This window comes from Vicia villosa, unplaced genomic scaffold (assembly GCF_029867415.1).
Source record: "Vicia villosa cultivar HV-30 ecotype Madison, WI unplaced genomic scaffold, Vvil1.0 ctg.000063F_1_1_2_unsc, whole genome shotgun sequence".
Taxonomy (NCBI): Eukaryota; Viridiplantae; Streptophyta; class Magnoliopsida; order Fabales; family Fabaceae; genus Vicia; species Vicia villosa.
In genome coordinates, this window is record NW_026704992.1 from 167,755 (window position 1) to 239,843 (window position 72,089).

The window sequence follows — 72,089 nt, forward strand, 5'->3', positions numbered from 1 at the left end:
TTTAATATAGATACAAGAAGTAAAACACACAGGTCAATTATTAACCCAGTTTGGTGCAACTTCACCTACTCTGGGGACATCCAAGCCAGGAAGGAAATCCACTATGATAGTATTAGTTCAAAGCTAAACAACCCTAGTTTACAACTTATCACCTTATACTACCTTATGAAACTTCCACCTAGGACACTCCTAGATATGAGAACCCCCTCTCACTTCCCACAATCACCTCAGTGATAATAACAAAAGACCAAAAATAGAAGAACACACTTCTAATTAAATAGATTACACTCTTTCTTAAAAGCTCATGAGTGAATCAAAATGAACAATGAATAATCAGTCAAACTCTATGCATCAAACAAGATACATGAGTGACGTAAAAAGAACAGAAGAAAACCTAAAAGATGCTAATCCTAATTCTCAGCCTTGTAATCTTCTTAGATTTAGACTCTTCCTTTTATAAGCCAGTGCAATGCTTGGGCTTGGATATTAAATATGACTATAACCTTCTACAAATCAAATCATATCTAATCAAATATTCAAATGCAAGGTAAAAGGTTTTGACACCCAATCAAGCAAATTAGATATTATGTTATCTCTTCAACTTTAAAACAATTCTTCAGAGAATTCAATCTTCAATGTGCTGCTTGATCCACATATGACAAAACAAATCTTCTGTAACAATGGAAACATATCTTCTAGAAATAGAAACAACACAAGATGTAATACCGTAGCAACATGTCATGACATCTTGTTCAGCATCTTACTGAAATTATTATTTTACCAAAATGTAGCCAACACACCAAAACCTAACAATTTCATGTCATTTATATTTCCACTACAAAAAAAAATTAAAAACCCTTACTTAGAATCATAAAAACTAGTGAATTTATCTTTAAATACAACCAATCTCAGTCGATGTGATAATATTGAAATTGATATTTGCACTACAAAAAAGCTCAAATACTTTGGTATCCATATCAAGCCTGTCATAGCTCCTGTCATCAAAGAAATTATGTGGCCATCCCTATAGCTTCTTATATCAAATGCAATAAATGGTATTTCCATTAGTTTCCCTGGCCCATCTTATGCCGATATTTAGGGACTCAAATTCTATTTCCCTTGGTTGACTTGCTATAAATTTGGGAATCTCTAATTCTCTTCAAGTAGAGCTTTCAACTACAATGACAACTATTGGAATTGCTTAAAAAAGAGGTTGGCATAGCCCCTGGCTTGAAAGTTGTTGTGAATAATGACAAGGTTCAATTTTAATCAATACGTTGATATGTGAGGCAAAGAAAAATAAAGACCAAAATAAATGATCTTCAACAATAATAACCAATAATTAGAAATTATAACAGAATAACGTGAGAAAATACGAAAGGTTTTTTTACCCAGTTTGATTAAAAGATCTACTCTGGGGGAGAGAGCGGATCTCTAATTCACTATACTCAAAAAATTCTTACAAGAGATTACAAATGAGTTACAAGAAAATAGTCTTCAACTTCAGAGTTCCCAAGAACAACCCTGAAGGCTCCCTAGAACAAAATCTTATTTTCTACCTAAGTGTTTCTCAACCTGTCCAACTCTCAATATATGAATCACTCAAACACAAGATTTAGAAGTATTTTCCAATCCCCTTAGATAACTCGAAAGATTTCCCAAAATATTTGTCTTTCTAAGTTTTCCCTTGATAACACCTTAAATCCTATAAACACTTAGATTGTCACAATATAAAACACTGAAGAGATACATATTTATAGTTACTAAAACCCAACATACAAAGTCCAAAACACAATCCATTAATTATTAGCATAAAATATTATAAAGATCCTATAATATATTTTATATTAATTTAGACTATTTCTAAATTAGTATATATATCTGATATTCTAACATTAAATAATGGATCCGCAAACTGAACTGATCAAATTCGAAATTCGTGAACTGCCAAAACTGGACATTCTTGCTGCTTTTTGGCTTCCTGATTTTTGGCAATCTTGAAATATATTTTATTCCTCTTCATCAACAAAGGTTTTAAGGCATACTTCAACAATCTCCACCTTGGCTTTAAATCATGGTGATGCCAATTTAACTATCAATTACCTCGATGCTCTTTACCATATTGATACTCTAATCAATAACCTTGATGAAATTCAAATCACCCTTGAATATTGATCTCTCCACTTGCATCCACTAGTTTCTAATTACCTTTTTCTGTCTAGGAAATTGAACAAGCCTACAAGTATAATTTTTCAACCATCGTTGACTCCACATACTTTCAAATACCTCCCTGAAGGTCATTCTTTCTGAATTTTGCAACCCTTCAACCACATATAAAGCATAATACCCAAGGAAATCATAACCGTTCCTTTGAGATGCTACAATCTCCCTCTCTCCCTTATCATGGCTCAAATGATAATCAGAGATCTCTATAACCGTTTCCTCATTACTACTAGTATTTATAGTAGGAAACTTCACCTCAAACTGAGTTTTCTCCATTATAGTTTCTAACAGGTTTATCTCTTGGTTTTTACTATTCTTCTTATGAATAAATTCTGCACCAATCAAGTAAGTTGCTTCGACATCAGCCTTTTCCCAATAACTCAATCACAACTCAATAGTAACATGTATTTTTATCCCTTATTTTCTGCAAAATTCACTATACACTTCTAAAACAGCCTCAAGGCATTTAATTCCTGAACTCAAATCCCATAGCTCTTTCTTTTCATGAAATCCTCCAATAGTTAATGATGAATGAATAACACCGTTTGAACCTTCTAAAATATATAGACCACATATTTTAGACTCTTTAGCAATAATCAATTCATCATGCGAAATCTACAACACTCCACGTTCAACTCTAGTGCAATAGCCTATAGATCATCAAACATGCTTATAGATAACAAATTTCGTTTGAGTTCTGGAACATACTTCACGTTGTAAATAAGAAACTCACTATCATAAAACATTTTAAGTCTGACCGTACCAATACCATGAACCTTGCAAGCCTCAATATCACAAAGGCAAACTAGTCCACCTTGCACCGGTTTCAAAGTCTCAAAGCATATTAATCTTGGACACATGTGATAAGAGTAACCCGAGTCAATAACCCAACTATCTTTAGTTTCCAAACTCGATACCACTAGTGCACCAACATCCTCATAACCATCCCCGTCCAAGGCAACCAAAACTTGAATAGAATCATCATGAATTTTCTCTCAGGGTAATCCTTTTTGAAGTGACTGGTTTTCTGACAATTAAAATATTTTACCTTTGACTTATCAAACTTCTTCGATTTGTACATCCCTTTATGCTTATTTTCTCCTTTTGAAGCAATTAAGCCTTCACCACTATCATCAATCTTTGAATCTTTCGTGCATCTCGGTTTTTTGTGCTTGTGTAAAAGCTGCAGGCATCAATGCTTCACCCTTCAAAGCATCAATACACTTCTCTTGAATTTAAATTTCTTGTATTTTTATTTTTCACAAACCAAAATTGTTGTCTCTGGAAAATTGTGCAATATCCCATTTAGCCATGGTGCTTAGTTGTAAACAATACCCCTTTGTCTCATGGTGGACGCCACTTGTTGTGAATAATGACAATGTTCATTTTCAATCAATAATTTAATATATGAGACAAAGAACAATAACAACCAAAATAAATAGCCTTCTGCAATAATAATCAATAAGCAAAAATTATAACAGAATAACGCGAGAAAAGACGAAAGGTTTGTTTAGCCAGTTTGATCAAAACATCTATTCTAAGGGAGAGAGAAGGTCTCCAATTTACTATACTCAGAAAGTTGTTACAAGAGATTATATATGAGTTACCAAAACATAATCTTCGCCTTCATAGTTCTCAAGAACAACCCTGAAGGCTCCCAAGAATACAATCTTATTTTCTACTCAAGTGTTTCCCAATCTCTCCAACTCTCAATATATGAATCACTCAGACCAAAATTTAGAAGTATCTCTTAATCCCCTTAGATAAATCCAAAAGTTTTACAAGACCTTTGTCTTTCTAACCCTATAAACCCTAAGATTGTCACACTATAAAACACTGAAGAGATACATATTGACTAAAACCCAACATACAAAGTCCAAACACACAATTCATTATATCTATTATTGATATAAATATTTTTATATACGAAAATTTACTATTGATCCAGATATTTTTGTAAATGATACCTAACCATAAATAATATTTATATACGGAAAAAAATGTATTATTGATTTAAATATTTTTATATATGAAAGATGATATTTATGATTCAGAAATGATATATAGGAAAAAATCTAATATTAATTTAAATATTTTTATATACGAAAAAATATATTATTGATTTAATTATTTTTCTTTTTTAACCTTCTATTTAAAATAGATATATTATGTAAAGAAATACGTCTATCAGACCATAAGTCATGTGTATGCACGAATTATTTACTAATAATTTTATAGAAAAAGATTTCAATTGCACGAATCTTCTGTATCAATATTTGTTTTTATTATAATTTGTTAAAATAATCTTTAATAAAAATAAATTAATATAGACTAGTAAATAAATCTCTTAATTATAAAGATAGACTAATATGATATAAAATCGGCAACCGTTGACAAATGGAGGCACTAGGTAAATTTTGAAATATAGTATTTTAAATAAAAATGAATGTTTATTATTGTAACCTTTGTATATTAAGCTTGACAAAGTATGTGACTAAAATATGTGTGCGGTTTCACACCAAACTAAAATATATAAAAGAAAGCGTTTGCTGTATAGGATTTTGTTGACAAGCCTATGTATTTTAACATATAATTTTATTTCATTTTCGAATTATTTAGTGACTTTAAATATAAAAATGAAAAAAAAAAAAAGGTGTGCAGTATAGAATTGTTTCTGACAAGCCTATGTATCTTAACATATAATTTTTATTTTTTTTCAAATTATTTAGTGACTTTAAATATAAAAATGTACAAAAAAAAATTAAATTCAACTACGAGCTTTCTATATCAACTAGTAACAAACTCGTGCGTTCGCACGGATTCTGGTACGGTACGGGCATTTTTTTCAAATCTATATTTTTTAATAAAAAAATATCTGGTTACCCGTAAAATAATAATAATTGAAGTTATAATTAATTAAAAAATATTATGATCAGTAACTTCATGTCTCGTTAATAATTAATATTTTGATCAATAACTTCATGTCCCGTTATTAATCAATATAATAAGAATGTAAAAAAAAAACAAAATTATTAAAGTGAAAGAGTTTATTGAAAAACATATTTTAATTTATATATGAATTAAAAAAATTATTTGGATTAAAAAAAACTTGTTCTCATTTATTAAAAATACATATTAAAATTTAGTCATTAGTTTAAAAATAACCCTTGTCATTAATAATATACTCCCTGCTTAAAATAATTGTCAATTTAGATTAATAATAATAAATGAATAGTATTTGGTGTCATGACACTTTGATGTCAATGGATTCTATCCTTTTAAGAAATATCACTTATTAATTTAGAAATAACATTCTATTAATAACATATATTTTTTTTAAATAGATAATGGAATTAACGGGAGCAAAAGGGATGCTCCGCCCCGATACAAAAAAGAGAACAACTACCTCTCAAAACAAAGAAGAGGTAGAGTATTCCAAATATAAAAATTACAAAGATTAGCTCTCTTATGAAAAGCACATAACCACCTCCAAGAGATTAAAACAATATCCGACATGCATTCGGTAAAGCTAAAGTCTTCCTTTTTGAATATCACCGCATTACGCTTTACCCAAATCATTCATACCGTAGCAAGCCAAACAGTACCCGCAATCAATCTCTTATTAATGCAAGGAATTTTCCGGAAATTATAGAAGAAATCCCCAAACTCCTCAAGTGACAAAAAACCGGATAAATCAAGCCACATGAAAACCCTTCTCCATATGCGAACAGAAATCTTACATAAAAAGAAAAGATGAGATAATGTTTCCTCTCCGGTAGAGCATAAGCCGCAAACAGAATCAACACCTTCCACCAAAACACCTCTTCTCACCAATTGATCTCTAGTGGCTAATCTATTTAATAAAAATCTCCAAGCAAAACAAAGAATCTTTGTAGGTACTTTGAATTTCCATAAAAAGTTTAATGCCATTACCTTATTACTTTCCATTGGAGGAACGGATAAGGAATCCTTAAAAAACTCATAGCATGATTTAACTGTAAATCTCCCATTAGTAGTCATCTTCCATGAGTAGCTATCCTCACCGTCTTCCTTGATCGGCGTGGCATTTAGAACCACCAGCAAAGCCTGAAGCTCTGCTGCCAGCCGCTGGTTAGAAGCAGAAACAGTCTCATCATCGCTGCCTACCGCAGCCTGACCACCCTCGGAAGCCACCAGCGCTGTCCCATGGCTGGGCTTGGCGGTTTGAAGCAGCTCCGCTGCTGCCTTGGCCTCAGAACTCCCCTCTACAAACCAACTAGCCAAGTTCCAGCACCAAACTCCTTCAACGAACGCCCCTGCAAGATTAATAGAATCCAAAAAATTTCCAGCTAGAGAGAATAAATTAGGAAAAGATTCCATAAGAGATTTTTGTCCCGCCCAAGATGCGTACCACAACGGAGTAGAGACTCCATTACCAATATTACATTTAATAGCACTCGTAAAGTGATCGAAGAGAAGCTTCTCATAATTATCCGAGACTATTAAATCCCTCCACCAATGCGACTCCTTCTTGAACAAAATAGAGACATCTCCTATCAACACTTTAAGTCTTATGTTGCCATATCTAGCTTCTAACAAATCTTGCCACACCGCCTCCTTTTTCCGTAAGAATACGCCACTTCCATTTACATAGTAAAGCAACATTCATTATCTCCACATTCCTCACACCCAAACCTCCTTCCTTTCTTGATTTATAAACCGTATCCCAACTAACCCAATGAATAGGTTTATCAAAATCGCCGCCTCCCCAAAGAAACTTACTTTGGATGGATTTAATCTCTTGTAAAACCTTCTTAGGAGCTTTGTAAAAAGATAACCAATAAATCGGGAGAGCATTAAGAACCGAATTAATCATCTCCACTCTACCCGCCATGCTTAGATGTCTACCTCTCCAAACATTTAACCGTTTTCTAAACATAGCCAAAAGATCCTTCCACATATTTAGTTTCCTAACTATCACCAATTCTCACCCCAAGAAACTTAAACGGTAAAAATCCCACTTTACAAGTTAAGAAGGACGAAGCCGCTTCCAAATACCAATCTCCCACATTAATACCATAAAGATTGCTCTTATGGAAATTAACTCTAAGACCCGACATCATTTCAAAACCTCTAAGAATTGCTTTCATACTCCAAAGGTTCGCGGTATCTCCTTCGGCCAAAATAATAGTGTCATCCGCGAATTGAAGCAAATCCACCTCCTTACCCTCTTTGTAACAAAACCCCCGGAATTCTCCTATCTCCTTAGATCTTTTCATTAGCGCCGTGAGAACCTCCATGACCAACACAAAAACAAACGGAGACAATGGGTCACCTTGTCTAAGACCTTTCTCCACACTAAAGTCTTTGGTAGTACTCCCATTAACTAGGATGGACAAAGAATTAGTAAAGATATAACACTCCATCCACCTCATCCACCGGTCTCCAAAACCCATCCTCTTTAAAATATATCTAACAAAGTTCCAACTCACTCTATCATATGCCTTCTCAAAATCGACTTTCAAGACCCCACAACTCCTTTTCTCTCTTTTCGCTAAGTCCATCACCTCATTCACAACAAGAACGCCATCCATAATGTTTCTACCTTCAATGAAAGCCGATTGATTATTCGATACAAGATTCCCAATCACCCTCTTAAGCCTATTTGCCAACAACTTAGCCAAAATCTTGTACAAACTTCCCACCAAACAAATAGGACGGTATTCATTCAAGGATTGAGGGTTATTGGATTTAGGGACTAAAGTGATGAACGAGGAGGTACAAGCTTTGATGAGTCTAGCCCTCTCATAGAAGTCTTGAACAAAAAGGAGAACATCCTCCTTAATCACCACCCAAAACCTTTTAAAAAACTCTAAAGTAAAACCATCCGGCCCCGGACTTTTGTTCCCGTCACACGACCAAATCGCCTCTTTCACTTCCTCTTCCGAAAAACCCCTCTCTAGCCAAGAAACCTCCTCCTCCTTCAAAGTGTTGAAAACAAGTCCTTCCGGAACCGGTCTTTCCCTATCCTCCTCCTTATAGAATTCCCCAAAATGCCTACTAACCTCCTCTTTTATATCCACAACTTCTTCTATTCTTCCTTGAGAGACTTCCAAAGAAGAAATCGCTTTACGCCTATGACGCTCTTTCAAGGAATTATGAAAGAACTTGGTATTCTTATCTCCCTCCTTCAACCAAAGATTCCGGGACTTCAACCTAAGCATACTCTCTTTCAAAATCAAGTAGTTCCAACAATCTTTAGTAGCCAAACTTCTTTCTAAAACCTCTTTATCATTGCCTCCCCCAAAATTCACCTCTATTACTTTATCAAGATCATTTATTTTCTCCGTTGCCTCCTCCACCTTCAAATCAATCCACCCAAAAACCTCCCTATTCCACACCCGAAGCCTCTCCTTAATCTTTTTTAATTTTTCATAAAGCACAAAATCTCCCCTTCCTCTAACCTCCAACATCTTCCATTCTTGAACAACAAAAGCATATAAATCGTCATGTTTAAACCAAGAATTATTAAAGCAAAAAGGTTTTGGTCCCCAATTTACATTGCCCACCTTTAGACTTATAGGGGCATGATCCGAGATGTCTCTTCTCTCAATCCTTTGATCAACCACCTCCCATCTCTCTATCAACTTCTTAGAAACTAAGAATCTATCCAATCTACTCATGGCTTTACCATTGTCTTTATACCAAGTGAACTTCCCTCCGACACAATTTACATCTATCAAATCCATACCCTCCACAAAGTTACGGAAATCCTCCATACCTTTCCAATTCCGATGCCCTACCTCTCCTAACCTCTCCTCTCTTCTCAAAACTTCATTAAAATCTCCAACCACACACCATTCCTCATAATTCCTACCCTTTTTAAGTGAAATCAAAGTTTCCCAAATAAAAAGTCTTTCCACCCTCTTACACGACGCGTAAACGTTAACAAGGTTATAACCCTCCCCTTTCCAAGTTACATTGATGCCGACAAAACCTCTTCCCAAAAAACTATAATTAACCATAATATCGCCTTTCCTCCATAAAATCACCATTCCACCCGAGGCCCCAACGGAATGACTCGCTGTCCACTCTACATCATGATTTCCCCAGAACTCTCTTGCTAGAACATCACTAAAGGAAACTAGCTTCGTCTCTTGTAAGAAACACACATCTATACCACTTGACTGAATCAGAAAACCAACTCTTTTTCTTTTAGAGAAAGTTCCGCCCCCTCTTATATTATAGGAGAATAAATTCATCGAATACTCTCTTTTAACACCTTCAAACTCCTCATCCCCTCCTTGTCCCTAACCTCCATGTCACTAATCCTCTTCTCATTCTCAAGTCCTCCTTATGACTTACCACCCCCAAATTGGAAATTGAATTCCACACCTTCAAACCCACATCAGATTTCTCACTAAAACGCTTATTACATCTAATAATGGCAGAATCCGCTAAAGAAGATCCAGAGTAGGACTCACTAGAAGATATAGGATCTATTGACGAAGAAGCGCCGGCCTTACTGGTACCTTCCGCCGGATCTTTGGTACCTCTGCTTCTACTCTTCCCATCGCCTTTTTCTAGCCTTGGAGCGATACAGACAAAGTAAGAAGGAGAAATTGAAACGTGTTTACCCAAATTTTCATTCAGATTTCTCATTTTTTCCGCGTTTTTCTTTGACTAGGGCCCTTAGGAAGATTTGTTGGTCCCACCCGCTTGCAAACACTTCTGCAGGCCTCATCAAAAGTTAAAGGCCCATTTGCCCGATCCAAAGAGATACTAAGCCCAACAGATTTTGTTCCATTATTACCAAGTGTTGAGTCAGCACTACCCCCACACTTTTCCACTGTCTCCTCACCGTTTGACTCCCCCACTCTACTATAATTTCCATGTGACCCACTATCATTAAATGCTTCCTTAAATTTTTCCTCGAGAAGCTCGTTATTACCAGAACCAGATACATCAAAAATCACCTTTTCCAAAAGATTCTGACACTGTGAATTAGATATAGAAGCCAAAAGTCTATCCCTATTAGTAGATTCCGTCCCATCTACATCAACATGCGGCGATTCACCGTCCTCCTCGAATAGAGCTTCTTCCGCCTCCTCCCCATCGGACCTGCCATCCTCCGACTGGGAAAGATCTTCAGATTCCGAAACTTCCCCGAACGATCTAATCTTTGGACTTTCAGAGTAACCGTGAATGTCCTCCATCATTCTAACATCAAAAAATTGCCCTTCTATGGATAGCCTTACCACCACATCCAGTTTTTCTTTTATCTTAGTTCTGATACAGATGCTAGCAACATCCATCCGATTCTTCAGAATCGTTCCTTCATCACATTTCACAAAAACACCAATGGATTCAACTAAGAGACTAAAACACTTCTCGCACCAGGCATGACAAGGAACACCCACCACTCTTATCCAAGCCACCCTCTCTTCATCTATGTCTTTTGGCTCCCACCGCTTAATCTTGCTAAACCACTGCTCCCACCACGATTTCCTCTCCTCAAGAAACAGTTCAACGTCCCCTTCAACCAAGTCCTCCAGTAGGCAAAGATTAGGACCCAAACTAGTGATCCTAATAGTAAAAATGCCTTCTTCAAGAAATAATTTCTTAAAGTCAACCATCCTACCCGACTCCTTAATCCAACCTGTGTATGCGTTTTTATTATTATTTAAATGATTACATCAATTACTATATCGATCACTTTTCTATATGTTATCTTAAAAAACATTGTATCTTAAATTAAAAATAATTTCAAAATAAAAGTATTAGTAACATAAATAATTATAAAACAATAAATAGTTGGATCAACGGTATATTTTGTTTCCGTATGTAAATATTATATTTGTTTTGACATTATTTATAAAAAAACATTTAATTAAGATTTATTGAATTATTGAATTTTATTTATATTTTAAAATATAAGAAAATATTGAAATAATTGATTCAATTAATGACATTTAGTACTTTTCTGTTTTAGTTATTTTTTGTCGTAAGATCATTAAAATATTTTCTTCCGTCATATCTTTTTTTTAAAATCAATTTGACATAAACTATTATTGTATTTAGATTAACGATATATTTTCATATATATATATATATATATATATATATATATATATATATATATATATATATATATATATATATTCAATTTCACATATTCTTTTTATTATTTAAATTTCAATTAATATATATTATAACAGTATATTTTAATTTATTTGTATTTATTATATAAAAATATATATTATTGAAATTAATGGTATATTTTTACAATCATTGTTTTAATGATTTGTACGACTTATATATAAGGTTTTGGAAAGACATTGACATAAGAAAAACCTATTTAAGTATATATGACTAAAATGGCATATATTCTTATAAACAAGTTTAAGTATATATGTCATGTGTAATTTTTTATATTTTCATCAATTATACAAATATTATTGAGAAAACTTTTTTAAAAAAAGAAACAAAAGTTATAATTAGATAATTGAGACAAAAAATATATTAAACATATATTTTAATAAAAATTAATTTTGTATAAAATAATTTAAATGTTAATGTATTTAAAACAATAAGTAAACACTAAAAAAACAAAATTGAGATATAACAAAGTGTTTAACATTCTTTGATTGTTTATCGACATGGTGTCTATTCATCAACAATTTTATGGCTAGTTACATATAGTGATTATGATTTCCCGTGTGAAAATGACTACAATTTTATTTAGAAAAGGGTTTTCAACAACTTGTATATTTATAATTATAGCTAATTAAATCTATCAAAAACAAACATATATTTTTATATTTAAATTAATGACATATTATTTATACTTGAAAAACCATCTTTTTTTTTTCCAAATAATTAGTCAAAATGAATATTTATCTATAAATTGAAATTTTTGTAGATATATTTTTTTAATAATGATAAATATGTGTCTCATATTTAATACTATTTATCAATACAAATATTTGAATTAGTAAAGTTAACGTTTTTTTAAAGAAATATTTGGCCTACCATACACATCACAGTACACTAAAACCTAACCCATAGTCTATAGTTTTTATTTGATTGAACAAAGGCAATAATTATCTCTTTTTGGAACATATATTCAAAAATGAATTTCAATTTTTAAGATGTGAATTACTTAAAAATATGATATATGTATAGTGTATTAACTTTGTTAAAGTTTGCTAGAAATGTTCTATTATATTTTTATGACTTTTATTTGATTTCATGCTAAATTAATCAATATATTACTCCCTTCGTTTAATTTTACTTTTAAAAAGCAATATAAAAATGATAATGTTGAATGTAGATATGTTTTTTTTTACCAAAGCAAACTTAACTTCTTTCATTAATTAAAATAGATTCAATACAACGAGGTATATAATTAACGTAACTACGTTGAGGCCAAGAATTAGCCGCCTTTGTTAAACAATGAGCAATCATATTCGTTTGACGCTTAACAAACTCTACCTCAAAGTTTGGGGAATAAAGTAACAACAACTTAATAGAACGAATGATAAAACTGAACTCGTACCCTCCTATGGAATTGGAATGGATAGCTTGCACCACTTGTTGTGAATCGCTCGCAAAAACAACATGATCAAGATGGAGGGCTAAAGCTCCTTGGATAGCTTCCTTCAAAGCCAAAGTCTCCGCTTCTAGGATAGAAGAAGAACACACATCCCAAGCGACACCCGCATTAATAAAATTCCCCAAATCATCCCGAATACACCAACCTCTATTAGTAGTTCCACGATTGCGGTTAAAACCCGCGTCGACATTACACTTGAACCAACCAGGAGGGGGGATCCATTGATGATTGTGAAGGGGGTCGTCTCTCTTGCCACTTGTGAAAAGCTAACCACCCAAGCCTCGACGCCTCCTCCTTTTCATTGTTCCAAATGAAATCATTCCTATTATGCCATAAAATCTCTACCATCTTAGCAAAGCGCCCAGCTACCTTCCTCTCCTCCTTACTACATAAATTAAGAATGAGAGATCTAATGTCATTAGAAAGATGAAGAAAAGGTGCAATAGTGTCATACAAACCTACTTCCTTCCAACAAGAGTTAGTTTCCGGACACCCGAAAAAAACATGCCAATCATCCTCCTCAACCACCCCACAAAACTGACATGTAAGTGGACAAGGGACATGATGCTGACTTAGCCTAACCCGAGAGGGCAAACATCCTGAACAAATTTGCCAAAGAAGATGTTTCAATCGAGGAGGAGCAAGAATAGACCACAGCCCAATCCAGTTAACCTCATTAGTCTCCGGAATAGTAAGCTTATATCTATTTTTTCCAAACACGGTACCCTGATCGAACACTATATTGTCCGTCCTTTTCATCCTTCCAAACCAATCGATCAACGGTAACGTCCTCAATTAGCGGAACATAAGTAATGGCTTTCGCACCTACACAATCAAACAACTCTCGAATCAACCTCATATTCCATTGTTTAACATTAGGTAACAACAAATCTTTGACAACCAAATTATAAGTACCTTGTTGCTGAGGCCCATTCACACAACCCACGGCTCTCCCCCGAATCCAAGGTTCGTGCATAATCTTTATCTGGCTGCCATCACCTACACTCCACCTACAACCAAGCATAAGAACTTCTCTGGCTTTCCAAATACTCCTCCATACAAAACTAGGATTATATCCGAGATTAGCTTCAAAGAAAGATGTTTTAGGGAAATACCTTGCTTTGAAGAATATGGACACTAGCGGGTGATTCATGATAAACCATCCTTGTTTTGCAACCATCGCCATATTGAAAGCTCTAAAGTCTCTGAAACCAAGACTCCCTTCCTTCTTAGAATTGGTTAACCTATCCCACGCCATCCACCGAATACCCTTATTATTAGACCCACCACACCACCAAAATGCATTCAACATTTTCTCAATATCATTTTCTCAATATCATGTAGATATGTTTTAGTGTCAAACATTGTAATGATTTATTATGAATATTATTATTTTTATTATTGTAATTATTATTTATTTTGAATATGTAACATCAAATAAAAAATAAAAATAAAAAATATTTTGACATCTTTTATAACATTAAAAGACCTATGTGATGATGAAAAGGAAAAAGTCATATAAATAGATGTAGTTGATGTGACTTTGGCTTGCAATAAACAACACATTATACATTATACGAAGACTTATTATAATTTGTTAATATTTTTTTATTATAATTTGTTAAAATAATCTTTAATAAAAATAAATTAATATAGACTAGTAAATCTCTTAATTATAAAGATAGACTAATATGATATAAAATCGGCAACCGTTGACAAATGGAGGCCCTAGATAAATTTTGAAATATAGTATTTTAAATAAAAAATGAATGTTTATTATTGTAACATTTGTATATTAAGTTTGACAAAGTATCGTGACTAAAATATGTGTGCGGTTTCACACCAAACTAAAATATATATATAAAAAAAAAGCGTGTGCTGTATAGGATTTTGTTGACAAGTCTATGTATTTTAACATATAATTTTATTTTATTTTCGAATTATTGAGTGACTTTAAATATAAAAATGAAAAAAAAAAGTGTGCTGTATAGAATTTTTTTGACAAGCCTATGTATATAATTTTTATTTTTTTTCGAATTATTTAGTGACTTCAAATATAAAAATGTAAAAAAAAAAAAAATCAAATTCAACCACGAGCTTTCCATATCAAAGTCACTAGCGAACAACTGGTTTTTTTATTCTTTTAAGAGTTTAATATGTAAATTCTCTTTTGAAAACGTCAAATATATAAAACTCCATACAAAAATTGTGTTAAACATAAAATGTGTCTAGAAGGAAGACAAATAAAAAAGCCTACAAAGATGAAATTACGAGATTAAACACATCTATCTTTGATCTTCTCTAACAAGGCAATTCATTATAAATAAAAAGATGGAATACAAAAATGAGAGGTGATTGGATTAAGATTCTCTCTAGAAGAAACAAATCTAAAAAAAAGACAAGTCAAGTATGTATTTTTATAAAGTCACTTTTAATTTTTATAGTTATGATTTTAAAAGTATCAGTGATTCGATCCATCTATCTTTGAGTTAATAAGGTTTAAGAGATTCTTTTGTAAAAGCTTGGACTACCACAAGAGAGTTAATTTTAATCCAAAACTTAGACCTTGCTTTATCTCTGGCAATGCCAATTGCTCCGAAAATGACAGAGAATTCAGCATGTAAGGAATTGACAATCAGAGTAGGTTCAGAAGGAAAAAAAAAAAAACAAAGTTACCCAAGTGATATCTAAAGATGCCCCCACAACTACTAGATTGGGAAGCCATTGCTCCATCATAGTTGCATTTTAACCAAGACTGTTAGGAGGTTGCTAAATAACCTCCTTCACCACAGGAGCTTTAGGAAAATGCAGATTTATATTCAAATATTTGAGAAGTTTGAAGTCAAGCAATGAGGAGGCGGGTCGAAGTAAAGAGTTGTTACCATTCTGGATGATTTGAGCTTTAATTTTGGAAATACTGCTATTGAAAGTAAGGATGATGTTTAGGAAACTAGTTGAGTTCCTTTACTGTCAAATAGTCGAGAAAATGAAAACAATTGCAACACTAATGACAAGAGATCCCTGAGGAGAGTTGTTTTTGTTTCTAAGAGACCACAAGTCCTCAATAGAAGAGACATTGATGGAAGACTTGAGAGATATGCTCAACTAGTGCCATAATTTAGATGCATAGATGAATTTACAGAAAGTGAGATCAGTAGACTCCGAGTAGCACTTGCAAATGCTATATATAGAAGATAAGGAGAATCCCTAGTGTTGACTAAGCTCGTCAGAATAGACCTTGTGATGCATGAGACTCTAAGCCAAGAAATATTTTGAATGAGGGATATCCTCATTCCAAATCCAGTCAACCCAATTTTAATTTAAGGAAGGTTGCGCTTTGATGATATATGCTAGCTTTAAAGAGAGATTACCATCAACAAAGATAGACTACATTACCTTATCAATGTTACTTCCAGACTTGGTACAATGCTCCAACTCTTGAGCCAGGAAAGGAAACAAGTCGTACCAGGAGGACGAGATGCACCAATCATTATTAATCCAAATATCAACAATGACCATGTATGGACCAATGTCATGCCCTTGAATAATGCTAATACAAGTTTTCTACAGTAAATGCTTGCCACACCAAGAATCTTTCCAAAACTTCATTTTCCTACCTTTACCAATGGTCCAAGTAATTTTGGACGTTGGAAAATTAAATTCAGGTTTGATTCTATAACAAAGAGTTGAGAAAATATGACAATTGATTGTCCTATGCTTCCTGTCAGTTATGGTACCACTCCATATGAAGTTTCTGAAAGCTTGATCAATCATCTTCAAGAGTATACGTTCATAGCTTGATAAATCATACTATGAATAATTGTCCTAACCATCAAAACCCTTCCAACATAAGACAAAGTTGAGCCTTCCTATGAAGATAACTTAGAAATCACTTTGCCATCCAACGTCTGCAAATGATCTATTTTGAACTTTGCCTTTGAAGATTGGAATAACTAAATAGTTGAAGGTTAAGGAGTGTAAGTGATTTTCAAAATATTATTGGAAAGTTGTTTTTATGTATAATATACATAAATTGATATTGAATAAATAAGCACTGGATTCAAACTCGCGCCCCTTGGGTGAAGAAGCGCCCGCCTTACCATTTGAACCAACGCATCATTTATGTACAAATCTGAATGGTAACTATATAACCAATAATTGTTCAGATGCAGAATTTTATTCAAAAGGTGTTTCTTTTCATCAAGTGGCATGAACTTCTCTATAAATAATGGCACTTGGAAATCAGAAAATACACACGAAAATAGAAATATTCACATCCAATTTTCACCATTTCAATTATTCTAAAATCATCCTTTACTTTATTAATGTATGAGTAAAGTGTAGGAAACATTTTCTGTAAACTATTATCAAAAGATACGCTTAGTGTGTTTGTGCAATTCACATTAAGGAATTCAAAGTATCCTTAAGGGAATTCACCGTTAATCTCAATTGCATCCAATATATTATAATTGGTGGGGACGAATTGTTCCTAAAGATTAGTGTGAAATTCACACGCTTTGAGTTTTCAAGTTCGATCTTCATCAACACTTTGTTTGTTCAAAGGCTACCACATATCCACCAACAACCACAAATATCCAACAAGGAGTCCCTCATGAAACCGATGATCCTAGAAAAATTGTAGATTTGGAGGCATTTATGACCTGGCCAGAAGCACTAGAATAGTTTAAGAAAAGTTGTTTGAGGGCCAAAATGTTGGAAGAATTACTTTTGCAGAATTTTGATTTTCAAGTTGAAAATAATTTGATTTTTTTATATTGAAAGTAAAGTGGAGCAAAGATTTTTAATTTTATAATATTCATTAATCATATAATCAATAATTAATTTAATTTAAACAATTAATAAAATAAGTAATGAAAATAAAAACAAAAGTTGGAAGAAGTATAAGAAGTGAAGGGAAGTGTAACTCAAGAAAAAATGGATGGCACAAAGGTCTAAGCCCAACAAGCAAACAAAAATAAGATTAAAGACCAGCAAAATAAACTCGAATTCTCCTGGCCGTCTGATGAAGATAGTATTGATCTAATCTCAAGACACAAAATAGGTCAATCTTTTTTATTCACATGATTGTCATTGCATGGTGATGATCAAATGGGATACATTAAGGGTTCCCTTACATGATCTTCCTCTAGACATTCATCTAACGCCCAAGATATGACCGCGTGGCCAAGATCATTTTAAAATAAAACAAATCAAATGAATAGAAAGAAAATATTGAAATACTTACTAAACCACTGAAACAAAAAAAAACAACAACACACCAAAAACAACTCACTCTGAATCTCTTTCTCAATCAACTCTCATCTTAATTCTATCTTCTTTCACTCTTAATATTTCACTTAGGGGTGGCAAAGCGGGCGGCCCGCCCCGCCCCGTCATATGCCTTCTAAAAAAAGAGCGGGGCGGCATGCCCGCCTAATTGAAATGGGCATAAAAACCTCGCCCCCCCCCCCCCCCCCCCCCCCCCCCCGAGGTGGCGTGTTGGCGGGCTTGTCCGCCTATTTATTTATTTATCATTTTTTTTAATAAGTTATTATACTTTTTACATTTTAATTAGATTTTTCACTTAGTTTTTAGAACAATTTTTTATAAAGTATCTTTTAAATAAATTTTACTTAAATATTACATATATTCACAAATAAATGTATAAAATAAAATTATCAAGAATTAGAAATACTAGAATTAACTAAAAAAGAGTGGAATTAAACAATGTGCTTGTTCATCTAAGACACTTTGTACTAAATCTATAGAAGAGTGGATTTCCTTTCTTGGGTTGGATGCCCCCCAGATGTAGGTGTGGTTTGAACTGAACTGGGTTACCAATTCTCATGTGTTCTTTATTGATTTGTCTTTAATTCTGTGTTGTTGTCATATTGTGTGAAACCTAGTTTAATAATTTGGACAAGTTATTCTAGACATATGGTCCAACATTTGTTCCCTGAGGAATAGAATTTCAATAGGCATCAGAACATACACCCTGTTATGTTTGGGTAAGCTATAGGGGAGATATTTTCTATTCAAATGGACAACACTAAGGATGGAGGGTATGTCAATAATCTACCTATTTTGGATGGCACTAATGGTGGGTTATCAGTGCACGTCATTTAGCAACAAAAAAACCATTGAATTCTGACGAGAATTGAGCAAGATGGAAGCATTTAAGTGGAAAAAGCTAAAATAAGTGCCTTCAGGTGAAGAAAAAGACTTAGTGTAAAAAATGGTGAAAAAGAATCAAAAACACGCTGAAGTATTTGGAATTCACATGTCGAGAACGCATCCGCAATGTAGGTTAACGCGTCCGCGCTGAAAAATTGTGCGCTCGCATTGAGAAGATGATTGGACAACGTGTCCGTGTTGATAAGTGGCGCAACCGCATTGGAGAACTTTCCTGACACGTTTTTCAGTGGCTATAAAAGGGAAAGAAAGAGAAGAAAAAGGAGTTCACCGACCAAGGACGAAAAAGTGATTTTGAGGACGATTTTGGAGCTGTTGAAGACCATTAAAGCCATTAGAGAGCTATTTCTTCAGTGATTTTTATGCTCTTCTCATCTACACTATTGGTATTTTTTTATTCAATATGAGAGCTAGATTTCTCTAGGTTAGGTCCAATTTAATGATGAATCTATTTTTGCTTGATTGGGACATATGATCGGATGATGCTAATGTTATTGTTCTGACTTTTATTATTATTCAATTAATGTTTATGCTCATTGCCTTTCAATTGCTACAGCTTTTGAATTAACCTTGATAGTAGTGACTACTGGCCCTAGGGCTATTTATTTGAACTACTTTAATTGTTGGATTCTCTAATTGACTAGGGATAGTATAATTAGGAATTGTGACTAAGGGATTAACGAGATTTATTGCCTAATCTGACGTGACAATTGGCCTAAGGGATCGGGGAGTTGACACCTAGATTAGTGAGCTATAAGCAAAGGGATTGGGTATAGTGGTAGTGTTAGTCCGTCGTGTAACTTTGTATTCAGTTAATGTGTGTTTCGTCAATCAAGTAGAAATAGGAGATTCTGATAATCCGACCTAACCGCCTTTCTCATTATCGTTTCAAAAACTCTTTTCTAGCGTTTTCGACCAAACAAACTTGCAAACCCTCCAAATAACTGTTTTAAAACAAATTGCACAATATTCTTGTTTTAAGTTTGCAATCCTTGTAGAGACAAATTTATATTTTATTACTTCGATAACGTAGCTGGTTCACTTGCTCGCAAATTGTTATCAGGCACCAATTATGATTATTGGAAATCTAAGATGGTTGCCTTTCCCAAATCCATATATAACAAAACTTGGAAGGATGTGATTAAAGGTTGGAAATTGTCGCGGCGCAAAAAAAAATCCAGCATAACGAATGCTCGAAATACAAAAAAGTTGCCATCGAAGTTTATTTATTTCAAACAGGAAGGGAAAATATTGATAAAACTCTTAGGGTCTGTTTGGGAGTTTGATTTTTGAAGGGTTTTAGAGGGGAAGGCTTTTGAGCGTTGCGTCTATATCTTGAAATGATTGTGCTATTTTTAAAAATTTTAAAAAACAATATACTACATTAGTATATAAAATCATATTGTTTTTAAACTTTTTTAAAAAGTCAAACACATTTCATGATATAGACGCAACCCTCCAAAGCCTTTCCCTTTAAAATCCTCCAAAAACCAACCCCCAAATGGACCCTTAAAGAACAATAAATGGTCGTTACAATCAGATTAGGGTTCGGGAGTCGATTGCACGCAGAGAAAATGCTTCTCCCATCTCTAGTTTTGACACAACAGTCCCACACGGTGATACCATTATTGAAACACCCGACATCAACAGAAATGATCTTGTACGCCTGGGGATAGCTGACAGTCGTGTCAGGTTCAGGGGACTTTGTCTTTGGCAGCATTGTTGAATTCCTCAACAAAGAGCACAGCCTCGTTTGTGATCTCCATTGGATGGAACGCTTTTCGCTAGAGCAGAATGAGGTTCCTTCAACACCACATTTTCCATAGCGTTACACAAACAACTTGAGCACTCTTCTAGTCCTTACATTTAAAACAATTCAACAACCATATTTTGAGATCAGTGCCCTTAAAAATTTGAAGGCCCGTAGGAGGGGCGTACCAAACAAGTTTAGTAATGTGATAGTAAAGAAACATATGACTTTCCGTTTTAGCACTAGAGTAACAATTGGGGGATGTTGTATCAATTCTCGTTCCCCTCTTCTGTAGATTGGCTATGATCGGCATAATTCCTTTAACCAGTCTCCACAAGAAATTCTTTGCATTATTTGGGAATTGAACTTTCCAAATTTCCTTCCACAGTGTACTTCTGTTTTTGCCAGATGGCCTTGCTTCAAGTCTTTCTCTTTCCTTCCCAATACGATGATAAGCAAATTTGACATAATAGCTCACATTCTTTTCGTCATACCAAATCAATTTGTCTTCAGAAAGTCTGTAGGAAATAGAAATGCTAAGAATCTGATTTGCTTCGTAGTCATTGAAAGCTGAAAGAACCAAATCCTTTCTCCATTGTCTTTGATCCGGATCAATTAGGCCATCAACTGTAGCATCACTGCTGAAGTTGCCAATGCGACTAACAACTTTATCAATTAGGCTCGAAGGGATCCAATTATCCTTCCAAATTATGACACTCTTGCCATTACCTACTTGCCACCTTCCAAATCCTAGATCATGTAGTTGGTGATTGCATTTCTTTATTGAATGATTTCAACTTTGCTATTGTTAGTTTTATAGGAAGGGATTGAAATTTGGAAGCCCATAACCTTGTTGGCCTAGCTTTGCGTTTTGGTTCTAGAACCTGTCTTGGAGACATGGTTTCCTTTGTTATAAAAAAATATATATATATATATATATATATATATATATATATATATATATATATATATATGTGCATATTCCTTCTTCAAAATCGCATTTTCATTTTTTAAATTTCATATTTATTAGTTTATGAAACTTTTATTTGCAATGGCCTAGAAATATGCTTATGTGGCTACAGTTACTCCAACAAAGGAGTCATGAGATTGAGTTGTTTTATGGTTTGTTCATGATTCTTGATTTGAATGCAAATCAAAAGCTTTTTTTGCCATGGAAACACTTCTTTTAATATATTATAACAAAGGGTGATGGTGATTGTTTTAACATCGCACAGGGTACAATCTAATTGTCTTTTTAAAAGGAAAAAGCAATTTATCAATTCCAAAACAAAACAAAACAAAAAAGCTTCTATTGTCACAAATAGTTTGAACTTTGCAGAAAGGTAAACATTGTTTAAAATAAAACCCTTAACCACTCAATACTGTGAAAGTTGTTTCTGTAAACTATTGTGAAGAGTTTATTACAATAAACAAAATATAATATCAGATAAGTCACAAGTTATATACATGGAATATTTTAAGAGATTCCTGCAATTACAGAATCTACAGTGTCTACACAGAAACCTGAACCATTTCATAAGTCAACAAATAACCAAATCAATAATGTTCCATAGAATTATTTTTGTTGGTTATTGTACATGATATGAGCATAAGCAGATCCTATGCAATTCAAATGAATAACAACACCAATTGAAAAAACCAAGTAAACCAAATTTATAGAACTAATCACAGGAAGCATTTGAGTTCATTCATTCATTATAAACAGAAAAATTGTAATGTCACAAAAGCAAGAGATAAAAAAAAAAAATCATTCAACAACAACAACAACAAGAACCCTTTCGAAATCTAAGGAATGTAATCGTTTTCTATCGTCGGCCTTGTTCGAGTCCCAATTGCCAATGGTGCTTTGGTTCCTCCAACAGATGTCATCTGCAAGGTCTCATTGCTATCAGCTCTCCATTCCATTTCCTGTATCTTCATCCCGTTTTTTATCTTTACCAATCGAACAACCAATAAACTCAATAGTATCAACAATACGCATCCACCAACCAACGATCCGATGATTATCCACATCTTAAACTTTTTCTTCCCGCGACCGTTATCAATATTGGCAGCAACAGCAGCAGGTGCAGGGGTCGGTGCGTTAGACTCAACAACAATCGAGAAATGCCCTTGCTGCATTGTTGAACAGATGTTATCGGATGGTAGAATATCGAATTGCACCGAACCGTGTAGATCAAAATACACACATTTAGGAAATGAACCATATGGTGCTGATTTCACATCATGGAACTTGATCAAAATCGGTTTATCAGAAGCTCTTATATCCAATTCAGGTAACTTTTCAGCACTCAAATCAACACCACTATATGATAACAGACCTAAAACAGGAGCTAGATACGTGTAACCGGGCAAAGGGTAGAATTTCTCAGACCAATTTCCTAAGTTATGGTAAACCAAAACAAGCCTCTCTACATAAGGCTGCTCAACAACCCCTGGTGGGATCTGAAACTCTTTGTAGGCTTCAACCCCTCTCATTCTTAAACTACCACTTCTAAGCCTCAATGCAGAAACATTAACCCCTATTAGGTTATAAGGCAATTGAGCATCATAAGGTACACCTGTTTTCGGCTTAGAGAACGCCTTAAAGGCGTAATCTTGAAGAACGGAATCGAGTGTTCTTGATGGAATATCATCATCAAATGGAATCTGAGCAAATGAAAATGACAGTGAAAGAAACAATGGCAATGTGAAAGAAACAATTGCAAGGAGAAATTTTGCAACCCTCATCAAGATAAGTTTTTCAAGTCAAAGTTGAAAAAAAATAAAAGACCCAATGAAAACCTAACACTAAGAGACACAATTAGAGAGGGTAAAATGCAAGAGTGAGTGAAAAAGAGAGAAACTTTATAGCTTACACAGCACAAAACGGCCATGAATGTTCAACATTGTGTTGTGGTGACTCTGCAGATGAAAACAATGTTAGAACAAATTTTAACAGAAACTCGCTGCAAGAGAGATAAAAATCAGATCTTTGAAGAGACTAGGAGCTTTGGTGAAATGGGTTTGTGAGAAAATCTTGAGATTTTTAACAAAGAACTAGTTTGGTGATTGAGATTCAAGGAAGAAGGAAAGGGAAAATTTTGGTTTTTTTCCCTGAATTTGGTTTGAAGAGAAATAATGGAAAGAGAAATTAGCAAATTGGGAAGAAAGGAAGCAGAGAATGGGGAGAAGATGTAGGGAGCGGCATTGCGATAAGAGATTGAGAGTGGAAGACACACTGTGGTATTAGTGCATGAACACACTCTTTTACAGTATTTAATTTGTGTTCAACAAAAACCCTTAATTTTATATAGAAACTATTCTCTAATTTTAGAATTTATTAGGCTTTTTTTATAAAAGGAAATATTATTTATAATATTTACATTCAAATTCTTCACTGGTTTGCTAATTGACTAATTGAGTGAAAAAATCATTATTTCAATTCGTTTAATTTAAAAACTTTCTTTTACTATTTTCTTTTTAAAAATTAGGTAAGGATGTTACAGGTATTAATGTAAATTAATTTTACAGTTACTATATCTAATGAGAATTTACTACTTTGTCATGGTAATAATAAATCTGTTTGAATTCTGAATCGTTCAAATTCAATCTAAATTTTATTTTACCTTCTCAATAATTGAATAGTCAAAACATATAAGTTGCGGAACTATACTCATTTTTGACTCTATTGGGATCCAAAAAAGGTGAAAAGAATTGTAAATATGGGTCAAATCAAAGAGTACAAAACAAAGTACGATTACATTAATCAATATAGGTTGTATTAGTCAGTAATTGGATATGAGATTTAATGGTACTCGGAATCTAGTGAATGCCACAACCAACTATTTGTTCCATGTAGGGTTAGCCTAAATAGGGAAAAAATGAGTGACCATCCAAAGCCTTAACACTGTTGCAGGAGTACTTGATAAGATTCTTAATCAAGGAAATGTGTTAAATAAACATCACTGTTATGTTGCCAATTGCAATACCATGATCATTTATCAACCTTCTCAATACTTACAACAACCATTTGACAAATCACAAATGCATACTATATGCTTAAGAAAAAGTAGGTGTATAAATAAGGATAAAAATAAAATGCCATCCCCTAAATAACTCCTGAAATAATGGGAAGCTGCTATATCTACAAAGGACACCAACAGCAAATCACACAAAGAAGAAGTTATTAATATCCACACTCAAGATCACAAAAACAGTATGAATTAAATAAGCAAATACTGGTACTCTATCACTGTCACTAATGTGTACTATTTGCTCACTTAGATCAACAAATACGCATTACTAAGATGCACATGACGAAGTGAACTAGAGAAATAACAGTACTTTGATATACATAAACTATATATTTTGGCTTGTGGCAAATATTGCTATACAGAAAATAGCTGGTTTGGGTTATATAGGCTGGTATTATAAAAAGAAAATTAAAAAACACTAATAAAGTTACACAATATAAGGTACAAAATTACATCAAGCTAATGTCACCCAAGATATATAAAATGAGCAACATGCAAATGACAAATCATAAAGGCATCAAAACCGCTACATCACCACTGCAATAGAAGAATTTCATGTCATTTTATATCCTTTCCAGCTATAGAAGAGATGCTTGTCCCTTCAGAACTCGTTGAAACCTTTACATTCTTTCCTGATATGGGACATGAAATGCTTCCTGTTAATTCTGAACCCATGCCAAGTTTGGCTTCTGAAGGCAATGATAGGGATGTTGCAGATGGAGTAATAGAATCTAGGGACTTGATAGGCACTTGGGGTAGGTTAAGAGGATTAACTTCAGAGACTTCCTCATTGCTCTCGTCTAAGTAGACAACATCTTGCATCGTAAGCTGATGATATTCAACAACCTCCCTCAGAAAGCGATTCTCACGGGCATAAACGGAGTTCTCATGGGCCAAGCGAGCTTTCTCAGCTAGAAGAGTTTCAAGTTGAAGTCGTACCTGTAAGGAAAAATGATATTACTAAAATACAGAATATTATGGTGAAATGAGCATAGTCCGAAAACATTTTTCACAAGCATGCAATGTGGTTAAAATCTAAGTAACCATATCAACTGACTCAAGACTGAAATATGAACCAGAGCTGGGAAAAACTCAAATTCTATCATTCTAAATTTGGATACGGCTCTTCTATATTCTTTTTGAGTGTCTTCGAAGGGGAAGTAGGGAGTGGTAAAAGCGTTTTCTTTAATAATAATTAGAGTTGAGAAAAAAGAAAGTACAAACAAGTGAAGGATAACAAAGGAAGGGAATCCAAATACATCAAGTCTTTTGGATACTTACGCCATAATAATTTGTGTTTACCTTATGTAATTATCTAGAAAACATGCTAATGGAATTTTAGTTTAAGGGGACATCTGAGAGAGCTTATTCGGGCTTATTTTATGACAAACACTTGTTTTAAATGTTTTAAAGACATAAAAATAGCTTATGATCTAATTTTCTTGGCTCGGCAGAACGGTTAATAGAAATATTTTGTACAGAACTTATACATATGCAAAACTAAAGAATATGTGTAAAAATATATCGAACTTTAGGGAATCATGACATACCATGTTCCCGTTGGCCCCATCTTTTCATAGTAACTTTTTTCTTTTATACAAAATAAGTACTCCAAAATTCATGTCTAGAAATAGTTTTACCAGCTCATGTCCAACATCAGTTCTCTTGGACTTCGCATTATGTATTGGGAACCCGAAATTCACTGTATTTAATTGATTCAAGAAGAAAGAAAACCGTAGAAAGGGAAACAATCCCAGTCTACCCCAAAGACAAGTTCCTCGAAGAAAAAGGGAACTCCCTGTGCCTACTATGATAGTTCACTCAATAATCTTGCATCACCATCACAACTCACACAGCTCATCATTTACACTACTAAGGCATAACAAACTGGCCAACTAAGGAGCCTACCCCACTCTTTATATACTATATATCCTTACCGGTTAACACACTCTTAACTACATTTTCTCTGGGTTACGCAGTTGGATCTCTATAATACCCACCCCTTTAAATACAGCCTCGTCCTCAAGGCTAAAATTTGTATCCACCACCAAAATTTGCCTCTATCGAATACAAAATTGAGCAACCCGTGAAATTGAGATTCATTCTCCAATTGGCTTCATTAACAAAAACTGCCATAGGGAAGTTGAATTTTTTTCATTTCTTGTTTCCATATCTATAAAGATGAATGCCAAGAAACCACTCATGTCAAAAGAAGGTTCAAAGTTTCCCTTACTCCCATACCCCTATTTCATTGGATTCCACAAAACAAGACTGTATGCTTTTGCACCAATTTGAAAACAATCCCCGGGCGTCCGAGAAACATGCACATATTTCATATCCATCTCAAACAAATTAGTTTCCCAAAAAGCATCCCTGTTAACACAAGATCTCACAACATAGACATGCAACTCTTACTCATTTCGCAAAATTGGTTTTGTAGAGACAAAAAACTTAAGACACAAAAACACCAGAACCAATAGATTTACTCCATGCAACACTGCAACACAGTATATTGATTGTGTTAAAGAGAAGAATTCTTGGCAACAGTGGGTCCTAAATGTATCTCTTCAAATTCATCAATCCTCAACTTTTAGATTTTAAATTTACTTCACAAAAATAGGATGACAAGTATTTCACAGCTGCCTTTGGTCTGTGCAGCAAGCAAAGAGCCCCGCTTAATAAATATGACTCAGAAAAATGTAAATTTTTTAACATTACCTTCTAAGATAGTTAATTCAAGCTTCAAATATGCTAGAAGAGCAATAACAGATTGTTTAACCAAATCTTCTGATTTTGTTCTGTTTTCTGGGCATAAAAACAGGGGCAGTGCCCCAATATCCTATCTCGTATTTGCTTATCTCATTTGAGCTTGTCCACTTGAGATGGGTTCATTAAAGCCAAAAAAGGAGGTTGCAGATATTTTAAGAGAGAAGCTGCAAGTACTCTTTCAAGTGCCCGGGCTAGATCTTGGCCCATTATATCTAGAACTAAGACAGATCAGCAGTGGGACATGTCATCTATGACGGGTGCCAATAACTCAACTTTGACTTTGGTGAGGCGAAGGGACTACCAAAGATTAATGACTTGCCGCGCTGGTGCCGATGCCTCAACCTTGGCAATGGCCGGACACTGGGACTGCAGAAAGTAAAATAACTTAAGTGGGACATGGCATGTATGACTGGTGCCAATGACTCAACCTTGACTTTGGTGACGTGAAGGAACTACGGAAGACTAATGATTGTGTTGATACCAACGATTAGAGAGTCTACTATTAGAGATCAAATTGATATAAGTTATTGATATCATGATTTGTTCTTGACTTAGGATTGAGTCTGTATCTCCATAAATAGGAATTTATATTGAATCTTTTGTAACAAGTCAATAGCTATTATCAATAATATTTTTCTCTCATCTTTTACACATAATCATAAATTCAACATGGTATCTAGAGCTTGATTGGGCGTGGCACTAATCTGCTGTGGAGTTTCCATAAGGTAGGGAATATAACAAATATTCTTTTTCTCTGTGCAAGATTCGAAATCTGCCACTGCTGCTGTCGCAATCACCATCTACAGTGGCGTTCCCAGTGACTGATAACCACTATCAACCTCAACTCTTCCAGAACGCCCCATCTCTCAAAACTCGTCGTCAAACGCTGCTTCATGCCTGCTTCTTCTCCGCCATGTGAGTCCTACTCGTTGCCATCTCCTCCGGGCATGAAGGTGCGTCCAGTCGAGCCTCCGGTCTCCGTCTTGCTCATTCAAACATGGTTCTTCCTTCTCTCTCCTTGAATCCATCTCCATTGGAACATCATAGCTGCTGCATAGATTCTGTTATCCCACAATAACACAACTGGCAAGGACCCATTGGTTGACGGAGATAAATTGCAGTCCAGCAGCCTTAGCATTAGAAACTCAGCCAGCAAGTGGCTTAAGTATTGATGACCCTATGGCCTACTCTAAAAAATTATGTACGTGTTTCCTATCTAAAATCATTTTCCAGCAAACCACTATCAGTTTGGGCCTGGCCAATTAGGTTTAGACTCCAATAGTAAATTGCTCAATTGGCCCCTTGATATCCCTTTCTCATCAAAGTAAAATCTGCAATTGAATCAAGCGCTAGAGCCACTGTGCTGAATATCCATTTTGCCCTTAATTTCTCTAGATCCATCTCTCTCTTAATTTCACTAACAAATACAAAAGTACCATATTTCCATTTTTTCTTGTTTTCAAAACTTTGTATAGAAAACAATTTACTACAGTTGTTTTCACTGTTTTCTACAAAACTTTGAAAACCATAGTTGTCAATCCTGGATACAGAGCAGTTGCATTGAGCAGGGCGGCCGCAATTTGATATATTTAGGAACTATTATAAAATTAATAAAACACAGCTGCTGAAAAATGAAATAAATTACTCAAACTTCATGAAGTATTCATAATTAGAAGTAAAAGCCACAAGTCTTGAGCAAAACAAACTTATAAATATAAAACTCAAAAGAGGAGAAAAGAGTAGAAAATGAAAGAGATTATAAAGAGAAAAAAAACAGCAACAGAAAAGAGAAGAGAAGACATGAAACAAAACATAAAGACTGAAGAATCAACAGTAAGAAATAGAAGCTAATTATCAACAAAATGGAAAAGACAAAAACAGAGGAAGGAAGAATAGAAGCAGAGAAGTAAAGAAAGACAAAAACACTAAGAATCGAAATAAAAAGAAGAAAAGAGAGAACTTGACCTGCGAGCAGAGATAAGAATGAGTCGTGCAGTCAGAGAAAGAATGGTGGGCCACGAACATATACAGAAGAGAGGAATGAGTCGTAGTATCATACGCAGTTGCATGGTAGAAGAAGAAAGGATTTAGAGTTTTTGGGTCAAAATTCCCAAAACAACCCTGCAAAGGGTCTAAACTTAAGGGTACAGTAATCTTTTGGCCAATCATAGTTGTAGCGGCCGCACCGCTCCAACCACGGAACAGGGCGCTTTTTGGTACCACTATCCCGGCCGCTATCACCGCTATGCTCATCTGAGACACACCAACGCGTGTGAGGGCGGAAGACCACCGCGATATTGAAAGACAATAGGTAAAACGCGCTTTTATGCTTTATTCCTCAGCCCAAGGCTGGTTTTTATAGAGAGAATACAATTAATTACAATCAATTATCTCCTTTAATTAAGGAGAAAATTGTTACATTGGAAAATAAACGGACATAATGGAATTCTCTAGAATTGCTTAGAAGACAATAAAATAGGGAAATAAATATTGATGTATTTTCCAATTTTCTCACACTTTATCACTGTTTATATTATTAAGCATAAATAACCTGCCAACTAAGCAGCCTACCCCACTCTTTATTAATCATATACCCTTACCACCCTTTTTAGTACATTATATCCTCAGGCCCTTACTCGGACTCGGGTTTCTAACACTATGTGTTTCATGTAATTGTAGTCATGGGATGTGTTTGCAAAGGTAGGAGTTGTCTATATCATAGGGAGATATGAAGTATGTGAAATGAACAATAGATGACATGATAAACGTTAAATATCTATCTCACTGAAAGACAAGGGTCATAATGAAACTAAAAGAAGGAAGTCAGCAAACAAAAAAGATGCATACCAAATCATCATCGTCTTGGCTATCTCCCCTTTCACGATTTATACGGAGGATTTTATTTTCTTCCTCTAGTTGAGCACATCGATCTTTTGCAAATGCCAGATCAGCTTTGACAGTCTTCAACTCCCGAAGAAGCAGTTTTGCTTTGGCAGCCATTGCCATTGCAACCTGCACAAAACCAGATAGTAAATAATGCTTCAAAGACATTCATATCTTCTGACAAATGAACAAACCTACTCAAAATAAACATTTCCTTTGGGAAGGATATATAAAATCAAGAATATTAATGACAATCCTTTACCTTAAAAAAACCATTAAAAGGAAAAGAAAATAAATTAACATAATTATTTGTTATTGGAAGAATAAAAAACATAGTATATAAGAGCAGTAAAGGCCAGAGTAAGAATGAGTTGAGACAGAGCTGAAAACTAACACCAAAATACTAGTATAGCATTACTCTTGCTTCAGACTTCATGTCCATAAAATGGACCTAGGAAAATCATGGCCCTGAGTAAGCTTTAGCCCCCAAAAATATTTACAGATGATAATAGGTTCACATCTTAATTTTATGACAGACAAAATTAGTGATTAGAAGGTGAAAAGATGGTTGAATTTAATAGATATATTCAACGAAACCAGAAGACAGAAGCATCATTTAGCAATGTGATATAACCTATGTCAAACTAGCGTATATTTCGGCTTAGATGAAGGAAAAAATTAGCTTTTAGCATCAGAAAATTACAGTAGTAAATAAATGTACTGGACAACTATAAAGCACTGCTGCTTATCTTTTGTCATATGTCAGGCATGGTCACTCAAACAACACTCCAACATTATTTGCAATTTTAAGAATTAAAAGGATGAAAAATTAATAACGGTGTAAGTTGTAACTAACACTTATTTAAACATGTAGCAAAAATGTCTATATTTCCATATTGATTAGCATGCACAAACACGCAGTCTTAATATTTTGAGGTAAATGTGCTTTTTACTTTGAGGTGTAATAGTCACTGTATCATGTCAATTTGTATCGTGTACTATCCATGTGTTTGTTTCATAGCATAGATGAATCATTCATATATTAAGTCTTCAATAGACAACCGCTCAAATTTTTCTAACTTTAATCCTATCGCAATTCTTGGATTGGCTGAATCTGATAGCCCATGATATTTAAAACACAACCAACACAAAAAATGCAGTATATTTTAGCAAAAACACATGAAAATGTGACAGATAAATTTTAAAAAATAAACATAAACCAAGAATGTTTAACATTTGTTGCTACAGTACTTAACCCCGTATGTATGGTTACCACATAAAAAAGTAATACACAGTTGCCACCTTACGTCGCGAGATGCCTTCAGCTGAAGTTCTTGGTCTGCATGCTTTGGCGACTTCTGGGTCCGCATCTGGGGTTCTTGCAACGTAGTAGAATGGTTTGTTCCCTGATTTTGTACTGAAATGTTTCCAGGCTTTTTCCTGATATGTTTACGGGTTTCCTGAATGATATCTGAAGTCCGATTCTCAACAATTGTAAAACCTTCCTGCGGATACGAATTGCAAGGGCATAATAAGATCACAAAGCATATCCTTATGGAAGAGGGTAGGAGAATATGTAGTTACACTTAAAATTCAAAAGCATAGGATAAACAACATACTATAAAACATTCCCATAATCCCATCACTGTCAATTACATAAGCCTAGATCCAAAAGGCAAATGCATAAGTAAAATACCGAGGTAGAAATAAGATAAACATCCCATCCGGCCACAAATATAGAGAATGAAAATATAGATCTAAACATTAGCAACAATATACTATATCAAATCTCACCTCGAAAGATTTACCAATGGTGCCACCGATTTGAGTAAGCGAGGATGTGATCGCACCTAATCCCCTAATAATTGTTGGACTGTCTCTTTTGAGATTTTCTTCCTCTAAGTGATTCAAATTTTGGCCCTGCACAGAGAATGACACTAGCATACAATTTTACGGTTCAAATATAATGAATAAGCAGTTAATTACTAGTCATATGAAAGAGTATGAAAATTAAGTGCATGGTTGTATATGGCCCCCCCACATTTTGTGTACTTTGCAGTAAGAGTTGGATCTACGGACCAATGAAATCATATCAAACTACTCAATTTCTTTCCCAGGGATAACATACAATTTACAAAGCAGCATCCTAGATTTTGAGAGAGATATATAAACTCACCTTGCCCCTAGATGTTACATCAGAAAATTGTGATCTTGGTGACCCAGGTATTTCAGATTCCCGTGTTAAACCATCATCCTCGAGAATTGATTTTGCTTTTCTAGCAAGAACACCCCAAAATCCATTCTTTGACTCATCCAATCTCTTCATAGATGTATATTCATAAGCTCTTGAATCCTATATTTACAAACACCATGGTAAGTTTAGCAACACTAGCCTAAATTTTGAAACTGAATGATACATTTGGCAGAGACTAATAAAGATTGAGAAAAGCAAAAAAGAAAAGTAAGCATATGTTAGACATGCATTTCCAATCTTCACTGCATGCATATGAAATCAGCATTCACTCCATGTTACATGTGCATAATAATTTGTAACAAATAGATCTTGCAGATATCTCATCTAATTATGCATTACAACAAATTTAGAACTAGAACTGTATGCACATCAACAATTAATGGAAGCAGCTTCCACATCTGGGTTATGGGTAATATCAACCAAAGAATCAGTCTAACAAGAAAAATAAACAAAAAATTGAAGTAAGGAATAATCAGAGAAATAGTCACACACACACACACACACACACACACACTGATCATAAATGCCAGACATTTCTGATTTGAGGTCTTCTAAGGAAATGGAGATGATAGAGTTTATGAGCTAGTTTCAATAAACCTTTCAATATAAGCATTTATTATAGAGAAAGAGAAAGTTGGTACCTAATATCTCATAAGTTGAAATCAACTTCTACACCTTAACTTCTACAAAAACTCCCTTTTCACCCTATCTAATACAAAAACTCCCTCGCCTAACTTCTTCACTTCAATAAGAAATTTCTTGTAAGTTAGTAAAACTTCTGTTGAGATAGAGATACCTATGATGGAAGCCCGGACTCTGACACGGACACCGAGACACGACACACACTTCGACACCAATAATGTCAAAAACATAAAAAACCGACCTTGTTACATATATGATAGTATTTGAACCTCATTTATCCATCTATTGTTGAAAGAGATATAAATATTCGAATCAATAACATCTTCAATTTTTCATTGATAACATACATTGCTTCAATACATGTTTATCCCTTTTAGATGTGTGAGATTTGTCCAAAAAATGTATAGGGTGTGTTGAAGCAAAGAAAAAAAACAAATGCTTTTTGAAACACTTGTCTGAATTGTCTGACATATGTAGAATGAATGTCATACAAGTGTCACACAATGATTTAAAGAGTGATGAAGCTTGACATGAGTCATACAAGTGTCAGACACCAACTGTATGTCTACTCCTAGAGGTGTCTATACTTCATAGTGAGATACTCCCATAAACTAGAAGCTAATCTAAACAGGAGCAATAATTATAAACACCCGGTTTTCAATAATTTCCTTAAAGTTTATGTATTCTTAGAGGAGTAATTTTGAATTGGCCATACACACCATTGCTACACTGAAGTATTTCTATCCATTTCTGTTCTTCCCTTTTTAACTTGAGCTTTTAGAAGAATTTTGATCTGTATCTAATTTTCTTCTACCTTTAAAAAACATTATACTATATACATAAATCAACAACAACAATACTTGAAAAATCATATACTAGAAAAAATAATCATCAGCAATACAGTCTAATTTGCATTACTATAGTTAAACCTATTGAACAAAAACAGCAAAAACCAAAGAGTGAGAGAGACCTTTGCGGAGGGAGGAACAGTTGGAGTAGGTTGAGAACGAGGAGAGGAGAGATTGGAGTGACCATAAAGAGACGAGAGCGAAGAATCACGCCGCGCCGAAGAAGCTCTGATAGCTTTAGCAGCAAGGGAAGACGAAGAAGTGTCAACGCCGTCATAGTTCGAGTTCGAAGAAGAAGGTGTAACAGGATTAGGGTTTCGAATTGGTTCGGTTTCGAAAATCAAAGGAGAGGATTTGGAAGTTCCGTATTGTTTTCTTCTATACGCCATCGATTCAACAACCTCTCGATTTTCTGGATCCAATTGAATCTCTGCACGAAATGGTTCGTACTAGAAAAAAAATGAAACTGGCACTGTGAGGAACTGCCACTTCCAGAATCTTCGTAGGTGGTGGTAATTGGATTCCGATCCGATCATGAACCGCTGGAAATTAATATTCAATGGGAAGTAGTACAAGTTTGATGCGGCTGGGTTTATTACATCGACTTAAATTTAAAATTAAATAATTTATTTTCTAACATGATGAGAAATACTACTGCCTTTTTTTTCTTTTTCCTTTATTATCTCTTTGTCACTCTTTCTTTTAACTTTTTCTTCTCTATCTTCATTTCAATATTTTGTGTTTTTCTATCTCTTTCTTCTACTTATCTCTTTCTTTTATTTTATTTTTACCTTGGAAAAAAAATAAAGCATAAAATTATCTAGAAAATAAAGTTTCACTAGAATCGACTATCAGAAGAGTGATGATTCTAATATGAAGTTCCGTAAAAGATCGATACGCTGCATTATTACTAGTTTCATGTTTTGCTAGGTAGTCTGCACAAACATTCACCTCCCTAAAAGTATGAAATATTTGAACTTGTCATTTCTTAGAAGAAAAATCTTTAACATTGTGAAGAATCACGTCACAATGATGTCAAGCATTAACAGACTTTGAGATAAGTTTGATAGCAGATTGGAGTCTGAATAACAGATCAGGTTTTTGATGTCAAGTTCTCAGTATTCAAAATCATATTGCTACCTTTGTGTGCATTCCACGTGATCGCTCTTGTTGGATGAGATATATTATGCTTGAGAAAATATTTAGTTAATAGATTAGTATACTTCATTGTGATGAGTTTCAAAGTATAAGAATATATCATTTTATTCGCAAGACATAGTTTGTTCCTAGCGTGCCACTATAATTGAATTGATTACAATCTGCACAAACAACTGTTGTGACTAACCACTACTAAGACTACCATCTTAGTCTTCCCAAAGCTTCTGACATAGCCGGTCCTTTGAGGAACACAATACCTTCCTACAGCTTCTGACCAACTGGTCCTTTATGAGAATTGTTAAGAACCTTCCTAAAGCTTCTGACCAACTAGTCCTTTAGAAAGAACAAACAACTGTTTTATTTTACAAGGTTTGTTTATAATATAATGCTTCTACACAAGTATGTGTAAACTTAATTAATTACATCATAAGATCCTAATACACACTAAGAATATTACATTATGTTTCAATGCATAGTTTTCTTTTCTTCAAGTAGCTTCTTCACAGACAACAACCCAAAGCTCTTGAATTTCTTACGATTTCTTCTACATAAGCTTCTGAAAGCTTGTTGATCTTGATGTAGCAAAGAGAAGAACTTTCTTATCTTGATTCAACTTAGAGTATTTTGGACAACAGCCCTTACTCTATTTAATTCAATGATCACTTCAGAGCACAACATTTATGTTGTGAATTTGTAATTGAAGCTTCCATGATCATCTTCATTATCAACTAGTAGAAGACCCGTGCGGCCGCACGGGTAAGTCAAATCTTAAGATAAATAATGTATTACAAATAAAAAAATTGAATGAGGAATGTTAATTTTAGATTAACAAAATATAATATAGATGAAATGAATCTACATATAGTAGCTATGTAAAAAAAAAAGAACATGGAAATGTAATGGTAATACATGTAAAAAAAATGATAAATTTAATATGTCTAATAACTATAAATATTTACAAATATGACTAATAACTATAAATATTTACAAATATTACTGATAATCATAAACATTTATAATATTTTGTTGTTAAATAAAAAAAGGTATTGTGGTGATAGTGTCATGTGAAAATAGTGAGTTTATCCTAATAATATATATTTATAATATTTTGTTGATTAAAATAAAAAAGGTATTGTGGTGATAGTGTCCCGTGAAAACTTCTTAGATGAATAGTTTTCAATTTTAATTGCTATATAATTTATTTAAATGCAATTATAAAATATGAAATAATAAATTTTATTGTATAATACAATTTAGACTATAAATTGTTCCAAACATCTCATATTTTATTCAAATAATACGAGGAATTGAAAAACTTGAATTTATAGAACTCAATTTAATGTCATAGGTATATATTAGATATATATTAAGTTTATCTTCCATCTTTGAATCATTGTCATGCCTTTTAAAACAGTCAGCCCAAGGATCCCTTGATCCAACACCACCAGATTAGTAGAATCCACCAGATTAGTAGTCATGCATGGCGTCTAAAGTTATCATCAACTCCAACTCCATCTCAGATTAGTTTTTTTTACAATGTAATTTATGCCTTTCTTTGGTATTGAGTAGGATAACAAATTATAAAGGGACTGAATATATTCTAAACAAATTTGAGATGGAATTCATGTAATTTATGTCTTTCTTTTCCATTTTTAATTTTTTAATATTTAGATCAATAGTTTCATTTTTGCCGTTTTATATAATTTTAATAATAAAAAATTTATCAAAAATTTATTACCTTTTACTCACTACAATGATCAAAATTAAGTATAATTAGATAACAAAATATGAAGGAAATATTTTAAAAAATATTAGATGATTAATAGAACACCTAAAATCAAGCCATGAGACAATATCATCATGTACATCATCTATTCTATCATTAGGTTCTCCTTCCAAAATGCAGTGGTAACCATTTTCATATAGCTTTAAAGTTTTATCCTTGCTAGATGCATTTTCATAAAGAAATTGGCTCACTAATGGATATGTCACCTTGTCTGCAACTCCATGAAGAATAAATAATGGTGCTGATGTAACACTCTTCTAACCCTGCGAAATAATAATATAATTTCAGAGTAAAACATATAAAAAGGATGATACAACTCGCCAAAAATCACTTTTAAAAATGCATGTCATGCTTATCACGAGGAACTCAATAAATAACATTTACTGAAACATGTTAACACAACGGAAATAGGTTCATAAGTTGAATAATATTAAACCATCAGTTATCATCTCCAAAAGGTCACCACCTCAAAACTTAACAAAATTATTCAACAAAATAAAATAAGAGTTATCAAACAACTCTAAAACAAACGAGCGTTCCCCCAGTGTTACAAGACCAGAGCATGACACTCGACACAACTGACACTAAACGGATTACTCTACGAGCTATCCTCACCCAAGCATAAAAGCCGCTACTCCTCAATCTGAAAAATGTCAATATTAAGGGTGAGACATATTCACAATTAACAAATGTTATGAGTTCATAAACAACAAAATACCATAGATACGTTATTCACCCTATCATACATATTCTAGATTGAGAATTATTCACACCACAATTCATAGGATACAACCAAACACAATTCACCACACCACATTATAACATTGGACATCTTCCATTCATGTTATAATAATGCATACATAATAATAAAATGCAACTACATGCATGTGATACCAATTCATGGGATTAACCCATCTCACCGATCCAAACACCACCAGGATACGGCTACCGCCAACTCACTGATTCCACACAATGGGAATTAGCTAACATTGATTCAAACACCACCAGGATACAGCTCCCAAATAATTATGAATGCATGCACCACCTATAACATGCTAATCATCAACACCGATTAAAAATGAACATCATTATCATAACCCAACTCACCGAAATGACACCGAATAATACATTCATATTTCAACACCGTTCAACAATCATATCATGCATACATCGCACCAAACACAACATCAACAGAGAATTACATTGTCACAACACCACCGCATAAATACATTTATCAATTATGCATACAAAGTATAACTCACCACCATAATTTAAAAAAATCGGGTTTTTAAAATAAAATTGAGTTTCCGCCTGACACACCATTTAATTATATAAAATATTTAATTATCTTCGCAACGCTCAAAAAGGAACTTGAAACGGGTACACGGTTTGAAAGTTATGAGTTTTAGAAAATATTAATTTTTTTCAAAAAGCTACAGTGTAACCGGTTACCAAAATGGTGTAACCGATTACACCCACGAAATTTCAATATTTTTCCAAAAATCCTTCAGTGCAACCGGTTATAAGAAATAGCGTAGCCGGTTACGCTTGACGTAACTCTATTTGCTATTTCACCAAAACAGCTGTAATCGGTTACCGTAACCGGTTACCAGCTCGAAATTTCAATTTTTTGAAAACAACCTACAGTGTAATCGGTTACCGTAACCAATTACACACCCTCTGCAGCAGAAAACTCACTTTCGACAGCAACTCAGCTCTTCACGCAATTTCCATTTCGTACCAATACGACAATAACACTAATACAGAGCCAATTTCAGGGATTTCACACAATACTATTAGGCAACAAGTCTATCTAACATAACCAATCATTCACAAACATTCAATTGCATACAAATTATGAAATTGCACCTAAAACTTCAAAACCCCAAAACCTAGAACACATATAATTGGAAAGAACTAACCCACATAATCAATCCTATCATTCATAAACCAATAATAGATGATAATCGGAAGAGTCCCCATTACCTTAGCCAAGTTCTTAATTCTTCCTCTTCCTCTTTCTATGCTCTTTCACGTTCTTCTCTTCTCCTCTTTTCCTATTTTTGCTTCTAATTTTCTTTCTTTCTCAATTCCTTCTATTTCATGAAAATAGAATGGCTTAAATGCACTTTTGGTCCCTGTAAGTTAGCGAGTTTTTGATTTTCGTCCCTGTAAGTTAATTTTTTTGGTTTTAGTCCTTATATTTCACTTTCGCGTTCGTTTTAGTCCCTAAAATCAAAATCCGCAGGAAATTTCGCAGGAAAATCCGTAGGAAACCTGCAGATTTTCCTGCGAATTTTGGCTTTAGGGACTAAACCTCAAGCAAAAAGTAAGATATAGGGACTCAAACCGAATAAAATAACTTACAGGGACGAAAATCAAAAACTCGCTAACTTACAGGGACCAAAAGTGCATTTAAGCCAAATAGAATAATAGTTAGTAAGGGGAAGCGAGATAATTATGTTTCCTTAATTACTAAAAGCTTTATCACGTGCATCTTTTAATATGAGATGAAATAAAAAATATTAATTTAATCTAATGGCTATTAATTGATCCTCTCATCTCTCATTAAAAAACTCCTCTCATTTGAAATGCCCTCTATATACATAATTATCTCGCTTCCCTAGCTAGCTTTCTTTCTTCCAGCAACTATTATTATCTGTATCCTTTTGCCTTCACGTCAAAACATATATTCATGCTTTTTCTTTCTTCATGTTTTCAATAAAAAATTATATGTTCCACTTTTCTTGTTTCTAAATACCATTAAAATATTATTAATCTTCTCACTGGCTCTCTTGTTCACTGTGTGCTTCCTACTTTCAATTTCTATGGACAACGAAATATCAATCGGTACTCAAATAGTCAAGGTAACATCCTTTTAGCTTTGAATAAAAATTCTTTAATATTTTCTACTGAAATAAAGTTGTTTTAGAAAAATTATTAACCAAAACAAAGTGCAATTTAGTTTAATATATTTGTCATCCCTTATATATAGGAAAACTTTAGTTTATTTAACATCTTTAGGAAATGCTTATGTATAGAAAAAGCTTTTATTTCAAGAACAGATATTATAATTTGATTTAACTACATTTTAATATCATTATATTAATTTATGATTTTTAGGAAATTGAATGGGTGTCGGATTGTGATGATGAATTGAAGCCTAAATTTGGACAAATATTTGATACATTAGAAGAAGGTGGAGAATTTTACAAAAAAATACACATAGTGTCGGATTTAGTGTACGTTCATCATCAGAGACTAAAGATAAAAATGGCGTGAAGCGTTGGAAGTACTTTGTTTGCTCAAAACAAGGTTTTTTGCCAAAAAAGTCAAACGAGAAGGAGCAGAGTGAATCTAGTATCAGAGCTAGAAGAAGGAGTCTTACCAGAGAAGGATGCAATGCAAATGTTGTTTTCAAACGAGTGGAAGAAGGTAAATATGAGTTTGTTCGGTTCCATGAAACTCACACACATGCACTTGTTTCACCTATGAAGAGGCCGTTTTTAAGAACTCCAAGAAAAGTGAATCCAATTCACAAGAATTTATTGCATGCATATAGTAAGGCAAATATTGGAACTTCAAAAACTTTCCACTTATTAAAAGAGCAGTTTGGGATTTTTTTACTGTACTGCCACAAAACTGAAAAAAATATACCATAATGCCCCAAAGTGAAAAAAAATGACCAATATGCCACTTTCGTTGTTTGGGTCCGGCCACCCCTTGGACGGACAGATGAAGGATTTTTTTGCATAGTTTGGGTCCGGCCAGGGGTGGGCCGGACGCTAACTGGGCCATTTTTTTTTTATTATTTTTTTGTTTTTTTTATTTAAATGATTATTAAAGTCTATAATTGATATTTTATTTTAATTAAAGATTAAAAAACAATAAAATTAAATAAAAAACATTAAAATTAAAATTAAATATAATAAAAAATTTGATATAAGTGAAGAGATTAATTATAAAAAATTGTTTTTTTATTATAATATAATTAAATATAATTATATTCAATTAAATATAATAAAAAATATTATAATATAATTAAAATTAATTATTTGCCAATTGATTTATTATTATAAATAATAATTAAAATATAATAAAATGTAATAAAAAACATTATAATATATTTAAAAAAACATACATTTGCCAATATTTATTTTATTATTATAAATAATAATTAAAATATAATAAATAATAATTAAAATATATGTGTGGGTTCAGCCAATAGATGGACGAACATGTGTGGGTTCGGCCAATAGATGGACGAACATGTGTGGGTTCGGCCAATAGATGGACGAGGGCATATATTTTATTATTATTTTTTTGCCTATAAATAAGACTGTACAACCACATTTCCAATCACATCAGTTGCAATTGAAGGTATAGTGTTACTATTGGAGATGTCTGAGGAACCCCTTCCAACGTTTCCACCTATGAAGAGAGATGCAACATTATTTTTTTCAGCAACAAAGCCTCCGTTGAAGATCAAACTATGGAACACTCAAACTTTCGAGCATCTACAGAGGCACTTGATCGGATGGTTAGACGGAAACATTCTTGAGGGTGAAAAGATAAGGAAAATTGAAAGGCAGGTCACAGAGAAAGGCCCAAATGGAGTAGTAACTCGTTCTTGGAGAGCCGTGAAAAATGACGCTGGTGTCCTTATGATGATGCTAGGACCACACGATATTGTGTTGATGGTTGTAATCTCTTAGAATATGTTTGTGTTGATGGTCGTTTTAAGTGTTTCATGTGTGGTTGTTTTATTTGTGGCGGTCTTTATTTCGATGTCATTGAATGTTGTATTAGTATTGTGAAATGTTGTTTTAGTTATGTTTAATGTGAAATGTTGTTTTAGTCATTGATGGTTGCAAACTCAATTAAAAAAACATTATATTACATTCATAAAGCTAGTTTTAGTAAACATTACATAAAGCTAGTTTTAGTAAACATTAAATAAAGCTAGTTGAAGTAAACATTAAGGAGGCCTATTGGACGGGCCTGATACATTTGGACATTTACTTCGGATATGGCCTACTTCACGGCATATCCCACACATTCTCTTTTCCTTTTCCACGTCGTCCATTTCGGTTCGAATCCGAGTACTGTTAGGGCGGCCTCTTTTTTTCCTACGCATAGTTTCGTCATGACAAAGAGTAGGCCCTCTATATTGAGGCCAATTGTCTTGATGTGGGAGGATCTGGAAGCTTTGTTGGTAGACTTTAAAAACATGTTGTATCTTGAACACGTCGGGTATGTGAATGGTGTAGTCTTGGCGTATACTTTCACATGCTGCAATCACATGTGAGCAAGGCAAATGGAACGCTTGAAATTTTCCACAATCACATGTTCGCTTTCGCAGATCAACACCGTAAGTACCAGTTGGACGACCATCGTTGCGGTTTATTCTTTCGGCCACCATAAAATAGAACCTCTCCCGGTCAAACTGGTAAACATTATGACTGCTTGCTTTGTTGACTTCTTCAGTCATCCCCTTGATACACTTGTCTGTAAAAGTTTGGCCTGATGTCAACCTCTTTGTCCATTCATGTCCGCGTTGACCAAATAATGCTCCCATCCGAAAATATGTGGCCGAAAACAAAGACGCTATTGGAAGATTTCTGGTAGCCTTTAGCACAGAGTTCATTGCTTCTGCAAGGTTAGTCGTCATGTGTCCCCATCGTTGCCCTCTATCAAACGCCCTTGCCCACTTCTCCCTGGGGATATTTTCAATCCACTCCATAGCATCTCTATTTGTCTGACGAATTTCGGTTCTATAGTAATTGTACGTTGACTCCGTCAATGCATATCCTGTCACAAATAATAAACATGTCAAGAAACCGACAAAGTGAATTTGAAAAAATTACTTCATAAAGATCAACCAGACTATTACCCATGTTGACGAGTTTTTTACGTAGTTCTTTGTCTCTAATCGCACGCATAAAATTTTGCGCGATATGCCTTATGCAATAGACATGTGATGACGGAGGATTTTGCCATCCATTTGCAGGATCATCGTAGGCACCTTTAATCGATGGATGTCTGTCTGATATTAGGCATAGATTGGGTTGGGGTGTCACATGGATTCTTAGATTACGAAGGAAAAAACTCCAAGCATCCTTGGTTTCACCCTCGACAATAGCGAAAGCAATTGGAAAAATGTTACCATTCCCATCCTGCGCCACAGCCATCAACAATGTCCCTTTGTACCTTCCATACAACCATGTTCCGTCGACTTGAACGATTGGCTTGCAATAGGCAAAACCATGGATGCAAGGTTGAAAAGCCCAAAATAGACGATGGAATATCATCTTATCACCCAACTGACTTCCTTCGTTTGAAAATGCAGGTAAAGTTTCCAAGTCTATTATCATTCCAGGCAGATATGTTTTCATTACCAATAACCATTGTGGAAGGTCATTGTAAGATGTCTCCCAGTTTCCATACAAGGATTCTATGGCCTTTACCTTTGCAATCCACGCTTTCCTGTAAGATATATTATAACCATACTTTCCTGTTATATGAGAAATAATGAGCTTTACCTTAATTAAGGGGTCGGTGTTAACCAAATCTCTGATGCAGTGAGAGACAATATCTGATGTAAGTTGTCTATGATCTTGCGACATTGAAGTGGTTGTGCAGACATGTGGTCCACTCAACTTACCTATCATCCACTTAGAATTCTTCTTGCGAACTGATGCTCTACATTTGAATTTGCAAGTTAGATTTTTGCATTTGATGACATATCTCTTCGTATCAGATTTGTATACCCAATAATCAAGATTATGTGTTTGAATGTGTGTTTGAATGTGTGTTGCTATACATTTATCAGTCAAAGTGGTATTAATACCACAATCTTCGCTGCATGCATGCATGCATTTGTCCCATCAGCCATTGTGTAATCAAATCAAATAGTAAAGCATGCAATAGAGTCTAATATATGTTGGATAATAGCATGCTCCATATATTGCATGCATTACACTTGTCTGTCCAATGGATTCTACAATGCATTTGCTTTTACTATAAATTCAACCTATCATTATCACTCCAAACTCATAACATCTTCCAAATTTCATACATTACATATTCATCTGAAACACACAATTATCACTACCACAATCACATAACATGTCTGGTTTGCTTGCTTTGGGAGATAACCATCGAGGAACAAGAGAGAACGTGGCTGCATTCGTACGTATTTTAAATTTGTTACTAGTATTCTTATACGTATTTTTCACAGTTTATTGTTTTTGTATACTAACCAAATTATATATTTTTTGTATAGGATGAGTCTAAAAGGTTTAGACTACATAATCATATGTTTGATAGGGAGCCAAGTGAGGCTATCAAGCCTTACTTAGAAAGAGCCGGGTTTGGGATCGTCTCCAAAATCAACTTTAGAAGTGTTGATTCTAAACTTGTAATTGCGATGCTTGAGAGGTGGAGGCCTGAGACACACACGTTTCATTTGCCGACCGGTGAATGTACAATCACATTAGAGGATATAAATATGTTGTTTGGCCTCCGCGTAGATGGGAGAGCTGTAGTAGGTGAGACCGAAGGTCCCGATTATGCTTGTATCGATGCTTTAGGCATACAACCTTTTAGTGGTAGGGTGAAGGGTTCGGTAAAATTGACATGGATACACGACGAGTTGAATGAATTAGAAAGCCATTCTCAACAAACCGAGGAGGAAAATATACTGCATGCAAAATTATATATCTTAAGTATGATTGCTGTTTTATTTCCTGATAAATCTCATAATGTATTGCATTCTTCTTGGTTCAAATTTGTCAAAGATCTTGATGAATGTGGCAAATATAGTTGGGGGTCTGCGTGTTTGGCTTACCTTTACAGGGAGATGTGCAAAGCATGTCGTGTAGGATGCATGAGTGTTGGAGGCTGCTCACTCATTCTCGCTGTGTGGACTTACTATCGCATTCCACAACTTGCTCCAAGGAGTGAAATTGCTCCAACCTATCCATACGCCACTAGGTAAATTCTTTACTCTATATATTTATTTTTCCAATAAATTAACGCATAGTCCTAATTGAACTTTTTAAATATGCAAGATTTGCACAACGAGGTATGGAGTATTACTCATCTCCAAATGCTTTTCTTGATGGATATCGTTTCATTTTGGATCACATGGTCCAAGGAGATGTAAGTTATTTTCCAACCCATATACTAAATCTTTCATTTACTTGAATACGACTCTTATATTTATTTATGTCTTACAGTTTTTGTGGAGGCCTTACGAAGAATATCCTCGTCGCACTCAACGAGAAGCTAAAGCGTGGAGTGCAACTACATATATTATCTGTTTTCATATTGTGGAAATGCATCACGCCGACAGGGTTAGGCTTCAATTTGGTTTTACGCAAAACATCCCTCAACCCCCGAGGTGTCTTGGAGATCATCACTTGGTGACGAAGAATGATGTAAAGGATTGTAATTATCGAGATGTGAACATTCACGAGAACAATGAGTGGAAAGGTAGAAGAAACTTAATAATGACAGGTGAGTTGAGTACTACTTTACGCCACACCGATGATTATATGCAATGGTTAAGAAATATTCCATTGTTATATTTGTCGAAAGAAACGTATTTGGCAGACCCTCGTTATTACACCTCCTCTACATCAACCCCACAAACAACCTTTCATCAACAAATCCCACAATCATTCCAACCAACCACACAATTCCAAACAACACAACAATTCCAACAAACACCACAATTCCAAACAACACCACAATTCCAACAAACACCGCAATTCCAACAAACACCACAATTCCAAACAACGCCACAATTCCAACCAACAACACAATTCCAACAAACACAATTCCAACAACAAACTTCTTCCTTTCCACAAACATACCAACACACTCAAACCACACAACAACACACATTTTTTGCCACCCCATCTCAAATTCCAACCCCCTACACCTCAACCCCCCAAACAAACTACTACTATCACCAAGAACAATATCAACAATCAACACTTCGACCACCGCTACATAACACCCCAATCCCTCAACCCGACTTCGACCAATCATACTCCCAATCTCAACCGCTTTCACTCTCCCAACCACAACATACCTTTGACACCACAAATGTCTACTATCCAGACATGTCATCAAATGTGCCACAAACCTTTGTAGCTTCTACTCAACCATTCATTGACATCACTGATGATCAAGTACTCGAAAATTTACCGACAATAACTCCACAACAACTGGCGAGGTTTATGAATGATGGTCCGTCGCATCAAAACGATGATCTTTCAAGCGACGATTCTCCACAAAGGCAACCTCCACCAAACATTGAGCAACCGTTAGGTAAGGGTAAGAGAGCAAAGATACCCAAAAAATGTCTCACTGGTGGCCATATGGTCCAACCAAAGCCCAAAAAAAAATAGGTCTTCTTTCCTTGTACGTGTTTATGTATTGAATAAAATAAATATTGGAAATACAATTTTTTTTATTCATATTTAATGTTATTTATTATATTTTAATGTTTTTTATAAATTTTATTGTTTTTTATTTAATTTTATTGTTTTTATTTAATGTATTTAATTTATATTTTAATGTTTTTATTTAATGTATTTAATTTATATTTTAATGTTTTTATTTAATAAATTTTATTTATTATATTTTTTATTTAATGTATTTAATGTTTTTTATTTAATTTTATTGTTTTTTAATCTTTAATTAAAATAAAAAATCAATTATAGCTTTTAATAATCAATTTAAAAAAAAACAAAAAAAAAAACAAAAAAAAAAAGGGTGTAGTTAGCGTCCGGCCCACCCCTGGCCGGACCCAAACTACGTGAAATTGGGCTTCACCCGTCCGTCCCACCCCTGGCCGAACCACAAGTAAAAGTGTGGCATATTGGTTATTTGATTTCAGTTTGTGGCATTATGGTATATTTATTCCATTTTTGTGGCATAAAGGTAAAAAAATCTTGGGGTTATCAAAATGTTCGGCCACACAAATTTGTACAAATTTCTGAGAAATCATCAAATTGGTTGTAATAGAAATTGCTGAGTCATCATTTCTTCCCCTATGCCAGCTGTCGGTTTCACTAAAATAAACGGTCTATAAATGACAAACCATAATGAATCATAGGTGTGAAAAACTCCTTGTGGCTTTTAACCTTTCCATGGGAACTCATGCATTTCAATGAGTCAACTAATTTGGTACCGTTCAGTATGATTTTGGGAGCCAAATAAGATATTAAATAAAACAAATGAATGTGGTGACATACATCTTGGAAAGTCTAAAACATCATAAAATATAAAGTAATAACCTTTATTTTGTGAGCATGGATCAGATTCTACAAACCTATAGACGAAGTATAATAAATTGAGATAAAAATGGATACACTATTTGGAAGGTGTACGGTCCAAAATCTACATATATAGAAGGATCAAACAAACACATGCACAAAAAATGTTGAAATATATAAATTTTCTTGACAAACAAAATAAAAATAAAAATTTAATAAGTTGCAAGGAAAATAAATAGTAGTAAGTCTTGATAATGCTATGTAGCTATGGAAAGATCTCTCTTAGAAAAATTGCCTTAGCCAATGCATATACGCTTATTTTGATCTCTTAGATATAAAATTCTATATAACATTCACTATGTGTGAGTCAGTCAGATACTTGCACCGACACTTATTATTATATTTAATTTATTTATTTTTTAAATTATTACCAAGTTGGGCGTGTCAGTATCGGAATTGTTTTTCATGTTTCCGTTCTTCTTTGCCTAAATCTCTCAAAGTAGGTCTATAAAACATAGAGGCAATATATGTTACAAATCATACTGAAAATCAAAACAGATATCAATATAAATAAAATAGAATGCAAAAAATTAGTGAGACTATATCAATCAAACTAATAAGATGTACTTCAAAAAAAAAAATGAGTAAAAATAAATAAAATAAAACACAAACCAGACAACAAATATATAATAATTATAACATGACACGTGTCAGTATACAATGCACGTGATTGATCTAGCAGATGAAATTAATCTAAAGTCACCATAACTTTCCCACTGTGAGATATTGAATAGAACTCTAGTATGACCGAATGGTAGCTTCTTGGTTCAACAAGATTAAGCATGAAGTCGAAGGTTGTTCACATGCTTGTGTCGAAGATGCTAGGGTTGTTAGCATGTTAAATTAGGTTTAGTGTTTAAACCCTAATTTGTTAAGTTAGCTTATTTATTAAGTTGGCTTGTGTAATAGGCCTTGTGGAAAAAGCCCATTAGTTAGTATGTTAGGTTTTATTATAAATAACATACTAGTCTCTCATCATTGCTAAGCTGCAAATCCTAATTTAGGGTGAGAGAGGTTATTTGTTATTCTTGTAAACTTGTAATCTTGTTTTAAAAGAAAGTAAAAAAATAACAGTTATAACCAATTCTTGTGTTCTTCTTCTTCCTTGTTCTTTATTCTTCCCTTACATTATACTTTGTTCTTGGTATTGAATTCACAACAAATTGGTGCGGTGAGCGTGGAAAAGATGCCTTCAACAAAGTATGAGATTGAAAAGTTCACCGGAGTGAATGATTTCGGTCTGTGGCGCTTGAAGATTAAAGCCCTACTGGTTCAGCAGGGTTGCTTGGAAGCGTTGAAGGGAGAGGTAGCCATGAATGAAGAATTGGCGGTAGCGGAGAAGAGGAATATGATCGAGAAAGCACACAGCGCAATTTGTTTGAGCCTTGGTGATAAGGTTCTCCGGCAGGTATCAAAGGAGACGACGACATCAGGGTTATAGGTGAAACTTGAAAGTTTGTACATGACCAAATCGCTGGTAAATCGACTCTACCTGAAGCAAGCTTTGTATTCATTCAAGATGATTGAAGACAAAGTGATGGCTGAGCAGTTGGATATGTTCAACAACTGATTCTTGATCTTGAAAATATTGATGTGAAGATCGATGATGAAGATCAAGCGCTGTTACTATTGTGTTCTTTGCCTCGATCACATGCTCACTTCAAAGAAACTCTCCTGTATGGAAGGGAGTCCCTGACGTTTGAAGAAGTTCAATCAGCCTTGTATTCTAAGGACTTGAATGAACAAAAGGAGCATAAACCTTCGACTGTTGGTGAAGGTTTGGCCTTTAAAGGAAAATTCTTGCGAAAGGATGGTAAGTTTGACAAGAAGAAAGGCAAAAGCCAGTCGAAGTATTACAGTGGCGAAGCATCTGGCATTCGATGCTATCATTGTAAGAAGGAGGGTCAAGAAAGGTGTGTCCTGAACGCCTAAAAGATCATGGAGGTAGGGATAATGGCAATGCAGCCATTGTTCAAGATGATTTTGAATCATATGATGTTCTTGTGGTTTCAAGAAGTGACTCGAGAAGAGAGTGGATTATGGATTCAGGTTGCACTTGGCACATGACTCCAAACAAAGACTTGTTCGAGGAATTATGTGATCAAGATGGTGGATCAGTATTGCTGGGAAACAACAAAGCTTGCAAGATTGCAGGTGTTAGATCTGTGAGATTCAAGCTCCATGATGAGTCAATAAGGTTGTTGACTGAAGTTAGGTATGTTCCTGATTTGAAGAGAAATTTACTTTCTCTTGGTGAATTCGATAAGAAAGGATATGTTTTCAAGGAGAGAAAAGTATCTTAAGAGTCATGAAGGGGTCGAAGGAAGTCTTGAGAGGCGTGAAGAAACAAGGCTTGTATACCCTTGAGGCTGAAGTTGTAAGTGGTTCGACAAATGTTGCATCCACGAAACCATTGTCCATGATAGAAATCTGGCACATGAGATTGGGTCATGTCAGTGAAAGGGGCATGGTCGAGTTAGGGAAACAAAATCTACTTGGTGGAGACAAAGTCGAAAACTGAAGTTTTGTGAACCCTATGTACTTGGAAAATCTTGCAGAGTGAAGTTCAACAAAGGCAAATAAAGAACACATGGATCCCTTGATTACATCCATGCTGATCTTTGGGGGCCTGCAAGGTGTGCATCACATTCTGGACCGAGGTATTTCCTATCCATAATAGATGATTATTCCAGGAAGTTATGGGTATTCATCCAGAAGACTAAGGATGAAACTTTTGAGAATTTTAAAAGTTGGAAGACTCTGGTAAAAAATCAGACTGGTGTCATACCCCAAAATTTGCCTTCCATATTCCATTTTATAATGATTCAAAATTCAAGATTTAGTCCCAAAGATTACTCATTCAAAAGTCCAGATGATCCACAGTCAACTGGTTTGACCTAAAAGTCAACCATGATCAGAGCATAGTCAAAGCCTCCCAATTTTGGTCAACATCAAGTATGTGAAGTATAACCATCATTTGATTAAGGAATGATCATGATTCCATTAATAGAAACTCAGAGATGAACAAATACAAAAAGGTTCAAATTAGGGTTTCTTAGGAGAAAGTCAACCCAACTTGGACTGAGCATAACTTTCACATGGAACATCAAAAATTCCCCACTCAAAGCCTATTTTGAAGGAAATTGGATTCCCTACAACTTTGTCTCTCACAAGCCAGGGCTAGAAGTGCTTCATTTGAGAGATACAAGGCAAGATATTACAGGTCCTTTTCAAGCATCCTCCAAAAACAGTTTTTTGTCAAAGAAGATATGATCAAGATAAAATCTCCAGATGAAAAATATATTCCAAAGTGGCTTATAGAGGACCTCTTGAGGTTTCCAAAAAGTCTTAGAACTCCCTCATAGCAAAAAAATTGAGTGAGATATGCTTGATCAAAGTTGGGTGATTTTTGAGGACCAAATGTGAAAAAAGAAGGTTCAAATTGAGAAATTTTGCAAATGGGCCTATGGTTTTATGATACAAACTTGGTCCACAAGCCATTAGCATGCCCAAAATCATTTGCCACGAAAATTAGCATTATATTTGATTTAATATGATTTTTTATTTCATTTTAATGATTTAATTAAGATTAAAAATCAAATATTTTGTTAGGAGATATATTTTGGTGATTTCCAATCAATATTTATGACAAAATATAATATATTTTCGTGACTAATTAATTGGGAGGAGATTCATACAAATTTGGCCAAATATAGAAGCTTGGGATTCAAGAATAAAATCCAATTTTTAAAGAAGGGAAGATTGGATTTAAGTGAGCATTTGTGGAGTTTTTCTAACCTAATATGTTCACTATAAGTAGAGGAGAGAGGGCACACGAATAAGGGTTGCAACATTCTGGTCAGAGGCAGAGCATCAAGAACAAAAATTCTTCAAGAAAACTTGGGTTCGGATTGAGGGATTGAGGAGTTTTCACAAGGATTTGAGCATTGCTACACGTTCGTGGGATCATTCTGAAGTTGTTTGGACGCTTGCATAACATCAATAACCCCAGAACGACCTCCATTTGGCCAAGGTATGCGCTTCTGAAACATGGCTCGATTGGACTGTTTGATGTATTCTCATAGGCTTTTAATAATGTATTGTGATTACTATTGATGCTGTGAATGTCTGTGGATCATTAATTCAATTTCTGGGCGCGTTTGATACGGATCACCACGGATGAATAAGTTAGGGTTCTTGATTTCAAATTGGGGGTTTTAATTAGGGATAAGATTAGACTAAATTAATTACATGGTTGGGTTCGCGTGATTCATACGAATAGGGTGGACAAGTCGCGAAAAGTTTATATACACATATGCTCGATTCGCTATTTTTTCCAGGTTTGTGTTTGCTACGAACAAAGCGTAGCTATTTCGTAGCTATTCGTCTGAAATTTTCAGGTTTCAGGAAGAAGATGACGGCGTGGCATAAGGGTATTGGGTATTTTAAATTCTCGCGCGCGTTTTGCCCATTCATGATCTTTGTCTTTATATATTATTTAGCGTGCGTAAGTATTGCAAAAGAGGATGTTGGCTCAGTTGGTGAGGAGCGCACTTGCTTACCCCAAGGGTCCAGGGTTCGATCCCTGGCCCTTCACTTATATTTTTTCTGAATTTTCTTGTGGGACCCCATACGCCTCAGGCCTTGCACCCCACCATACACCCCCCTAGATTGACCATTTGACATCCACTTACCCAGATCCAACGCCCTAGAATTTTATGTCCATAATATACACCCTCAAACCAACCATATGGAATCAAAATCACTAATTAACTTATTTATTTTAATTAATTTAAATATTTTAGTTAATTATATTTAATATTTATTTATATAATAATTTATTTTTATTTTTATAAATAAGTTAATATATATTATAAATGTTAAATTTCTAACTTATTGATTCGTTCCGATTAAATTCATTAGTCGTGATGGGCAATAATGAATTTTCTTAAAATATTTATTTAATGAAAATACAATTAAATTATATTCGATTAAATGGTTGCAACTATCTTATTAGTTGTGATGATTAATCCTTTCTCTTTCTAACTTCAAATTCGTTATTCTTTTTAATCGAATCAATCGATTACGAGGGGTAACGATACAAACTAATTATTAAAAATTTATAAAAAATACCCTAATTCGTTATCAGTAATAATCAAATCAATTGATTAAAATTGGTAACGGTGCAATTTCAAATCTGTTAACTATGGCGATCGAATCCATTGATCGTCGCGGTTAATAGTGCTAAATCAAATCAGGGTTGTACGCCCAAAACTTTTAAAAACACACTAAACCACATTACTACGGATTTTTATCCCTGCAAACACTGCGATGTTCACAACTACGATAAGGTAACTCAAAATACCTTCGAACATTCGCATTTCAAAACAGCTTCAAATACACTCACATCCAATTCTAAGGCGTACAACCCTGTGCCCCGAACTACGTTGACTCTGATTCTCCCTAAGGAGATACGTAGGCACTTGGCAACAAGGCGAGTCCCCTTCCTCCAAATCTTAATCATGTCTTTAACCCTACTAACTGTTTGTCACCTTTCTTTATAAACCTTGCCATAAACCTTTATCTTTGAATGTTAGCCTTTAGGAAAGGGTTGAGGGTGCCTAACACCTTCCCTCGACCTGAATATAGTATCTTACCCCGATCTTTAAACTGCGTAGGGTTTCCTATTCGCCCTTCAGAATAAGTGGCGACTCTAAAAGCTAAATTTTTAGGGCAGGTTGCTACAACTGGCAGGAAGGTCAAGAGGTTCAGAACCGATAATGGCCTTGAATTTTGAAATGAGGCGTTCGACAATTTTTGTGCTGCCTCTGGTATTGCAAGACATAGAACTACTGCAGATACTCCACAGCAAAATGGTTTGGCTGAAAGGTTTAATCGAACTATTTTGGAGAGAGTCAGATGCATGTTGACTAGTGTCGGATTAAAGAAGGTGTTTTGGGCTGAGGCTGTTTCGACAGTAACATATCTGATAAACAAATGTCCTTCGACAGCGTTAGATATGAAGACACCTGAAGAAGTTTGGTCAGGACATCCACCAGATCTCGATAAACTGAGAGTATTTGGCTGCGTAGCCTATGCTCACATTAGGCAAGACAAGGTCGAACCTAGAGCTCTGAAATGCATGTTCATGGGATACCCTGAAGGAGTCAAAGCTTATAGGCTATGGTGCCTAGAGCCAGGTCACAGGAGGTGTAACACCAGTCGAGATGTAGTTTTCAATGAAGCTGAAATGGCTTTTAAAAAAACTGATGATGTTGGTCAAAATGCAGAAACATCTGACGAAGAGCTGGAACAGGTAGAGATTCCTGTTGAGGTGGAACATGTTGATGCTGAATTGCATACCCCTAATGAAGTCGAAGAAGAAGCAGAAGATGCCGAGGAAATTGAGGAAACTGTCGATGACTACCTATTGTCAAGAGATGGCCGAGAAGAACCATCAAGCCACCTCAGAGACTTGGGTATGAAGATCTTATAGCTTATACCTTAATCTCTGCAAGTGAGGTTCTAGACGAAGAACCTAGAGACTACAAGGAAGTTATGAGGAGTCGAAATAAGAATGAATGGCTGAAGGCCATGGATGATGAGATGAAATCTCTTCATGATAATCATACTTGGGAACTGATCAAGAAACCTGTTGGGGCAAGGTTAGTCAGTTGTAAATGGATTTTCAAAGTTAAGGAAGGAATTGAAGGATTGACATCGAAAAGATACAAGGCAAGGTTAGTTGCAAGGGGTTTCACTCAGAAAGAAGGTGTCGACTTCAATGATGTGTTTTCTCTTGTTGTGAAGCATAGGTCCATTCGAATGTTGCTTGCCATGGTGGCACAGTTCGACCTAGAACTGGAACAAATGGATGTGAAGACTGCGTTCTTGTATGGTGATCTAGATGAAACGATCCTGATGAGGAAACCTGAAGGGTATGTCGAAAAGGGGAAGGAAGATTATGTGTGCAAGATAAAGAGATCTTTATATGGGCTAAAACAATCTCCTCGATAGTGGAATAGGAGATTCGACAAGTTCATGGCACGCATAAGTTTCATTAGAAGTCAGTTCGACCACTGTGTTTACTTCAGATTTCGACCTGATAATTCATTTGTTATTTTGTTGCTTTATGTGGATGATATTCTCATAGCAAGCAACAACGTCGAAGATGTAAAGAGGGTGAAGGATGAACTCAATAAGGAGTTCGATATGAAGGATCTGGGAGTTTCTTCCAGGATTCTTGGAATTGACATTCGAAGAAATATAAAGAAGTCGAAGTTATGCTTATCTCAAGAGGCATATCTACAAAAGATTCTCGAAAAGTTTGGTATGTCGAATTCGAAGCCAGTTGTGACTCCAACAAACCCTCAATTCAAGCTAAGTATTGATCAGTGTCCTAGTACTGATGTCGAAATAGCCTATATGAATAACATCCCATATGCTAATATAGTTGGTTCTTTGATGTTTGATATGGTCTGTACTAGACCCGACGTAGCATATGCATTAAGTCTTGTAAGTAGGTACATGGAGAATCTTGGAAAGGCTCACTGGGAAGCATTGAAGTGGATTTTAAGGTACATAAATGGGTCTCTGAACAGAGTCCTAATTTATGGTGGAGCCTTGGGTGAAGATAGTAAAGCAGTAATCGAAGGATATGTCGACTCTGATTATGCAGGTTGTATGGATTCTAGAAAGTAAATTTCTGGATATGTTTTCACCATGTTTGGCACAACAATTAGTTGGAAAGCAACACTTCAGAAGGTTGTTGCTCTATCAACCACTGAAGCGGAATATATTGCCCTAACTGAAGCTGTGAAAGAAGCATTGTGGCTAGAAGGTTTTGCTAAGGAACTGAAACTTAAAGGTAAAGGTATCAATGTTAAATGTGGTAGTCAAAGTGCAATACACCTGTCGAAGAACTCAGCCTATCATGAGCGAACTAAGCACATTGATGTGAGGCTTCATTTCGTTAGAGGAGTAATCGAGCGTGGAGAAGTCCAAGTGCTGAAGGTTTCGGCTGAGGACAATACTGCTGATATGATCACAAAGACATTGTCGAGTGTCATGCCCCAATTTTTGACCCTAAAATCATACATCAATTGCATATTAATCATTAATCAAGAGCACCATTGTGAGGCTCTATCTTTGATACTGCGATTGTCTCTGAGGGGAATCATCAAGCACTTTTAGCTTTTTATTTGTTCATACTAACCAAAATAAAAAAAATATGCGTTTTGTCTCTTTTGTTTATATTTTACAGGTAAAAGATCGGGCAAAAATCAAAACAGTGCAAGAAAACAATTTTTAAAAATTTGAAGGTGGAAATCGATTTACCCCTATGGGAAATCGATTTCCTGTGCGCAAAATTCAAAAAGATATAAGGAGGGAAGCTTGACATCATTTTGGCACCTTTTTTTATTTGATCATTTTACCAATTTTCCACCTCACCAAAATTAATCCCTTCATTAAACCCACTTAAACCTCATTTTACCATTTTTACCATTTAAATGCCATTTAAGTACCAATTAAACACAAGTTAATTAACCAAGAGCAAAATGACCAAATTGCCACTACTCTTGCTCTCATCCTATAAATAGAGGTCTATACTCTCTCATTTCTCAAGCTTGGAGAGCCAAAAAATTGCTTGCAAATTCATTTCTCACCCTTTCCAAAACCCTCACCCAAAGTTCATTCTCATAGAATTAGTGAGATTCACATTGAATCTTACTAGTTTTGAACTAAACCTCCTACATTTCCCTCTTTGATTTGTTTGTTGATCTCCAATTTTGAAGGATCTACACACTTTGTGCTTGTTCTTGAAGTTACTCCAACAATTTGTTTTAAGAATTGGTAAATTCCTAGATTCTAAGATGTAGATCTTTGTTGCTTGTGTTCAATGCATCTTTGATGCTATATTGGTCCTATTTGATGGTGATTTGGTGGAAAATTCGTGCTCCAATGGATATGTGATCATAAGGTGTTTGTATGTTTGTCTAAATCAAGTTTTATGGTTCATAATGCTGTTTTTTTGAAAACTGTGCGCAGGAAATCGATTTCCTACAGAGGGAAATCAATTTCCACTCTGTTTTTTGCGCCAGATCTGAATTCTGCAGGCAGGAAATCGATTTGCTACAGAGGTAAATCGATTTCCAGTGAGGCAGAATGCTTGTTTTTGCTATTTTTGTCTTGTTTTTTGTTCTAACTCTTCTTCTACTCCATTCTTTTGATATTTTCTTTGAATCACAAATTAGAGGCCTAATTTCTCTCTAATTTCAATTCACTTAGGGCGTCGATAGGATGAGAATCCAAATCCGCAAAATTAAGTGATTGAAATTATGGATGAAAGGAGCTTTTAATGTGGTTCCATCTTTTATTTCTTTTCTTTTGATCGATGAAAGTCTTAATACCTTGAGAATTCTTATGGATTCTTGGTGAAGACTAGATCGCTCCCTATTTTTCTTTTCGTGCGGTATTGCTTTTGGAGAGCGATCTACATATCGTTTTCTAGCATGCATTAGCACAAAGATTGTTGACCGGCCTCGTTGTAGGGTGACTTCTACATAAGTCACTTGGCGATCTGCTTAACATAGCGCAATATTTCGTGTCCCGAATAAAAAAGATCAAATATGGAAGAGAATTGCATGCGGTTGATTTAAGACTTATGGAGATTTATCGCGTAGTCGCTATGATTTTATCAAGCTTCTGATAAATGTCCATTGAATTTAAATCCGAGAACATCCTTCACTCACCATCGATCTTTCTTACTAACTTTGATAACATACTTGACAAGCTTCAAGATGGTATCTTTAACATCTAACAATTGACTTTAATTTCCGCAATTTATTATATTGCTCTTTATATTTTGCTTTATGCTTTATCATTTCATCATATTTACATTCCGCTATTTTTTCTTTGTCCATTTGGACATATTGTTTATGTTTCCGCTATTTTCTCTTTGTCCACTTGGACCATACTTTACTTTTATGCTAAAACACTAATAAACAACAAAAAATCTAAAAAACACATAAGGCTCTCTTTCGGACTATTGGTTACTATCCCGAGCATTTTGGAGATTCGGACTTATTGACTTAGTGCCTTTGGACCCTTATTCTGTTGTTACTATGCTGTTATTCTGTCTGTCTGGCATTGGATTGTTGTCTATTTGTGTATGCAGGTATTTCCTTGAAAGTCCTTGATGGTTAGGTCCAAGGCATTGAAATAAGGATTTTACCCGAAAACAGCCGTTACTCTGCCCCGATTTTCTTCAGAATTTTAATGTGCTTAATGCAAAAGTGGTGCTAAGATAATAAGTTTCTCTGGATCCCCAAGTGGTAATGTTTTGGTTTGGTATTGATAAGTCCAAAGGATGAGAAATCTACCTTGACTTACAATGTCAAGTGTTGGCTTCTTATTTCGGTTAGACCGTTTCTTTCCTTAGCTTTTATTTTACGCAATAGGATAGCCTCTTCATCTCCTCCCATTCTTAAATTTTCAAAATCTTCTCCCTTTTTCAAAAATCTTCTTATGTTTGCAATCTTTTCGAAACCTTTTCTTTAAAAATATCTTTTGCCCTTAGTGGCTTTTCTTCAAAAGTTTAGACACGACTAATTGTCGAAACGAGTGGTTATATCCCATGATTTTGAAATTGATTGATATAATGAGATCTTTTCCGCGTGACAGAGCTAGTGGCATACTCGTTGATTTCATCCGAGTTGGAGCCCTTCTTTCATTTGCGATGCAAAGAACTCGTTTGTTCTCATGCTCAAGATCAATGGTTGAGTATTTCTCTTCGACGACGATAAAGTGTTTATTCGTTTTTTTTAAAACGTTTTTCCCTTTTAAGCGGAACTACATTAGCTCTGACTTCTCCATTGCACCGAGGAGGTATGTAGGCACAAGGCTCAACGTCTTGCCGAGCTTATTTTAAAAATAAAACAAACCCTTTTTTAGCACACACGACACAGATTTTCAAAAAGGTTCCTGTGGAATACCACAGATATGAGGGGTGCTTAAAACCTTCTCCTTGTATAATCAACACCCGAACTTGAGTTCTCTTTTTGTTTTGAAAACAAACTTTGGGTTTTACGTTCTTTTCCCTTTTCCTTTGGAAACAATAAAGCGCGGTGGCGATTTCAAACGAAATATTGAGTCGAGTCAATTCCATGGCTTCGATCTCAGATTTTCCCCGCTACACCGAGTTGCAAGTTTTTCCACTGTATGCAGTTGATAAAGCTGCATGAAGAAAGCTAGTTTGTTCCCTTGACATTGTAGAGCTGGGTCCAAGGTGGAGATTTGTGAGATATTGGATCGAACTCTAGTATGGTCGAAGGGTAGCTTCTTGGTTCGACAGGATTAAGCATGAAGTCGAAGGTTGTTCACATGCTTGTGTTGAAGATGCTAGGGTTGTTAGCATGTTAAATTAGGTTTAGTGTTTAAATCCTAATTTGTTAAGTTAGCTTGTTTATTAAGTTGTCTTGTATAATGGGCCTTGTGGAAAAAGCCCATTAGTTAGTATGTTACGTTTTATTATAAATAGCATACTAGTCTCTCATCATTGCTAAGCTGCAAATCCTAATTTAGGGTGAGAGAGGTTATTTGTTATTCTTGTAAACTTGTAATCTTGTTTTAAGAGAAAGTAAAAGAATAGTAGTTATAACCAATTCTTGTGTTCTTCTTCTTCCTTGTTCTTTATTCTTCCCTTACATTATACTTTGTTCTAGGTATTGAATTCACAACACCCACGTTAAATTTAGGGGATCCGTTTTCTTAGTCGAATTACGTTAACAAAGACTGATTGTGTTTATTGTCTTTTATTGTTGTTTATCTTCAATCTTCTATACTTGTTCTAACACCAAAATTGTAGGTGTGTTAATCCAACTAGAGTGATATCATACATAAAGATTTAAAAGCAAAAAAAAAAAAATTTACGGAACAAACATCTACTTTCATTTAATTTCAATCCTAACTATAGCGTATCCCTTTTAAGTTTAGGTTGGATCGAGTAATGTCTAAAACCCAAATAACTTGTAATTTATCCACCTATGCTAAGTTGTAACAACAGAGCGAAAGAAAAGAAAGAAAGAAAAAGCTAAATTAAACAATTTTATTTAAAAGTTGAATGCACATTTATCCTGGGAAAATGACTTTCTTTGCTGACGGTATGTTTTGAAGCAAAAAGTCTTTCGTTCCATCGGGTAAATAGTCATATGTTTCTATTTTCAGTAACTTCAATTTATGTAAATAAGGGAAATCAATCTTCCATGGGAGTTAAGTTGAGAACCTAAGGAATGAAGGTGAATTAAGATCATTTAAGGCAAGTCAATAAGAACCTAAGGAATGAAGGTGAATTAAGATCATTTAAGGCAAGTCAATAAAAAATAATGCAAGCGCGCAAAAACCAAATTAAAATACCTTAAGAGTGTTTGAAGTGATTGTGAATGATTCCACAAGGGCAAGCTCAAGAAGCCAATTGAATATAATTTAAGAAAATTCTGGGACTTTGTGGTGTGGTAAAGCAATCCTTACATGCTTAATATAAGAGAAGTTGGTGTTGGTAATGTTATTGGGCCCACATAGATTCTGAAAAGGTTTACCAGCAAATTCAAAGCTAGAAAGATTTGGGGTAGATAACTTGAATTTGTAAGACCGGTAATTGATAGGCAATGTTATTGTTAAATTAACAAGCGAGACACTTGATATGAAGAGGCTGTCTTCAATATCGGTTTTGTCATTATAAAGTGGACAACATTTAATGATCAAAGTATTCAAACTTTGAAATAACGAAAAAGGGGTTAGCATAGCCATAGCCATAGCCATCATCATCTGTAGTCCAACGAAAGGTGAAGAATCCTAAAAACAAGTAGGTTAATGCAGGAAATTGAAGAGAATTTGGAAATACGGGTGGTTGTCTACCTCATTGTTTCGATTCTTGGCATGAAATAAGTTTAAGAGAGGTTAAAGTATGACATGAAAAGTTGGTGGAAAGCGGAAAGTGTTTAAGCTTACAATCCACGGTCATATCTAACCGTTGGATATTGTGTGAAAATAAATATTTTAGGATCCTTTTGAGCAGGTGAGGGTCAAAATAGTAGAGACACTCAAAAGTGAAATCTTGCAGAGAGGTTTTGTCAGAGTGAAAAGAGAAAAATTGAGAAACGAAAGTAGCAAGACTTTCAACAAATTTAAAGTTTCTTTAATGCAAAGAAAGAAGAGAAATATGTTTCTAGAGATTCTTCCATCTTGTTGTAAGTTTATTGAGTGCGCCTAAGAGGGGGGTGAATTAGGACTTTGAAGATTTATCCGGTTTTTGAATACTTGTTGTTCTTATTTTTCTGGTTTGGTGCAAGAGTTTAGAAATATGTTACTTTCTTTTCTGGTTATGATTTGTGAAAGCGGTAAATGTGGAAAAGTAAAGAACACAATGATGTATACTGGTTCCCCTCACAATCCGAGAGTACTCCAGTCCCCTTTCAACATGAAAGAGATTTTACTATTGTTTGTGACTTACACAAGACACACCAAACACCAAGAACAATCCTCTTGGATTTTCACTAAGTACATTAAGAGAACAATCCTCCCTTAATGACTCACTTGTTTCCAACAATCCTGGACAACAAGATTTCAACCACTAAGAACAATCCTCTTAGATTTACTAACTTGATTATGAGAATAATCCTCTCACTAATCAAAAACCCTTGCTTCCAACAATCCTGGATAGCAAGTCGATAATAACCAAATATATTTGAGTAGTAATGTTGATGAACATATATCAATCACTAGGATTGATCTTCTCTTACAAACAAGAAATTTATGATGAAAATATAGTGCTCAAGTGTTTATGAGAATTATATGAATTTTCTAGAATGTTATGAACATACATGTAGAAAATTCTTTATGAAATATTAAGAACAAAAACACTTGTTTGAAAATTTGAGTAAAAAGATATGATGTTAAATTGCAATGGAAGAGGTGATTTTAAATTTGAAATTTCATGTATTTATAAGTACATAACACCTTTATGAACCATGGTGAAGTCATGAAAAAATATCATGAAAAAAATGTCAATTTAAAATGAAAAGGTTTCATGAAGAGTGCATGAAAATGTGTTAAAAAGTTGCTGTTTTTTATTAAATTCGTACAGTACTTTTAAGTCGGTTCCAACAGTTACCTGACTTAAAAAGTTGGTAGCAAATTTCAAAATTCAAATAAAACACTGTTTCAGACCGGTGTAAATTATGGCGGTTTTCAGTGCTGTTATAAGGGCTAAAACTGCCATAATTTACCAAATTCTGCATGTTTTAAAAATTGAAAATTTTAAAAAATTATATAAATATTTGAACCAACTTTATACAACATCTATTGATTGATCCAAGTAAATATATTATATTTAAAAGTGATTTAACATGGTTCAAACATGATAAAAAATTATATTTAAAAGTGATTTAACATGGTTCAAATATGATTAAAAAAAATATATTTGAAAGTAATTTTGAACACAAATAAACAATGCATGCAAGTGATTTTTTGGAGAATAATTTGAGCACTAAAATTATCAATATAATTGCATGCTTGTACCTCAATAATTTAAGATCAATGTTAGTCTTCAAAGTATAATTCTTGATATATTTGTTGCTAGCTTTCATTATGACGAATCTTGATCACTCGATGTTACAATTAAACTTGAAGCTTTTTCCATTCTTTTTCCATTCATTTGTTTATCATTTTGTCTTCATCAAAACATAATAGATGGAGAGTCTTGACTTCACACTTGTAGAGAGGATGGATAATTGAACAAATTGATACACTTCCAAATTAGACAAAATTTCTAGTAAAAGACAATCAGGTAAACTATTGATTTTGTCATTACCATAAGAGCATCTCCAATAGAGGTTGCTTAATGTACACTAAGATTCATAAGTTCTAGAACTTAACATTTTTACAATTGGAGTAGATACACGTGGCGTTATCACTGCTTAAATATTTGTGTAAGTTACATCATGAAGCAATCCAAAAAAAAGTTACTTAATGTACACTAAGATTCATAAGTTCCAGAACTTAACATTTTTACAATTGGAGTAGATACACGTGTCGTTACCGTTGCTTAAATATTTGTGTAAGTTACATCATGAAGCAATCCAAAAAATAGACTGCTTAGCAATTAAATAATATTAATCTTGATAATTTGTGGGATCAAATATAAATTGATTGAGCCACGTATATATAGATTGCTTATTCAAGTTACCATTAGAGTGAAATTGATTTAAATTGCTTAGATGTTACTTAAAAACAATATGGCAATTGGTTCCACAAAAAATAGCTCAAGTAAGCAAAAATAAGTTCCCGGGTTAGAAATGCTCTAATATTGTCTCATTGTTTTCATTGTCCTGCAACTCAAAAACAACCAAACTGATAAATAAATAAATAAACCTTTACAGAAACCTTACGATATAGCGGATAGAGTCTAACTAACGGTCACCAACCTTGCACGTTGACGGAACGCCACATATCGACGGCAAACTGTGACGGCTAGAATCTCCCGATCAGCAACCTATGGTTTGCAGTTTGACGGAGAAAAGGACAAGTCGACAACCAACTCTGCAGTTTGACGGACAAGTATAGATCGACGGCAAAAACTGGAGCAAGACAAAAACTTATGTGTTTAACTTTAACCTGAGTACTACGTTTTTTATTGGATCCTTATAATACTATTTTTTATAAATAAATAAAATTAAAAAAATCACTTTAATATTTAAATTTTCATTGATTTATCAATTTAATCTTCAAAATATTAAATTTGTAATATTTTCATTGATTTTTCTTAATTTTTTTAATTATAATATTATTATATATAATTCAGTCCATTGATATTAGAGAAATGCTTTTTGGTGCATCACTTATGGACGAGGATAATAGGATAGGAGTACCGTTGTGGTATGCATCTTTTTCCTGCAAGTGTTTTAATATTTGAAGGTTACCTTGAGTGCTGTTCCTATTAGATGAAGGTTTTGTATTTGTATGTATTATGTATGAAAAATGCAAGTATGCAAAGAATTCTACTAAAAGGAACATCTTTCCCTTAGAGATTTTCTGTGTTCATGTTTAAGTATTTGCTTGTATGGCAAGATTCTTATGTCATTTTTTGCTAGTCTTAGTAGTTTCCATTTTCCCCTCACCATGACTGTAAAGTTAACTTCGTAAAGTATATTTTCTACTGGCTGAGCATCATTTGATACAAGCAAGATAGGTGTTGAGAACTTAAAATAATGTTTTATTGGTTGAAGTTAGGATAACAATGATTAATTTAGGGTTTGTGGTTTGTAGTGTAGGTGCCTATGAAGCCCGGACTCGGACACTGACACGAGACACGACACGGATACGGACACGAGAATTCCAATAATATAGAAAACTTAGGACACGGACACGGATACGGCTATGTATATTTTATATATTAATATAATAATGCAATGTATGAGTATAATTTATAAAGAGTTTAAAAGGAGAATCAAAATTAATATATATATATATTTAAACTTAGTACTTTCAATCAATAAAAAAAGACATAAATTCACCTAAACAAAATAATACAAATCATATCATAGTCACTCCATAATGATAAAACCAGCCTCTAAACCGTAGAATAAGAAAAAAAATAACGAATCCTAATTGTGTTATTTTTATAGTGGAGAAGTGAAATATGAAAGGTAAAAAACTCTATTATTTTTATAAATAAATATTTGATAATTATTGAGTTGGGCCTTTTTTTAAATTAAAAAATTTTAAATTTTTTGAATTGGGTGTGTCATTTATTTAAAACAAGGTGTCGTATCTGTGTCCGCTGCAATTAAATTAATTTTTTCGTTGGACACTGCAAAAACGTGTTAGATACATGTCGTACGCGTGTTGTACGAGTATCCGTGTCCGGCGCGGCGACACGCCTTCTGAATGGCGTGTCGGCGCTTCATAGGTTGGTGCTCTGGATTTGATAGGGTTTTATTGGTCAAACTAATGAGGTAAATGGTTGGTTAATGGTTTGTGGTGGATAGGTTGGTTACTCATAGGAATTTGGAAACAACTGTGTAGATTTTAGGATCAATTTGTGGCTATTTGGTGATGCAGGTTACCTCTATGATTGGTGTTTGTAATTTCATGGGATGAATAATTAACGAGTGATGCTGTTACCTCTGTGATTGGTGTTTGTAATTTCATGGGATGAATAATTAACGAGTGATGATGTTACCTGTTACCTCTGTGATTGGTGTTTGTAATTTCATGGGATGAATACTTAACGAGTGTTGCTATTTTGACACCAAATAGCATACACCGTATATTATACCTACTAAACTACAACATGATTATGTATCAGCTTGTGTGAGGAAAAAATAAAATATAATCACTAAATATGATATAAGAATAAAACCGTATAAACCTATTTTGTAATTGTCCATATTTAGTGTATGACTAACATATCTCATAATTAACGTGTCTTTGTTCAAAACAATTATTGACGTCTCTGCCAAATAAATGCAATAAATATAGAAAATAAGACAGCAAAAGAGAAAAGAAAATAAACCTACACATCAGGCCTAGGTTTTGAAACATCAATCAAGAAGGTTCCATGCTGGATTCTAATAAATTTGGATTGACCATGTGTTTGGAAAAATCATCTACAATTGTTTAATTTAAGTAGACCTCTCTGATAAGTTAGGCTACAACCTACAAGAACCGGGAAAATAATTTCATAGAATTGGGCTTAAGGCCTACTGCACCCTTACAAAATTTACTTGTAAGATGACAATGACTTAATCCCTATAAACACTACCTAGACCATATATCTAGTCAATGCAGGACTAAATATACCTTCGCATATCAACACAATGAAGATGTTGAAGGTTACAATGAATTAAGTCATGTGTTGCCATTAGAAGATGCTGAAAGCATCTGTCACTGTCTGCTGTTCTGTTACTATTGCTAATTGTGTTCTTTTCCTTCTTTCTATTTCTAAGGATATGGTTATCCTTTCTTATAAGGACAATCTGTTATTATTTAGTAGATACTTGCAGCAACTAGTCATGGAATCTCTGGGCAAGGAATATGACTTGGATGGTAATCGAGTATGTGCGGTGTAACACCCTTCTAACCCACAAAGAATATTCTCAATATAATACGAAATTAAATCAAACAAAATCACCAACAAGGGTGTCACATCGTCATATAAACTTCACACTAACTAGTCCTGCTCCGTAACGCGGGTTCTCAACATTTATTTAAAACTATATTTCATTTATCATCACAAAACAAAACATGTTATCTCGCAGCGAAATTTGTAATCTTAAAACATCTTTAAAATAATCTTCATAAAACATAAATTAAACCTCATGGTTCATGAGTTATAACTCAAACATCAAAATTCTTAAAAGGTAACTCATCAAAATGCACTCAAACTTAAAATAATCAAAGAGAACATAATAGTTCCAAAACACAGCGACCCCGACCCCGATGTTACGTATCAGAGTAAAACTCCCTTCAATCTAAACAAACGGTAAAACGACGCCATGAAGCCATACTCTAACTTCAACAGACTACTCCTGCTTACCTGTGCGTTACCCACATGGAGGCAACATTCAAACAAAAAGGGTGAGTATTTTAGAAATATTATATGATACATAAGGAATAGATATAGTAATGATATACAAATATCGATACGACATATCCATCATATATGCATACTTACCCACACATGCACATCATCAGCTATTCACAATATCACCTTATGATTCAATCACAATTATCACTTAGGTATTTCACATCACAAATAGACAAATATCATCAAATCACACAATGTCACAACAATGCAATGCAACAACAATGGACTCATGCATGTGGTACCAATTCATCACTGATGACTCAGTCATCGTTCTCCAAACACTACAAGAAAAAAAGAGTTTTACGACACATGAGTTGCGACAGTTCCCATAAAACCGTCCTCTTTCTTATATTGTGACAGTTGTCACGACAGTTAGAGCCAACTGTCATAGATATTTAGACATGTTAAGTAACATAATTGCGACAGTTACCAAAGAACCGTCCTTTTTCCACACTTGCGACCATTAGAACAAACTGTCGCGACTACTTTGACCAATAATAATCATTATTTTTTTTATTCTTTTATTTTCTCACTTTTTTCTTTCATTGTTAAATTTTCTTTTTCACTTTCATTAATTAATTTTAATAATAGTAATAATAATTGCAATATTAATTATTAATTATAATTATATTAATACTAATAATATATATAATATAATAGTAATATCTATATATATCTATATATATTCAATAAAAATATAATTGTAGCCCTTAAGTTAAAAGACATTCACGACAATTCAACAACGGTCGGCCCAATCTTTCTCCATTCCCGCGAAAGCTTTTGAGAAATTTTAGGCTACGACAGTTGAAAATACAGTCGTCCCTCAAAATTCTAAAAGAAGGTGCTTAAACATTTGGACAAAGAGGGAAAAGTCGCTTCAGTCTCTCTCAACCGTGAATCTCTAAACCCTAAGTTCTCAAACCGCCATCCCTCTGCAACAGTGAATATCTCTCTTAGCCACGCATCTCTTTCAGCTTAGAGCTTTCCTCTCTCAGCCGCCACCACAAATCTCTATTAACAGGGTTGTCTTCCATCTGTATAAGTTGTGGATTTGCAGGAAAATGTTCCGTGCGTGATAGAGTTTAACGTGAAAATATGATGTCTAAACATGGTTATTAATTGAGTCAAGGGTTTTGAATTTTAGTTATGATTTGATTTGTTAGGGTTTATTTTTTAACGCAAGGGTTCCATTTTGACAATAGGGATTCCAAATTTTAATGAACTTTTGTTTGTATGGTGTAATGATAATGTAAAGGTATGGTGTTTTCTTTGTTTATGTTTCTTCTCTCTGTGTTGTTCATGAGACACACATTTTCGCGACAGTTACACAACCGTCGTAATACACCCTGGCGACACACATTTTCGCGACAGTTACACAAGCGTCGCGCCTTGCAATTTGTGGCTGTTAAAACCGTCGTAACCTGCCAAAACTAGTCGTCGCAATTCGCCAATTTTCTTGTAGTGAAAGATCCCCACAATAGGATCGGTTCTCACTTGGAACCAGAGCACATCACAAGGTTGCACTCAATCCGCACAATGGGATTAAGGGTCGTCATTTGACCAATGGTCCTACAAATTACCATTGGACCGAAGTCCTACTAATCCTATGAATGCATGATGCTCAACGTAACAAGATCAATGACCACGACTAGTCAAAATGACATCATCATTCATGTATTCATCAAAGCCATGTCATTATTCAAACATACAACTTCATAACATCTCGGTCAACTCCATACAAAAACATCAATTAATCATGTTATCGATCAACACAACCACATTCACCAAAGTCAAGTATAGAAACACAAGAATTCACAAAACCAAGTTACATACAAAATGCCTTCTAAACCTACCCAAACGTGCACAATAAATTCTAGAAAATTCTTAGAAATTAGAATAAAATATAAGCTTCCCTATTCTAATTTCATTTTTCAAAAATATTATTTTTCGTTCTAGGAACCCGCACTAAGCGCGATACCTACTGTAATATGGCTTGTTTTATTTCCAAAAACGTGCTAAGCGGGCTTCACCGTGCTAAGTGGACTCTGGGATTTTTGCATAAAATCATGCGCGACTTGCATCAGACCAGTCCTAAACGTTTGCCCAAAAACTGATTTTAATCGATAATTTTCTGCAATTTAAGGTCTATGATCCTAGTTCTAACATGTATTAATCATTATAAACCTAAAACACAATTGTTCATTGTCATACCCCAATTTTTGACCCGCATTTTATATGCATTTGCATTTTATTTGAAAAATAAAAAATATATATAGTCGTTTTCATTTATGCTTGATTTTATTATTAATAGTATCATCGTTCATTCGTTACTAACCTTTCGATTTAAATTTTAATTTGTTATTCAATTTAAATTTTTAGATTGAATTTCTTATTAAAATTAAAAATCAAAATTTTCTATTATTGTTTGTTTTTTGTTTTTAGGTGCAATAGAAGAAGGAGAAGCTATTTGGTCCATTTGATACAAAATTGAAGGCCCATATACATTTTTGTTTGGTCCAAGTTTAATTCAAGAGATGAAGCCATCAAGCGAAGCCAAGAAAATTGTTGGGGTCCACCAATGCATACACGTTTTCGACAACAAAATTGACAATCAATATTCAATTTTTTTTCCAATTCATGTCCTGCACTTGCATTTTTTTAATATTTGTTTTAATTTCAAAAAATAGAAAAAAAATATATTAATATTAGTTTTCTTAATTATTAAATCTCAAAAAACTAAAAATTGTTTTGAATTTCTTTTTTCGGATCTAATACTTGAGGATCCATTTGGTGAGAGTTTTGTGATGTTCTTTTTATATCTCTCTTCTTCTACTCCATTCTATTTTCTTTGAATCATAAAATTAGAGGCCTAATTCCTCTCTAATGTTAATGGACTTAGGGCGTCGATAGGATGAAAATCCGAATCCGCAAAATTAAGTGATTGAACTTAGAGATGGAAGGAGTTTTTGAATGTGGTTCCATCTTTCACTTCTTTTTGTTTTGGTCGATGAAAATCTTCAACATCATGTGAATTCTTTTGGATTCTTGATGAAGACGAGACCACTACCTATTTTCTTTTCGTGGGGTATTGCTTTTGGAGAACGATCTACATATCATTCTCTAGCATGCATTAGCACAAAGATTGTTGACCGGTCTCGTTGTAGGGTGACTTCTACATAAGTCACTTGGCGGTCTGCTTAACATAGCGCGACATTTCGTGTCCCGAATAAAAAGATCAAATATGGAAGAGAATTGTATGCGGTTGATTTAAGACTTGCGGAAGTTTATCGTGTAGTCGCTATGATTTTATCAAGCTTCTGATAGACTTTTATTGAATTTAAATCTGAGAGCATCCTTCACTTACCATCGATCTTCATTACTAACATTTTGATGATATACTTGACAAGTTTCAAGATGGTCATCTTTAACATCTAACAATTGACTTTAATTTCCTCACTTTATTACATTGCTCTTTATATTTCGCTTTATTGCTTTATTTTATCATTTCACCATGTTTATGTTTTCGCCATTTTCTCTTTGTCCATTTGGACGTTTATATTCCGCTATTTTCTCTTTGTCCATTTGGACGTATTGTTTATATTTCCGCTATTTTCTTTTTGTCCACTTGGACCATACTCTATTTTAGTGCTAAAACATTAATAAACAACTTAAAATCTAAAAAACACATAAGGCCCTATAGACTATTGGTTACTATCCTGAGCATTTTGGAGACCTGGACTTGTTGGACTTAGTACCTCTGGACCCTATTACTCTATTGTTACTCTGTCTGTTATTCTGTCTGGCATTGGAGTGTTGTCTGTTTATGTGTGCATGTATTTCCTCTAAAGCCCTTGATGGTTAATTCTAAGATGTCTTGATAAGGATTTTACCCGAAAACAGTCGTTACTCTTCCCGATTTTCGTCAGAATTTTAATGTGCTTAATGCAAAGTGGTGCTAAAGACAATAAGTTCATCTGGATCCCCAAGTGGTAATGTGTTGGCTTAGTGTTGATAGTCCAAAGGATGGGAAATCTACGTTGACTCTTAATGTCAAGTGTTGGCTTCTTTCTGGTTAGATCGTTCTTTCCTTAGCTTTTATTTTATACTCTAGGATAGCCTCTTCATCTCCTCCCTTCTTAGATTTTATAAATCTTCTCCCTTTTTACAAAACTTTCTTAGGTTTGAAAACTCTTTTAAAATATTTCTTTAAAACTATCTTTGCTCTAAGTGGCTTTTCTTTCAAAGTTTAGACACGATTAATTGTTGTAGTGAGTTGCGATACCCACGATTTTGAGATTGATTGATATGATGGAGTCTTTTCCACGTGAGAGAGCTAGTGGTATACTCGCTGATGTTCATCCGAGTTGGCGCCCTTCTTTCATTTGTGATGCAAAGAATCCATTTGTTCTCATGATCAAGATCAATGGCTGAGTATTCTCTTCGACGACGATAAAGTGTTTATTCCTTTTAAAAACCGTTTTCCTTTTAAGCGGAACTACATTAGCTCTGACTTCTCCATTGCACCGAGGAGGTATGTAGGCACAAGGCTTAATGCTTTGTCGAGCTTATTTTAAAAATCAAACAAAACCTTTTCTTTTCGCACACAACATCTTTTGATAAACACCGATTTTCAAAAAGGTTCCTGTGGAGTACCACAGATATGAGGGGTGCTTAAAACCCTTCCCCTTGTATAATCAACACCCGTACCTAAGATCTCTTTTTGTTTTAAAAACAAACTTTGGGTTTTATTTCGTTCTTTTCCCTTTTCCTTTGGAAATAATAAAGCGCGGTGGCGACTTTCACTGAAATATTGAGTCGAGTCAATTTATGGTTTTGATCTCAGATTTCCCCCGCTACATTCATCTCTATTCCAAGGTTCATTATCTAACGCTAAATCTTCAAATCCTCAACAATGGTGAATTTGAAATCTAAATCAAGTTATCATATAATAATACAACAACCAATCATAGGAGACATCACAATCATCACATAATATCAACAATCCATCATCATCATTCATCAATATCACAAAATATCATAAACCTTAACATACATTTATCAACCCCCTAAATCAAACATAATACTCATGATAACCCCTCTTACCTTAGATTATTAGCCGAATTGATTCCCTTTTCGAATTCCTACGGTTGATCTTATTCTTCTCTTCTTCTTGCTGAAAATTATAGTAACTCGCGCTTGATGTCGTACCGGATGTTATGACATCCACAATTACACAACAAAAAACGATAAAACAGAAACACATAAAAACAATAGAGAACACACATAATTGTTTACCCAGTTTGGTTCAAACCTACTCTAGGGGCTACCAAGCCAGGGAAGAAATCTAATATAAGCAGAATTAATTCGGAGTTAAACTCCCCCATTTACAACTCCTCACTTAAAACCTACCCAATGTAATTCCAATCTATTCCTAGACCTGAGTATCTCCACTCACTCCCCCTCAATCACAACAGTGATTACAAATAAACATTAAACAAATTGAGAGAGAATACACACTTCAAAAACACACCTTGATCTGCTTAAAAGCTTCAATCAAGAGACACACACTCGTGCTTAAAAGCTTAGAGTGATAAAATACATAAATAATCGATTCCAATACAATCATCAAAAGACAATTGCTTGGAGTACAAGAGACAGCTACAGAACTACGGTTCTTCACAATTAACAATTCTCTCTCTGCGTTCCAAATTAGGATTGCAGTCTTCTTATATGCAGCTCTCAGGCCTTGGGCTTTTCAAGAATCAAATTATGGTTAACCAAGTTAACCTAATTTACACGCCATCTGGTTGTTACAGAATGTGCTGTCAGTGAAATCTTCTAGACGAAATATTCAGCTCACAATAAAAGGTTTCCTAAATTGTAGATTGAGAGAAATCAAGAAACACAATTATAAAATATAACAGCCCCTGCTGTCAGACAAGGATGTCATGACATCGG

At 34.3% G+C, this 72,089-nt stretch overlaps 4 protein-coding genes across 4 annotated transcripts; all 4 read right to left on the reverse strand.

The window, feature by feature from the left end:
- Window positions 1-13,520: 13,520 nt before the first annotated feature.
- On the reverse strand, window positions 13,521-14,129 carry LOC131623431 (uncharacterized mitochondrial protein AtMg00310-like). The gene has a single exon (XM_058894438.1). It carries the CDS (start codon window positions 14,127-14,129, stop codon window positions 13,521-13,523), a length of 609 nt encoding a protein of 202 aa, XP_058750421.1.
- Window positions 14,130-22,409: 8,280 nt separating this feature from the next.
- Window positions 22,410-24,063, reverse strand: LOC131623429 (uncharacterized). The gene has a single exon (XM_058894436.1). It carries the CDS (start codon window positions 23,508-23,510, stop codon window positions 22,566-22,568), a length of 945 nt encoding a protein of 314 aa, XP_058750419.1. The 5' UTR covers window positions 23,511-24,063; the 3' UTR covers window positions 22,410-22,565.
- Window positions 24,064-25,190: 1,127 nt separating this feature from the next.
- LOC131623435 (uncharacterized) lies at window positions 25,191-34,830 on the reverse strand. Its single transcript, XM_058894442.1, has 6 exons — window positions 34,315-34,830; window positions 32,625-32,801; window positions 32,243-32,368; window positions 31,756-31,953; window positions 30,413-30,577; window positions 25,191-25,735 (listed from the first exon to the last, which is right to left on the reverse strand). The coding sequence occupies exons 1-6, from the start codon at window positions 34,579-34,581 to the stop codon at window positions 25,355-25,357; spliced, it is 1,314 nt and encodes a 437-aa protein (XP_058750425.1). The 5' UTR covers window positions 34,582-34,830; the 3' UTR covers window positions 25,191-25,354.
- A 7,284-nt stretch (window positions 34,831-42,114) lies between these two features.
- LOC131623432 (uncharacterized) lies at window positions 42,115-43,762 on the reverse strand. Its single transcript, XM_058894439.1, has 2 exons — window positions 43,030-43,762; window positions 42,115-42,947 (listed from the first exon to the last, which is right to left on the reverse strand). Exons 1-2 carry the CDS (start codon window positions 43,760-43,762, stop codon window positions 42,115-42,117), a joined length of 1,566 nt encoding a protein of 521 aa, XP_058750422.1.
- Between the last annotated feature and the right edge of the window lie 28,327 nt (window positions 43,763-72,089).

Excerpts from the sequence above, each read along its gene's own strand:
- LOC131623431 (XM_058894438.1), bottom strand. The coding sequence starts at position 14,129 with ATGTTGAATGCATTTTGGTGGTGTGGTGGGTCTAATAATAAGGGTATT.
- LOC131623429 (XM_058894436.1), bottom strand. The coding sequence starts at position 23,510 with ATGAGGGTTGCAAAATTTCTCCTTGCAATTGTTTCTTTCACATTGCCA.
- LOC131623435 (XM_058894442.1), bottom strand. The coding sequence starts at position 34,581 with ATGGCGTATAGAAGAAAACAATACGGAACTTCCAAATCCTCTCCTTTG. Across the intron at positions 32,802-34,314 it reads CTGTTCCTCCCTCCGCAAAG|GATTCAAGAGCTTATGAATA; the intron begins GTCTCTCTCACT and ends TTGTAAATATAG. Across the intron at positions 31,954-32,242 it reads CCATTGGTAAATCTTTCGAG|GAAGGTTTTACAATTGTTGA; the intron begins GTGAGATTTGAT and ends TCGTATCCGCAG.
- LOC131623432 (XM_058894439.1), bottom strand. The coding sequence starts at position 43,762 with ATGTCGCAAGATCATAGACAACTTACATCAGATATTGTCTCTCACTGC. Across the intron at positions 42,948-43,029 it reads TAAAAAACTCGTCAACATGG|GATATGCATTGACGGAGTCA; the intron begins GTAATAGTCTGG and ends TATTTGTGACAG.